The 71,117-nt window shown below is 40.0% G+C and overlaps 5 protein-coding genes across 6 annotated transcripts; 1 reads left to right on the top strand and 4 right to left on the bottom strand.

The window, feature by feature from the left end:
- The first annotated feature begins 17,255 nt into the window (after positions 1–17,255).
- LOC141016941 (uncharacterized) lies at positions 17,256–25,587 on the top strand. Of its 2 annotated transcripts, none has more exons than XM_073491543.1 (3): positions 17,256–18,372; positions 20,615–21,275; positions 25,016–25,587. In XM_073491543.1, the coding sequence occupies exons 1-2, from the start codon at positions 17,377–17,379 to the stop codon at positions 21,164–21,166; spliced, it is 1,548 nt and encodes a 515-aa protein (XP_073347644.1). In that variant the 5' UTR covers positions 17,256–17,376; the 3' UTR covers positions 21,167–21,275; positions 25,016–25,587. The 2 variants fall into 2 exon arrangements, with proteins under 2 accessions (XP_073347644.1, XP_073347643.1); XM_073491542.1 differs by having other exon boundaries at positions 25,013–25,587.
- A 214-nt stretch (positions 25,588–25,801) lies between these two features.
- LOC141017043 (protein-lysine 6-oxidase-like) lies at positions 25,802–39,660 on the bottom strand. Its single transcript, XM_073491661.1, has 9 exons — positions 39,378–39,660; positions 38,826–39,260; positions 38,296–38,404; positions 37,733–37,870; positions 37,463–37,619; positions 35,403–35,498; positions 35,185–35,300; positions 26,513–26,570; positions 25,802–25,921 (listed from the first exon to the last, which is right to left on the bottom strand). The coding sequence occupies exons 1-9, from the start codon at positions 39,658–39,660 to the stop codon at positions 25,802–25,804; spliced, it is 1,512 nt and encodes a 503-aa protein (XP_073347762.1).
- A 7,718-nt stretch (positions 39,661–47,378) lies between these two features.
- Positions 47,379–50,046, bottom strand: LOC141016607 (nicotinamide riboside kinase 2-like). The gene is made up of 8 exons (XM_073491076.1): positions 49,874–50,046; positions 49,681–49,771; positions 48,809–48,857; positions 48,397–48,571; positions 48,213–48,284; positions 48,015–48,121; positions 47,805–47,890; positions 47,379–47,698 (listed from the first exon to the last, which is right to left on the bottom strand). Exons 1-7 carry the CDS (start codon positions 49,897–49,899, stop codon positions 47,805–47,807), a joined length of 606 nt encoding a protein of 201 aa, XP_073347177.1. The 5' UTR covers positions 49,900–50,046; the 3' UTR covers positions 47,379–47,698.
- Positions 50,047–53,496: 3,450 nt separating this feature from the next.
- Positions 53,497–62,276, bottom strand: LOC141016967 (caytaxin-like). Its single transcript, XM_073491578.1, has 12 exons — positions 62,200–62,276; positions 60,877–60,935; positions 60,571–60,798; positions 59,871–60,029; positions 58,279–58,381; positions 57,816–57,947; positions 57,581–57,667; positions 56,511–56,609; positions 55,922–55,957; positions 55,771–55,818; positions 55,394–55,440; positions 53,497–53,522 (listed from the first exon to the last, which is right to left on the bottom strand). The coding sequence occupies exons 1-11, from the start codon at positions 62,274–62,276 to the stop codon at positions 55,401–55,403; spliced, it is 1,068 nt and encodes a 355-aa protein (XP_073347679.1). The 3' UTR covers positions 53,497–53,522; positions 55,394–55,400.
- A 671-nt stretch (positions 62,277–62,947) lies between these two features.
- On the bottom strand, positions 62,948–70,787 carry LOC141017041 (excitatory amino acid transporter 1-like). Its single transcript, XM_073491660.1, has 12 exons — positions 70,598–70,787; positions 70,235–70,372; positions 69,020–69,227; positions 68,882–68,924; positions 68,709–68,787; positions 68,397–68,571; positions 67,821–68,054; positions 67,540–67,734; positions 67,284–67,418; positions 66,719–66,807; positions 63,563–63,628; positions 62,948–62,955 (listed from the first exon to the last, which is right to left on the bottom strand). The coding sequence occupies exons 1-12, from the start codon at positions 70,785–70,787 to the stop codon at positions 62,948–62,950; spliced, it is 1,560 nt and encodes a 519-aa protein (XP_073347761.1).
- Positions 70,788–71,117: the final 330 nt, after the last annotated feature.

Below are 71,117 nucleotides of genomic sequence, written 5' to 3'. Positions count from 1 at the left end.
CTACATGTCACTGTCCCTCCACAGCAGGGCAGCGGGGCTGAAAGAAACAGGGAGGCTGTCTCGAGTTGTTTTTCTCCCCTCGCCTTTTAAGAGCACTCTGCAGCGTGCTCCTCTCCGGCCCCTAATGCACCCGGTCCATTTAGCACAGCAGAGCTGTGAAACCCAAGATCACAGGCATGGTCAAAAACAATTTCACCCTCTGATTGAGCCAATATCCACATCACATTTTGAGGAGAAACAGCAATCTGATACATGTTATTGAGCATACAATGTAAAAATTTTGCATTTTATAAATGTGAGTGTTATTTATGTGCACACACTAGTAATAACCCCCAATATATCTGTCTGTAAAACCTCTGAAATGTTCAATATTATTACAGATTCCTAATATCCTCTCCTTAACCTTACAACCTATAGCTACAAAGTACACAAACTTATTAGTTCGAGAGAGAAAACAAACTTTTCTCTCCTCAGAGGTTGTTGTTTTGGAGCGAGAGTTGCCCCGAGCACAAGGAGATGAGGCGGCTTCTATGTGAAACCAGATCCAGTCTCGAGTGATGGGCAGTGCATGGCGGGGAGTCCTGGATGCATTAGCCCAGGCTAATGGGCTAGCTGGCTCCGAGAGGCATGACTGTCCATTATGTGCAGCTACGGCTGAAAGAGTTTGGAGGTAAACCGCTTTTGACTGCTCTCTGATGTCCAACGAGCCCCTTAACTCTGTGATACTGATGTCTCTGATTGATGTATTTACAACAAATGCAAATTTTCTACTGGACTCAAACATGTTTTTTATCGGCATTCTCGTGCAGAGGAGTATTTTTTGGTTCTGTTGTGTTTTCTAGTCCACCACTTTTATTCTGAATGAAAAATCCCAACAACTATTGCATGAATTTCCATGAAAATGTGTACTTTTGTGGTTCCCAGAGGATGAACCCTACTATCTTTCACGATCCTCTAGCGCCAGCATGTTCACATTCGCAGTTTTGAGTGAAATGTCTCAACAACTATTGGATAGATGTCCCTCTCAGGAGGAATTCTAATAACTTTGTTGATCGCTTAATTCTTCAACTGGTGCCATCATCTGATCCGAATTTTAACTTCTCCAGACTCTGGTTTATGACTTAGCTTCGCAAGATCAGCAATCATGTGATCGTGAGAACCGCATTTTTCCAGGCTTCGAGCTGTGTGCATGTGTCTGAACAACAGTGGTTTAACCAATCAGAATTCTAGGAGGAACTACTGACAGCTTCGGGCGTGGCTCCTCAAGAGGTTAGCATAGGTGCTGCTATAGCTTCAATTAGATCAGAACTGGAGAGTTTTTTCTTAATTGAAGAAAAGAGCAAAGAACAGCACTGAGCTAGAACATTTAGAGGGAACAAATGTTTCGCTCCTCTGTTGACTGAATTGTACAGTTTGAGTTACCAACTAGCTCCTCTGGTAGCCAGAGGTGGCAAAAGTACACACATTCTTTATTCAAGTAGAAGTAAGAAAGCACAGACTATTAAATGTACTCAAAAGTAAAGAGTATTGCTCCGAGAGACATTTCTACCGGCCATTTCTGTTCAGAGCTAACTGAACCTCACATCATCATATTAATTCAATTCAGATTACAGGTAGAATCATTGTCCGAGCTGTTCATAAATGCACCAGACAGATTGTTGAGTCTCATTCCAACGACGTCAAATACCGTCATTTTGAGTTAGTAAAGCATTGCGAGCAGCAAAAACTGAGAAGATAAGAAGATCCAGGCAGAGGGCTGCAGGGTCTTTGCCGATACATGCATTTGCTCCCCATTCGAGTCTCCCTCTCTGTCTGTTCCTGTCTTGCTATATCTTGTTTCGTCATGCTACATCTGTCATGCGTGATATGCACTGAATGCATGAAAACTCAGGTAATGAGCCTGTTTTGAAAAATGTAAGGAGTAAGAAGCACAGATATTTGTGTTACAATTTAGATATTGTGTTGCAATGTAGGGACTACGGGTAAAAAGTTGTCCGAACATGTCTGTCTGTAGGAATCTAAATGATTTAGCAGGCTTCGATTTTTGTAAAACAAAAAACAAAAGAAGGGGGCCTACAGCTAGTGTCTAATACGTGTACCGAGCAATACAATTGAAGATGAAAAGAACCAGAGAGGTACTACAGATCAATTCCATCCAATCTGTCATTTGGATGTAAGTTGACATTCACAAAAGATGGCTAGACAAATCAGTCATGGCCCGTGAGAGCATAAAAAGGGGCTGGTAACAGTTTGATTGAAGGTGGGAAATGATAAATTTGTAGGTCTCCTGTCCTTGCAGTCAGGTTCAGGACATTTGGCATCAGCTCCAGTAATGCATAAGACTGTTAAGAAGGCCACAGAGATGGGAAAGGAGCTACGTGATGACCAGCTCTTTAAGTAGAGAGAAGTGGATTGATCAGTATCCTTTGCTGCGAGAAAAGCCAACAGGCATTTTGGAGTGAGTGAGTAATGTAATAGATCAGAGGAGAGAGAGAGAGAGAGAGAGAGAGAGAGAGAGAGAGAGAGAGGGAGAGAGAGAGAGGGAGAGAGAGAGAGAGAGCACTCAGGCTGCAGGTTTTTGGATGTGCTGCAGGACTTTGGAGGATGTGCCGTAGAGGGTGCTGTTGCATTAATCAAATCTGGAGGTGATAAATGACTGAATAAGAGCTTCAGCAGCCAAGAATGCGAATGAAGGACAAGGATGGGCAATGTTTCAGTGGCAGAAAAGGTTGTTTCACTCAGCAGGGTTGTTCAAAATAACATCTATTAAAGCTGAGCAACATGATTTTTATGTTTGATGAGTAAAGTTTTGTTTCATTATTTAGGATATAACAGATATCACTGCAACATTTTACAAACATACTTGACAATGATGAATGAAAGAGGGCCAAAAATGTGAAAACTAGTGAATAAAAAAGCGTGTTTGTAATCACAGCAATTATTTATGCCTGTAAACAGATGACTTTGCAAAACTGTCAAGGATCATGAGTGCCACCTATTGATCATGTTGAGAATTTTTAATCTATTTCAGAGGCGCATGATATCATTTCAATCAATTTCATGCCTGCTTGATTAAATAATGAAGGAGATTTAACAATGTTCTACATGCAAGCTCATTTAGTTTGTGAGCAGCTGCAGAATGTGTAACACAGTTACCTCGGTGTCCTGGACTCTCAGCAGGATCAGTAGATATCCAGTTGCTTTTAGAGGAAAAAAAACAACATCTGTGAAAATGGCTGGGCGACCTTTGACCCTCAGAGGGGTTGGCAGGAGTCAGTGACACTTGTGCATACCAAGCTGTCAGTTCGGCTGCACAGCCTCTCCCTGCGCCTCCGTGGCCCGAGTGGTGTCACACAGGAAACGCAGAGGAGCTAATTATAATGAGTGAGTTTGATCTGTCTCGCTCCAAAATAAGAGTTTCAGTTTGAAAGTATGAAAATAAGCATCCTGGAATGATCGGTTCAGAGGAGTTCACACAAAGTTTTTCTTGAAATGCTGAATATCTTACTCTTATATTAAAGTCTTGGCTGAGTTTTTCTGAACTCAGTGATTCTGCAGAAAGTTTCACCAACAACTCTGATAAACATAAAATACCCTGATACATACAGTAATGTGTATCACAGCTGTGTCAGAATCGCTTAATGTCAATTATTTTCTAGATTGTTTGGTTCATAAACACAAGAAAAAACTGTTGTTTTGTGAAATGTTGTTGTGTTGTGTGTTTTCAGACTCAAATGATTATGAAAATAGTTGCCGATTTTCTGTTGATTGACTAATCGATTATTGGGCTAATCATTGCAGCCTTAACTTCCACCCTACAAAGCAACTGTGTGGAAAATATAATATATAATCTTTACTGTTTTTGCAGGTAGCAAACAAGAAATCAATATTTTACAGTTTTATACAAACAGGAAGTGATGTGTGACCAATTCATCTTCACAAATAAAAGCAAATTGGTCTTTCATTATTCCATTATTGTGTTTTGTTTTCTGACATCTCTCTCATGCACCATTTGCAATTGATTTGACATTTTGGCAGCTGTGATTACCGCCTCCACACCTGACCTTCATTTCCTTTATGCATTGGAAAACTAATGTTTTTAGTCTGCACACTGATTTGGTTTTAAGTATACTTAATTGTGCTACTTTTACTAATGTGAACACACAAAATGTTCCACTCATTATGACACATCTTAATGATCGTAATTTATTTTTTCTCACAGAAATGTAACACAAATTAAGCATTAATCACAATCCTAAAAATCCCTCAAAACAGTGTTGATGTTCGCTAAAATGGCGACTGCAAAAAGCTGCACTCATCTCAAGAGTTGAGTGAATCTGATGTTCATCATCCAAAAGCTCTTTTAGGGAAAGCATTTTTCTCGCTGCAGCCAACTGCTGGTGGACGATGGCAGAAAAAGAGAGGATTTCATTTATTTTTCATACAACACAGTGGGATTTGGCTGTTGTTGTGGTGTAGATGACAGTGAAATGATTCTCTTAGATGGCACATAAACACAGACACTTTGTGTTTTCCCTGTTTCCATTCTTTTATATTATCCTACTTTTCAACATGTCTCTGTAACAACACATTATCTGGGTTGTCCTTGAAACTGTCGTGTGACAGATTATTTCCAACAAGCTCTGAGAAATACATTTTGTTTTTTGACTTTCTCTCATTATCTGCTTTATTGACGTACCGAATTCCCCTTATTATGTTCTCTCTGATGTACCTCACCTACCAGCAGCAGTTTTTCTTCCCTTAGTTTACTTTTTCTTCTTTTCAGTCAGTTTTCCCATTATTTCACATGTCTTTAGTGTAACGTGTTAATTTTTTACTGGAGGTATTAAAGATTTCACATGAATAAACGTTATTATTAAAAACATGGCAGCAATTGCTGAATAACATGTAGTATCACTGAGAAAATGTAAGAATTCTTTTTTAAGAATGAACAATGGGGCACTTGTGTAAATCCTTGTCTCTGATGTCTGTTCCTGCTTTGTTTCTCATGTGAATAAATAATGGGGCAAGAACTGCTCTTTACAGACACTACACTTCACTGTGAGTAATTCATATGACGACTATATCTTGTTCTTTACTTTTAGAAACTTTTTAGAAACTTTTACATTTTTACTCATAAATGACTGACTGAAGATTCCCTCCAGAAACTGTTTTCTTGTTAAAATCCTTGAAGTACATCTATTCCTTTACCCTCATTAAAAAATGCTGAATCTATGATTATGCAAATATGTGTTATTTAAAGGGTAACTCCACAAATCTTACACATTAAAGTGTGTTTACAGGTCTTGGGGAGTGGCTCCAGAGGAAGCTGCATGTAATCTGACAAATCCCCCCCAGTGCTGTCACCCAGTGGCTAAGTTGCATTGTGGGTAATGTAGGCACCAAGTTTTGAAAAGCAGTCCACTGGTCTAGCATTGCAGTCACTTACACAGATATCACCTTTTTTGTTTCACACATTCTTCTTCCTTTTTAAAACCTGGTGCCTACCCACAATGCAACGTAACCAGGGTAACTTCTTGCTGTGACATAGTCAAGTTTCCTAACATTTCTCATTACATTTTGTAAGTTGAATATATGTGATGTCACAAACCATGTTTGTAGGCTTGCCTTTTTAAAATACATTTTTAATGAGCACAGAGAAAATTGACACTTTCAGTGAATGTGAAAACAGCGTTCTAGTGTCAAACTTTGCATATACACAGTGATGGAATGTAACTAAGTACATTTACTCAAGTACTGCACTTAAGCACACTTGTACTTTACTTGAGTCTTTCCATTTTCTGCTACTTATACCACTACACTACACTACACTACATTTAGGGTGGCAAATATTGTACTTTTTACTCAAATACATTCATGTGATGACTTTAGTTACTAGTTATTTTGCTGCATCTGAGCTAAAGTAGAACATTTTTATAAATTAATCTATTTAATCGACAATCAGATAAACAAAATTCAGTGATTCCATTATGCTGAATATCAGTTGACTCATAGTATACAATATATACATACATGTTTATATACAGTATATGTATAATTTTTTACTTTTACTTGTACTTTTGATACTTAATTACTTTAATTGCGAGAAACCTACTTTTGATACTGAAGTACATTAAATACCAGATACTTTAGGGTTGCAGAGGTGACTTTCACTTTTACCAATGTAATGTTTTAACACATTACCTTTACTTTTACTCACATATGACTTTGGGGCACTTTTTACACACTGAACATACTAGATTCTGCACATTGAGACATAAACTTTCAATTGGAAATACAACAAAATAAACTCATCTTTGAGAGGAGGAGGAAGTTTTATAAATGAGGGCGCCACTCTGAATTTAAACTATATTGGACCTGAACTTGAAAGTTGCCTCAGACAGTCTTCACTACAGTTTTGAATAACAATGATTGAGAGGACAAAATAAGACCCAGCTCTCCCAGACAATGCTGTATGAGAGCTGCGGCACTAAATAAGACACTGCCACTTAGGAAAATAAGAGAGGTCGCATAGCTGCAGCCAAGATTGAACGTTGTGTCAGCAGAGTGTGTTAAACCACACTCCCAGGCTGGGCTGTTTCTGGAGGTGGTTCAGCCAAGGTCTTGCAGGACTGCCCATCTTTCTTTAATGGCTGTTTACGAAGCATAAAAATCCCTCTCACACTTCCACTGACCATCAGTAGCTCCTCTGATGCTAAGGCTGCATGAGGACATCTTTGGAAACTTTATACAAATGGAGGTCACAAGGGCCTTTTAATGAAGCATGATCTATGTTGGCATGTTTCTCCTCAGATTAAATGTGAAACTAGTTATAGTCTCACCAGCAGGGAGCTAATGCTCTCGAGTGTCTCCACAGTGCACCCGAAGAGGATTTTTCTTCTTCATGTGATGTACATTTCCATTATCTGCACAATAAAAGACACTGAGAGCTGCTTCAAACATCCACAAAAGAACAGCGCTCGTATTTTTCCAGAGTTGGCTTTTGTTTGAGGCCATTATTTGAAGCAGATGTGAAACAGTGAGAAAGGAGTTACGATTTTGACGTGAACTGATTATCTTGGAGGATTTTGAACATTATCATAACGGATGTGGAATTAAACACAATAGATGGTGAGTGGCTGTCAAGTTGAGTAAGGCTTAGATTTCTCCCTCGTTGCACCGCTTTAAGTGCACGGCTTTCATCTAAAATGGGAAAATATGAAGGCTGGAGGCTTCACAGTTTGTGCTAAGAAGGCAGTGGTGGAGGAGAAATTATTCAGCTGTTGTTCTGTGGGTAAACATGACAGGTCAGTCTGAACAAATGAACGGCTGTGAACTTGAAGGTCAAGGAAACGGCAAAATTACATATTTAAAGCATCACTATCTCCATCCTGGTGTCTATGGAGCCAAATTTTAAAACAAGAATTGAAGTGATGTTTTTCTTCTTAATATGTATTACAGCGAGGACTAATTATATCTCGTCTGCATCTGAGAATGAGATAATTATATCTGAATAAGGCCGGTCTGCTGAGTTTAATGAATGGAGCCTCTAATCTCCAAATGTTACGTGATCAGTTTTAAATGTCTGGTGTCCTTATTGTGTGAATATGTAGATTGCCTTACCAGGGGCTCCCAAACTTTTTGGCTTGTGACACATGAAAAAAAGTCTTGTAGACTGTAGGGTTATGATCAGATCAACTAAAGAGAGATTTTGCTGGTGTTATTTTAATGATTTCAGGAGTGGAGTTGTCATGTAATCGACAAAAATAAAAAGCAAAGAATGGAATAATGTGAAACATAACATTTTGTGTATCGAGCAGTTTTTTTTAGCCTTGTTAGCAGGGGATGACAATCTGTCGGTCCACCCCAAGCCCCCAGGAAGGGCGCCAGGCTTTGAGGCATTCATGTTCCCATCAGCATGAGCTGTAAGGTGTCACAGTGTTGGGTATTGTTGAATTTTAAAGTAACTTGCTACTTTACAGCGTTACCTAGTGAGAAAAGTAACTTGTTAGAGTACTTTTGTGTTACCAAAAATGAAAACCCCTTTGTGATTCCTTGAGCATGTCGCTCCTTATATTGTCCAGAGGATGCACGTCTTCCTTTAAATGTATTGACTCTGCTGACATTTACAAGGTCTGACACCCTTAATTAGGAACCCAAATGCACGACTTGAGACAAAATAGGTAAAACAGGGTAAAAGTCTTTACTGGAATGAGGTTCGGTACACAGGAGATTAGTCAGCAGAGCAAACATAGACAAAGGGATCAGGCAGAGGCAAAAAGTGAGGAACAAAAATAGGGTCAAACACTAGTAAGGCTATCATAAGGAAAAATGCTGGAATGCTTCCTACAGGGAGACAAAGACAAACTGGCACAGAAGACAGGGAGCACGCAGACTATATACACAAGGGAGGAAGGGATAATGAGGCACAGGTGTAGCACACAGGGAGGGGCAGACTATCACAGTGGCGGGAAAACACACAAAGCAGGAAGGGATCTGAAACGAGAGGAGAGTTAGACACCAAAACAAAACAGGAAGCAGAACTAAAACACAAGAAAAAAACAAAATGATGACCTGAAGATAGACAAGACATGAGACATAGCTCTTTATTAATCGTTATGATTACAAAACATAAAATCAAGTAGGAACAGGGGTGCATGTAGCCCAACAAGTTCATACACCATGTGATTTATTTTTTTTTGCACATCAACTGCAATGAAAAAGTGAAATTATTTGAAGTATATGAAAGTCAGCAAGTGGGCCAGAGGCTGCCCTCTCTGCTCTGGCCATCTTGCAAGCTGAGTTACACCTGCGCACTGACACAACACAACCACACTCAGACATCCGAAGGTGGCTGTATACTTCCTGCCAAGATGTAGGAGAGAAACATAAACAGTAGGGATGCATCACAGAAGGAACAGGGATCAAACCATCGTCATATCAACAGTGATGTGATGTGCATCATTTCCATGTCATCTGGATATTGAACATAGGCCTATACGTATCTAATTATACTCCAATACCCTATTTAAAAAGTAGAAGATTGCTGTAAATATGCACTCACAGGGACCAGCTTTCTGCATAAGTACTCGCTCTGATTCTCTCTGTAGGCCCACAGTGTATTTTTACATTGTCTTAAGTAAAGGATCTGATTAGTTCTTCCACCATTGTGAAAAAACCATACAGACAATGGACTTTGGCAGTGGTCATTTCATATTTTCTGCACTGGACTCATGACCAAAGGCCTTGGCATCGAGCTGTTTAATGAACAATGTGATGTGGGCTTATCTGGGTCAGCGCATGTTACTGCTGCAGGTCAGATCTGAGTGAAAAGAAGTCTGTCTGTTCCAGTTTTAGAATCAGTGTCCCAGGCTGTGGGACGACGCCAGGCCAGACTTTCATGTCCCCGACTGATGTGTTCGTGGTGCCACAGCGTTTAATTCCCAGATAAAACAAAAGGTAGGAGCCAGACATTTCAACAGGATGATTTTGTTCTTATTTTTTATGACATTTTATAGCCGCTGGCGGTGGTTTCTTGTTTGAGTATGGACTTGTAAACACTTTCTTGACATCTTGGATTTGTAACTGACAGATCGTGTCTTGACCTCTGGACATGTCTGGGTCCTGTCATGACTTTTTAGCCATGCTAGCAACGTGGCTCTGGATGGTCGTGCTCGTCTTTTGTTCCATATTGAAATATCTCAACAGCTATTGGTTGAAATGTGGGAAACACTCTCATATCAGCCTCACAATGAATTCTTAAAATATAACAATAAGGTGAACCTTTAACTTTACAACTAGTGCCATCCTCTAACCTGACGTGACAGATGGTTTGTTACACAGAACCATCTGGAAAGGCACCACTAGAAACTGTTTGGAAAAGGGCAGGCACCTTCAAAACATACTTGGCAGGTGATCGGATGAACCATTGTCTACCATTTGCTATCTTCAATTGATCAGATCACCAATTGGAGAACGGTACCAACAGTGGAGCCAGTTGGTAAAACAAACTCTTACCGAAGCCACTTTTGGAGATTACCATTTTTTCAATCAAGAAGAAGCCTCCAGTGCTGTTCTTTGCTCTTCTTTCAGTAAAATACACTCTCCATTTCTGATATCACTGATGCTTTAACATAATCTGCTCTAACCTCTTGAGGAGCCGCCACGGTTGTTTTCAAATGAACAGTCACTTCTCTCAACTGTTGTCAAACACTGATTTGGTTTATGTCCAAATATATTCAAAACTGATGACATTCCCATCAGCCCCAGCTGTACTTTGTTTAATGATAATGAGCTAATATTAGCATGCTAAGCTGGTGAGAATGCTAAACAGTAGGAGTACTGTATATCAAATCGTCAGCATGTTAGCAATGTTGTTAGCATTTAGCTCAAAGCTCTGTTAATCGGTGGCCTAATAGAGCTACTGATGTGGTGGTCCTATCATTAATTTATCAAAATGTAAACTGGCAATAGAAAAGTTTTGTTACATTAACTTAAAAACTAAACTAAATCAATGAATATACTCACATTTTCTCCTGTGTTGTTGGTAGTTGCAACTATGAGGAAAACGGAAACAATCTGGTCTACCCCAAAGTTAATGATGGGCAGGCAATGTCCCCTTAATCCTGAAAGGCTGTGGTAAAATCTGGCTGTTTTGCAGTGACAAGGTCAAAGCTTTGACTATTAAAGCCTAATGTTATATTTAGACTACATCATGAGACATAGCAAGTGAACCGGTGTGATACTGGCTGAACCTCCTGCTGACGGCGCTGGGGTAACCTGTGCGGTGATGTCTAGTGGGTTTGATGTGCAAAGTAAGGGAGTGCATGTGTGAGAGAGAAGTACCAGCATGTTGTCACAGCCACATTATAGTGCTGATGGGATAGTTTAGTTACTTTAGTCAACTGAAGGGTTGCAGCAGTAGTTACTTAAAGTCAACGTCATCCAACATTACCTACTTTTTTTGCCCTTTTTAAAATTTTACATGTGGAAGGACACACCATTGATCAGTTTGGTCTGCTTTGGCACATCTTAACACATGGTCTTCTGTACAGCTCACCTGGATCTGGTCTTGTCTGAGGCGGCGTTAACTACAAACATGCCCTTGTATTCGCTGTAACGTGTCCGCTGATGCTGTCTGCACAGAGCCAATAAAACTCCTCTCCCACGTCCCCCGTTGATCTCTCCCTCCCCCTTGTCACCATTTAAGCGCCAAACCAGATGAGTACTTTTTTTCCTTTTTTTTCACCTTCAGTACTTTGTCCCCATGGCAAGTACAATCTCTCACCATCAGGGCCAAAATGAAGCATTTCAGTCTCATTTTCTTACAGTCAGCCATGGCAACAGCTTTCTGTGAGCCATCTCAGCTGAGCTTTCAAGGCAACCACTCATTATACCATCCATTAGTGCTTCTTGCCTTTGTCATTTGAATTCCAGGTCTTCTTTTAACAGCTGAATCCCATGTGATGTCCTTGATACCAGCCACATACAGAAAAATTAGCCATGGTACCCCGAGGTCCTTTACACTTTGTGTGCAGATTCACTGCTGTACAGTTAATTGAGAGATAAGTTACATGCAGTACTCACTGACCATGCCTCAAGGACTTAAAGCTATAGATTTAATTCTAATTTTAATAAGTAAAATGATGATGTACTTACTCATTAGACAGTAATTTTCCAACCTTGCAGAAGGAATGAAGGAATAAAAGCAGCGACTTGCTAGATAGTCTACTTTTGTGGGCCATTAAAGCAAGAACACACTCAGTCTCTCAGCTTCCAGCGTCAAACTAAAACCGTTTTATTGTCCCACAGAATCTCAAGGACTAACTTATCTTGTGAATTGCATGACGCAGCGTTTTTGTGGCAAACATGATGCAATTGGGTTTCCTGGCTTGGAAATGGGAATTGTTTTATAATCCTCTTTGGAACAACGTAACCATTGTGTTCCCCAAAAGCAGGACATGCACGACTCACACGAGCACTGATATAAGATATGACCTCACTGCATGTTAGATCGTGTTCCTGTAAATTGGGCTCGACACTGTCACTAGTCACTATCACACGGTGGAGGAATCACTTCTGACCGCAGGTTTTTTTGTCCACTATCTCTTGCCTCAGTGTGTCCAATCTAAATTCAAAGGTTTTTAGACATTAAAACCATTTAAGATGCGACTTAGAGGTGAATTGGCTTAATTTATGTGATTCTGGCCTGTTTTTGACACTTTCAATACACCATTGGTCGGTATTACTCTATTCTCTCTCACCATAAAAGGAATTAAATCTCACCTCAAGGCTAGATGGAAATCTTGCTTATTCATGATGATGGTGTCTCTTATGGATATGCAATAATTTACTCACAATAGGAGATCATTTGGGAGTGAAATTAGATTGACCTCATCTACAACTGCAGGAATCGTTCACCCTCATTAAAGCAATCAGTGTGCACTGACTGTGCAAAATATAAAGGATACTCACTCTTTCTTTTTCTTGCCAAATGACAGTGAAAGCAGGTAAAGGCCATTATCTCACATTGATTTTCTTTAAGAAAGTTGTAGTAGTTTTCTAAGGAAAAGGTGTAGATAAAGATTTGCCCCTCATGTTTTATACATTCAGGGTGCATTAAAGCATCGATGCAAGCGGCTGCATGGAGGAAGTGTCTCCTCGCAGCTTGATTATGCAGTGTTATAATTAACCGGAAGGGGAGTTTAAGATACTCACGTCGTATGAGATCAGAGTGTTATTAGAAAAGTTCTGTTGAATCTAAAGTTTCTGAACGCAGTGTTCGAGATAACTCTGAGATCTACATCATGGAGAACTCATTAAATACAGCGTATCTGTGCGCTGGGGTAGAACTAACAGTCTGATATGGGACTCACGTTTTCATATCAGAAAATGACACACATCACACGTCATTGTCAAAACCTCACAACTCCAGCAGTTTCTCCAATGAACTGGGAAAAGTTGTTAGTTTTAAATCTAAAAAATGTTTAAAAATTTCTAAAAACTTTGTTGATATAAACGTAAAAAAAGTTAATATACTCGTAGTAGATTAAAAAAGAAGAATGAGGTGCAGGTCAAATGTATAAAAATGGGCTGAACAGGGCATGTATTAGACTTGAGGGGGGGACAAGACTTAGGTTCAGTTGATTACTTTATTATTTCATAATTGTCTGATGATTGCACACCAACTGAGCGACAATTTGGCTTTAAATGTTCAGCATTGTATTCTTTGGCTTTTTCTTGTAGTGCCTTTTAGGTTAATTAAAGAGAATTTAAAATCAATATACACACTGGGAGCCCATTTAATGAGGCTATATTAGCCTGTACAGTATGGTGATATCACAGATAAAAACATTAATCGTGTCACATACAGTATCTTTACAAAGATTTTGCATCTTGTGTGATGTGGGACACTCAGAGTCCGGATCAGTACATATCTGGGTCCACACATCTGCAGGAGGGTAAATAGGCCACACGCCATCTGACACACCTCTGACAGCATATTGAGCTCTTGTTATAGAATCATTTAGAAGTATCCATATGTGTTAATTAGGTCATCTTGACCCTGGTGAGAACAGGAGAGTGCAGTGTGCTGAAGTGTGACTCTCATGCTCTTCTTCCTGGGTGCCCTCGAGTCGTGCAGCCGAGCGGGTGGTGGGCAGGCCAACACAAAACAGTGTGATGTAAGAGCTGCACAAGCTGGGAACTTTCTGAGGCAACACACACACTACACCCATCTTTTTGTATGGGTGCAGTTGGTGTGACAACTACAACCTTTGATATTCCTTTTGTAGCTTGTAGACAAGGTTCCGCCTGAGGAACCCCGACTGAGAAATACTGAGATGAAGATGACAGGTTGAGGTGTTGCTCTGCCTCCTCTTATCCACTCTCTCATCTTTCGGTCTTTCTGTCTGTATATATGCATGTGTATGGGACAGATAGAGGTGGAGCGCAGTAATTTGTATAGTGGAAGGTGAAAATATTTTGGCTGTGCTAATAGTTTGCTCAAGTCATGAAAAGCAAAATACAAGGAAAAAAGCAAAAGTCTCTTTTCAAAACGACACAATGATGCTTTCACAAAAAGGTTGAAAGGACACAGCTGACTAAAAATAAATAAAGAAACAAATTAGAGCCAGATTGCTTTTCTTCCTCGGCTGACTGACTGTTCTCTGCAGGTGGTTCATCAACTGGCAATTTTACAATTAGCTCAGTTTCAGATTCTGTGTTTATTAAAAGACTAAAACATTTGTGTGGTAACAGACAAAATGTCCTGAAACTGTGCTTGAAATGAAGGTTATCAAACGTAAGATGTGGGCGATATAATGGATTCCATTAGATGAAAGATTTGTCAACTATCAGAGATTTTGTCATACCTGTCTCTTTAATTTCTCTGGGTGTATTAGATTATTGTGGGAAATGTTGTGAGGATGGATTTATGACAGACTTTTATATCATTGTTAAATGTTTGATTTCCTCAGCTCATTGTTTTGGTTTTATGCTCAACAACTTTACCTTTTCACTTCACTCTCACCGCTGTCATAGCACTCCCAAGCCAGACCGTACTTTAACTACCCAGCATCCAACAGCAGACAGACACAGTTTGCAAGAAGCTGGTGAACACAGTGGAGCATTTAGCAGCTAAAGAGGCAAATATTTCCCTCAGGAGTTGGTGGGGGCCAAAAGATACTGAATATAGAGAGCCAAGCCAATTCATGCCCCTTCCGGTTTGCTCCATGGGACCTTGTTTTGGAAAACTTTGTATGGTAGTGAATGGAAAAAGACAAATAATTTTGAATTGTGCCAAGAACTACACATATGTTTGTCAATTTAAAAGATAATTTTCCAAGTCAATAAAGTCCCAGTTTAAGTAAAATATCATCTAGTTTTGTGTGAAACCGCTCAGTGCATTGTCTCGCTCAACACACGTCACCAACGCAAACATGATAAATGTTGGCAAAGTATGTTTTTGCACAACCACAGATAAGTTCAAACTTTACGTTTCTTTAGGTTCAATTTCTATTTCTCGCTTGTCACAACACTATGCGTATGGTCTGGTTAGGTTTAGGCCCAAAAAACACTTGGTTAGGATTAGGAAAACATTATGGTTTGGCTTAAAATACCAGTTTTGGTCACCAAAAACACGGCTGGAAATGTCCCAAGGTCTTGTTAGAAACAGCCGGTTGTGTCGCCACAAACACAGCATGACCTGACTTCCCATCAAAAATAAAAGTTTTTGTTGCCACAAATGCGACTGAAAATTGTCCCAAGTTCTCCTTAAAAATATCCAGTAAGGTCACTCTTACAAATATTGAAACGCCATTATGGTATCACAAATGCCGGACTCGAACTGCACTCGACCACCATCCCCTCCACATCCTGACATTATCACATTGTTGGCATCTGTCTTTGTGAAATGAAGCCAGAGTTTGCAGGAGTTTGACGTCTTCGTTTTACAATGCGCAACTGTCAGAAAAAACATCAATAAAAGGAATTGATAAGATCGGAGGCATACGATGCTGATGGATCCAGTTTGAACCAGTTCTCAAAGGTTCTAGTTGTCATATGATATACTGTATAAATGTCACTTTCGAGGATTTCATCAGTATTGCCCACCACATGTGTACATTAAACAGCTTTTAAATTTAAGCGAGCAACTCTTCTATTCTAAGTTATTTTCAACCTTTCATGTTCAGTGTAGTGTGAGGTTGCCTACAGATTAGCATATCCTCACGCTCCTGTGAGACTATACTGTATATATGTTAAGGTAAAGTCACTCCAGCTGTGTTTCATCTACAACAATCTTTGCCAGCAGCTGGGACTGGACTGCTCATCCTCCTGCTGGGACGGATGAATCTCCTTCATCCTCCTCTGCTGTTATTCTCAGTAGGTTTTTTTTTCTTTCTTTTTCTTTCTTTTTTTTTTTTTTTTTTACAACCCATTGTTTTCAAAGCTCCAGTTATTTTCTTTGAAAATAAACGCCTCACTGTCCTCAGTCGCTGTGGATTAAGAGCCACAACAACACAGGCGCGTTAGACGGAGACAGATCTTGATTGCTCATCCTGCGTTCTAATTTTGTATGAAGGAGTTTTTTGTTCCATTTGTCAGGAGATTATGATTATCTGTAGTGAGCTGTGGTTGATTCGTAATGAAAAGCATGATGGATTTAACATGGCTTGAACACACATGGTTTGACTTCTCTGACAGTGAGCTGTTTAGGTGGCATTTAAACTCTATTGTATGGACTTGAGAAGAGGAAGAAGGGTGCGTACTTTTCTATACAGTGCTACCATAATGTCTCTGCTTGCCTCAGCAAAGTGAAGTTTTGCTCCACACCGTTGAGGTGAAATCACTTGAAGCGAGGCAACGATAGAGTGGGAATGACAGGAGTGGCAAAGGACAAAGAGGGGAAGGGACTGGTGGGGAGAGAGGTAGAGAAAAAAAAAGCAGATACAGGATGGTGAAAAAATGTTCCCCTTGTACAAAGGCAGTCGCTCTGTCTCTAGACTCAGACTCCCTCGTCTGTGTATGTCAGAAACCCCACCTCCCCCTGTGTTTCTCTCCTCCCCTCCCCTCCCCTCCCCTCCTCTCTCAGCGTTCGGCCAAGGAATCCCAGGCAGCGTTTAATTGCAGAGTGCAAAGGCTTTAGTTGGGCTAATGAGCTCAGCACCGGAGCTGGGACTCTTTCACGCACTCTCTGACAGAAACCTCACATGGACTCCTTTACCGGAGGAGCCTCACAAGGCAACTGGATTTTAGGTGGAGGGAAGAGAAGGAATTCATGAATTCAGGTACAGCCGACTATGTGAGAGAATATACCAGAGGCAAGAGACGGAGTAAGAGGTGGAGAAAGAGAGGAGAGCAGGAGAGGGGAGGGGAGGAAACGGGAAATACAGAGCCAGAGAGAGAGAGAGAGAGTAAGAGAGAGAGAGAGAGAGACTAGAAGCCTGCAGCAGAAAATGAGACAGAACAACGAGGCGGGAGAGGTAGAAAGAGAGACAGAGAGGGAGGGAGGTGGAGAGGGGCCCCGTGTAGGAGAGAGGGCTACAGGGTGAGGAAGGAGAAGGAGTAGAGAAAAAGTTAGAGGAAAGTAGAGGAAACAAGAAGGTCCAGGAAAGAGAAAAGAACAGGCGCAGAGATTCACAACTACAGGAGAGAAGAAGAAGAAGGGAAACAACAGACAGGAAGGAAGGGGAGGGAGGGAGAAGTCTTGGGTAGAGAGAGGAGAAAAAAAAGAGCTGAAGAAAAGTTTTCTTGTGGGAAGACGCAGATGAGGAAAACAGAGCGAGTGAATGACTGGGCTGGGGAGAGCAGGGACGGGAGGAAACCAGTTGTTTTCTAAGGCGTTTTCTACTCAAGCCTCTCTGGACTTCTTTGGACATGTACACAGAAGGCGCACAAACAACGGGACACCACCGATTTCTTCAGCACACCAACACCTCCATCTCCACCTCTACCCCCTGCTCCTGCCAGCACTGCGTCCACTATGAGAAGCAAGCGTACGGCCGTCACAGTGGGTCGGGATACCAACCAGCATTGGCCAGACAGACGGACCACCCATCTCTGGACTGCAGGGGAGACATCCAGGCTCCTCGGGTTAAAGACGTAGGAGGGCGAGCTTTCGTAGTGGACAGAGTAGAGAGAAGCGGTCATCGCAGCCCACAGAGGAGGCCTGTGTTCGCAGGGCCGGGCCCTTATAGCCAGTCAGATGACTCGAGCCAAGTCTGCCCCTGGGAGTTGAACCCTGCCCAGTGGAGCTACCCGCCGGAGCCTGGGGTGAGACACTACCCGTCTGTCAGAGAACAGTGTGGCTGTGTGGTGCCCTTTAATGCTGGAATACCACATCCTCTCCCTCATCTTCAGGTCAAAGGTCAAGGGTACAGGCACAGGAGGACAGTCAGGTATGTCTGCGTGGATGAGGAGGAGGAAAGTTGCACCTCTGAGAACTATCATTTGGAGTCACGTGATCCCCATCTTGGTCGTTTACACATGCCAAATGGCCACAGTGGACCGAGGCCTGTGATCTTTGAGGGAGGGGAGGAAAGAGATATCCATCAGGACCGAGGCAGACTGAAGGGTGGATCAGACGAGGGCTGTAATGGACGCGGCGGTTCTCACAAAGGTTTCTTCCCCACTGAGGTCCCACAAAAACACTTGAAACAAAGCAGACAGAAGGGGCCCTGCCTCCCTCCCTCTGGCATCACCAGTCCAGACCCCTCGAAGCCAACAACCAACGACGAGCACCGGCGGCAGGGCTCGGAGGTGGTGAAGCAAAAGACGAGGCAGGATTTGGTCAGGGATCAAATCAGACAAGTGGTGACAGATCTGGAGGATGTGTTAGGGGGTTTGAAGCAAGTTCACGTGGAGATGAAAGAGGTAGGAGGGTCTGTTATAATAGCTGTTTTTCTGTTTATGTGTACAGCAGGTGTGTGTCTAAACACGGCGCATCAGGCGCAGGTGTCCCAGCCTTTTATCAAAGCTCCCCTGGACACTGTGACATTTAAACTGATTAACACAAAGCTCCGATGCGGTGCAGATCATTTTGGCACAGGTCGTGTATCAGTGGGTGCATGTTCATGTGAACATATCAGTAGCTCCGTGTGTGTGTGTGTGTGCATGATGACTGCATTGTTTGTGAGTCACTCATCATCTCTTACTGAAGCAGTGATTGAGAACGATTTGCACTGACCTTTTGCAGAACGCTGCCGAAATTGGCAGCGTTCCGGTCAGCACATTAAAAAGCCTGGCTTGAGACTGTTACTAAATTATGCCTTGCTTTTACAGTATCCATTTTGCATGCAGCTGTAAAATGGCATTGATTCACAGCTGAATGCATCAGTGTAAGACCATTGCATTGTACTGAAGCAACATTACATGTAAAGAGTCTCCGTGGTTGTGATTTAAGATGGTGGGAAACAGACAGATGCAGATGAACCGGCTTTGATGAGAATCATGGCTGAATTGTTGATTATTGCCTCAGTCAGAGACTCTCTTGGGGTCATACATACAGTGGCAGTGCAGAAGTACTCACATCCTTTACTTAAGTGCCAATACTACAATTCAAAAATACCCCCTTACAAGTGAAAGTCCTGCATTTAAATCCTACGACTAGAGATGTATTATAAAAATATTGAAAATAAAAGAACTCACCATGGCCCCTGTTACTGATATACAGTGTCATCATACATCTCATCATTAGGCTGTTAATACTAATGTATCAATGAAGACATTAGTATGAACTGCATTTTCTTTGGTAAAAGTGAAAGTCACCCATACAAATAGTACTGCAATAAAAGTATTTAAGTATCTGATATCAGTATCAAGAGTATAAGTAAAAGTTCATTATACATTTATTTACATGTATGTATATACTGTATTATCTGGGTTACCTAATTGTCGCCTTAGCCGATCATTGGATCCAATATTCAGGATTAAAATAATTTGATTTAAAAGGATGGATCTGAGGCAGCATGCAGTCTGCAAAGTAACAAGTAACTAGAGTCTAGAATCTAGAATACTGGATTTTTTTTGTACCAATATCGATATCAATATCAATATTGCATATAAAACTCATATAAGAACAAAACAAAAGCTTTACAAGAGCATTTGGAGACAAAATAAAAGCAAAGTGTCGGGATGAACGATTTGCTTTTACCTGCTTCTCATGGCAAACACTGATAACTTAACTGGTAATGTCACATTTTTGTATTTTAAATAGAAGTTCATAACCTGAGGGTAAATCAGGCTGGGATGAAGTGAACAAACATGGATAATTTAATGTTCCATTACTCAAATTAGATTTGTTGTGATAACACAAGTTTACTTTTTTAGTATATCAGCAGTGTCAAACACTTGTGACAAAGGTACATACATATCGGACGCAGGATATTTCAGAGTTAAACAGTAAACTCTATTGTCCAAAATGAAATCAGTTTACCTAAATATTAAACATCACTGGGAATTTATTAATAATGTATTACCCCAAGCATATTTTTTTTTTCATATTGGCACATATTGGATAAAATAAACACCAATATCGATATCTTTGTGATGGGCAAAAACTGATACATCAGCCGATGTGATACAATGTTGTGATTAAGTACAATATTTGTCTCCAAAGGTAGTGGAGTGGAAATATAAAGTAGCAGAAACTGGAAATACCAATACCTCATAATTGTACACTAAAGTGCTTGAGTAAATCTACTTAGTTACATTCCATCGCTGGTCGTAACCACAATAAATAGACTCCAAAGGGTCACAAGATAAATCTGATGTGCTGTGAGATGATTAACAGGAGAGAAATAAAGAAAATTCTGTTACACAAATCTGTATTTACTTTTTGGAATATTCTCTTTTTTTTTAGCTTGAGCATTATCTCATCTATCACAGGAAACCATCTGAGAAGTTAAGAGGGGAAATGTATCTTTGGTGATTCTGTTTTTTTCTGTTTTTTGTCAGAGACATGTACTTGAATAAAAGTTTAATATTTCCTTCTGAATTATTGTGAAAGTATAAAGTGAAATCAAATGAAAATATGCCAGTAAAGTACAAGAAATGTTCTCAAGTAATTAAGTTTCTGCAGTTTGGACAAGTACCGACTCTCTTCATTGTCATTCAGGTGGTCCAGCAGATCGATCGTCTCACAGCCAGTATCGACCTCAGTGAGGAGGCGGCCTGCATCACTCAGGGGTCCTCAACTACCTTTCACGGCTCAGTTCATCCAGGTGACCTCAAGTTGGCCCCGCTGCCCAATCACAAGCCTGCTCCAGCTCCTGTCCAGGCATTGCAGCACGTTGATAAAGACCGGATCATATTAAGAACTAACTCTCCCTCGCCTGTTCACATGGCATCAGTCGTGAAAACAAGCCGCTTCACCCCGCCCAACCTCAGTAAGGACATCAATCACGTCAGGCCTGGTGTGAACGGACACCTGCCTCACCTGTATCCTCCCAGAGACTCCAATCACATTGGCCAAACTCATCCTGAGCCCCACCCACAGAGCCTGGACCCTAAAGTCATTATTGGTAACAGCACCTCCAATTCAAGAACTCAGAAGCCTCCTCTGTACCCTCAAAACGGGCGGTGCGGGAAGGGTTCGTACCCGCTCTCCAAGCCTGTGAGGACGCCTGCCTACCCCGGGAAAGGCCGCCAGAACGCCAGCATGGTGTGAAAGAGGAGGGGGGTGGTCTGCCCCAGTGCCATGGGGGCCTGAAACATGAGACCCTGCTGCAGCGAGTGGAGGTCAGAGTGGGACCATGCAGGCAGGGGAACAACTCATGGTGAGTTCAGATACAAGAGGACTTTTTTTCTTCTTCTTTTACTGTGTTGATGTTTCCGTCAGCGCTCACAGCTGATGACGTTTGCTGTGTTTACTGGCAGCGTAGTTTTCAGAGTCAGTAAATGAATTGCAGTGTTCCTCCCTACTACTAAAAAGGGTTTATGTGTGTGTTTGATGAATGTGTGTGTGTGTGTGTGATGTCTGTGTGTGGGCGGTGGCGGCGGAGGGGGCGTAATGTGTCTGCTTTTGTTGATGTCACATGATTTCCCAGTCTTCACTACACTGCAAAAAGCCGTCTGTCTGGGCAAGTCAAACGAGAAATGAGTGTTTATTCTTCAGTTAGGTTGCACATGTGGGCATAATCAGTCAGCAGGAGGAGAAAAAATCACTTGCTGAAGTAAAAGTTGACTTTTTTAAGTAGATTTAAGGAATTTCTGATCTTGCAAAACAAGATTATTACATATTTTAAAACACAACTCTCAAGCTTAAAAACTCATTTGATTTGGACTGTTTTTCTCACTTGAGTCTGAGGGCAGAGTGCAGGATAAAATCTAAAGTCAGGCCTCTTTTTGCAGTGTAACTTAGTCACGACTTCGAAGGAACCGAGACTTGGCTGGAGCTCAGATGTTTTTGGCTTAGGAAGACCCCACAGCAGCTTGACTCCAATCATGTGACACAAAGAGGCGTCATTATATTTACAGGAAGATCATAGCTCTGACTCAGAACTGGCATGATTTACTGCTGGGGCTTGATGAGGAGGAACTAAACCTTTCTTCTCGTGCCACAGTCAGATGTGTCATTACTGACTGTGAACTAGAAGCAGACTTAATAACAAGACGACATCTGTGAAAAAGTCCCTCCAGCAGAGGGGAAAATCAAACACATACAGTTCCTCCAAAAAGGCCACCTTTACAGATGCTGCAGAGGCAGGCCTGCATGTTTCTGTACTTCCCTCTTGTGCGGAGTATGCGTAACTGCAATCTATTTTTCTTGCCTCTCCGAGTTGGGCAAGCACAATCTGGTTTTAATCATAAAACCCCCTGGCCACGTGCCAGAATGGAGTGAGGCAAACTCTTGGTATATTTGTAACGTCCATATAAACATAAGCACCGCCGCACAGCAAAGCACAGCAGGCAGCAATGCAGCTCCAGGTCGAGGCTGGCAGCCAGAGACACAAGTCAAAAAAAGTGCATGAGCTTTAATTTTTATAGTTAGACAAGCGTTTAATTAGTTGTAAGTGCAATGTAGCTTTTCTGGTCAACGCTGTAATTTATTTTCACTTTCAGAGTCTTTAAAAGCACAGATGAGGCCTGAGTCATCTGAATTAGTCACCCAGAGCAGGTTCAATGTTAAAATGAATAACACAACAGGTTTGGTGCTAAGCAACCCAGCCGTGCACGCACACATTTATACTTTAACAAAAGCGATTACATTTATATCTTAACTCTTGACTAATCTGACCTTCACGCTAACCCTTCAATTAAACTTTGGTCCAAAAGATTCCCATTAACTTCTTTAAGTGGTTGCTAGTCGTGATAACCATGGTAATGCACAAATAACATGGAACAAAAATCTGGACATGAGCATCAACATTAATAAAAAAAAACTATGAATGTGTTTAAATATGGATAAAGAAATGCATCAAAAATGAAAGGATTGATTAAAATTTTAACAGGACTGTGTTCCTACAGAAATACACTTAATGCTTTGAGGGTCTCAAACTTACATCTTCACAAAGTTGTATGTACAAGACACACACACACACACACACACACACACACACACACGTTTCTATTTCTATGCCTTTAAGGATTCTCACTGACGTAATTGAAACCCTAAGCCTAGTTTTAATCCTCAAACATCCTAGTTTCTTTGTATTTTTTCATTCATTGCTGAACGACGGGGTTAAACTAATTAGCTTATAAAACAAGGAACAAGGAAATAGAAAGGACAGGTCTGAGAAAAATGACACTGGCCTTGCCCTGTCCGCCTACCTCAGACCCCCGGGGGTCCAAAAAGCTACAGTTGTTGTCCTGTATGGGTCCTGTGTCAAAATCAAGTTTATATTTTGTACATGTCTCACATTCCTAAATAAATGTGCGCTTAATTTATTTACCACAAACTAATTGGAACACAGCTAACTTGATGTCAGGCAGTATTCCTGCGAAATAAGAGTTCTGGTTTCTGCAGCTCTGGGCAACAAATGTGTAGTCTGTTTTCACATCTGAACATACACAACCCACTGACGCTCTTAATATTTTATGATTTTATACTTTCATTTGAGTAGTTCAATAACGTATTAACTTAAAGCAGCTACAATGAACTTTAATTTTTCTATAGATTCTGGCCGTCCCTGTGGACAAAAGCAATACCAGTACATACAGTTTTGGAAGTGAAGGAAAGACACAACATATTTTCAAGCCTATTTTCCCTTTTTATTTTTTTTTTTTTTTAAAAAAGAAGAAAGGTTTATTGCTGCTCAACAAACAGCGATGACTACAGTGGTTTGCCAAAGAACAACTCCTGCCTTACGGCAACTCTGAGGGGACACATTACCTCAAAACACCTCAAATTCATAGACACGTACTACACATAATGTTACTTCGGACATGGGCGCTTAGTTGCCTATCGTAGCGTGTCATGTTTGTTAAATTCAATTTAATCCATTCTCAAAAGAACAATATTATCTGAGCATTAAAGTACAATTTGTCCAGATATTCGCACAGTACACAAAAACACTGAATATGAACACTGAAAAAAAAAGATATGCTTTTGCAGGCAACCATGCACCGCAGTCCAACATAATGATTAGCAAATGTAATCATAATCATAACTTAACAAATTCAAGTTTTACTGCAGCTCTGCATGTAGTTTAGCCAAGTGGGTGTTGCCGTGCCGAGCGGACGCGCTGGTGCATGCACGACTCAGATTGGATCGTGAAAAGGCCAACATAAAATGTAACGGTAGAAGCTGGTAGTTCTGTCTGGCAAAACAGAAGTATCCATCGCTGTACCATCAGACCACAGAGCAGCTTTCCTTAGGTTGTGAGACCTCCTCAACACTCAAAAATAGTTTTAATTTTCAGACTCTGACCCAGTGACATTACAAATAAATCTGTAGAAATAGCCAATCTTCACACTGATGGTTTTGTTTGCTAAAGTATGTCATATAGAGGCATCAGGACTACATTGAGACTGATTCATAACCTATTAAAAGTTTAACTTTTACACTTTCTGCCTTTTATTTGCACGAAACTGTTCCCATGATGTGTGTTTTTGTCCTGTGTTTCTGTTGCTGTTGACCAGCTGCCATTTGTTGAAAAAATGGGGCAGGCGATGGGGGACCACAGCTAATTTTTTCGGCCTTCTGTGTTAATGCGGCCACGATGAGAGGTTTATTTCTTCTGCAAAGACGAGGACAGAAAATAAATGTCCTCACTTTTCATAGTGTCCTCACTTTCAAGGTCTCAAACTTAGTCTTCACAATGATGGAAGTACATGAGCACACACACACAAACACAAACACAAAAACACCCGCACACAGACTGCTTCACTTTCAATTAAGCAGAGATTAACACTGCGGTCATTCGCTGAATGACATTATGAGAAAATCCTTGAGAAGGAGCACAGTTTGAACATAGAGTATTAATTGTTGCAGCAGTGAGTCACTGAGCTGCTGAGTTCTGAATTTAAAATATTTCCTCCTCACTTTTTTTTTTTTTTTTTGTGATGTTTCCAGCAGGAGCTGATGCCACTGAGACAAGCTGTCAGCCGGTGGAAGCGGAGCACGGCCTGAAGATGGGGGTATTTCCAAAGGGAAAACTCCCCCAAGAGTCGACCCAAGAGTGTATGTCATGCAAGCACAGGAGCATGGAGGAGTGAGAACCTCTGAGAATTTCTGCTTTTGCCGTTACTGGTGATGTAGTGGCAAACAGTGAGAGGAATAAACTGTGAACTGCTGCTCAACAACCACACATAGAAACATATCTTTTCATGACAGTGTTAATTTATTTTTACTATTTTTTTATTGCAAAAGAAATCTATTTTCAGGCAGCTTACACCAGTTTGGATACTACCTAACCTAATGTATGCTACATTAAGATTTTTATCATCTGAACTATTGTAGAGTTATTTTTACACTTAGACTGTAATCAGTAAGGAGACAGGAAAGTTGGAAAGGCAGAGCTGAGATTAAATTGCAATACAATAAATTCTGCTGCACTTTTCTCATACAAATCACTCTGACATCTCAGTTATCTCTAGAGATGATGCATTGACCGCTAAATGTCCCACATTGGAATATTAAATAAAAGAAATGACGCCAGCAATTTCATTGCCCCTGACTCTGGGAAATTATTTAAGCAGAAGCATCCCAAGTGGTTGTGGAAGTTACTTCTCGGGCTGATCTGGAGATGGCAGTGTGCGATCCTTGTGGCCTTATTCTGTCAGGACGCCTGCTGCTTCGTCCGGGCCAGCGTCTGTGTCTCTGTTTGTTTAAATCTTGTCTGAGACTTTCACCACTCTGCTCTCACAAGCTCCTGCTGCTATCAGAGCAGCACACCGCTTCCCTCCGACCACCGACGTAATCCATCCACCTCACAAAACATCCCTCGCTCTCTGCGTCACTGTCAGCATCACCGATGGAGAGCTGTGGTGACAGATGGAATATGACACATGCAAATTGTCAACTGTCCTGGCCACTTTGTCACCCGCTGTCTCTGTCTGCAGCCTATAACAGTTAGATTAATTGTGCTGTAATGGAGAGTGAGAGGTGACGCTGTGAAGAGGCGATAAGCTGCTGTAGGTTAGATAGATGGGCAAGGTCAAGTGCCGGAGGACATCGTGACTTGCCAAAAGCAACACTGAAAATGATTTGTGTTTTTGGTCTGCAGAGCATCGTACTGTAGCATCCTTAACATCCTAACAATTATTTTAATGATCAATTATTTGATGACTATATTGAGAAATCATTTGGAGAGAAATATTAGGAAATAGAGCCGAAGTCACGCCCCATGGGACCTTATTTCAGAAAACCTGTGTATGGTAGTGAATGAAAAAAGACAAATACTTTTTCTGATCCTGCTTAAATTGTGCCATGAAGTACACATGTGGCTTCAATACAAACTAAACTAACAAGGGGAAGAGGTGCAGGTGGAGTAAGGTGGAGAAACACAGATGAGGGTAATGAGTGGAGAAACCCAAGAGAGCAGGGAGGGAGTTGAAAGGCTCGGAAGCACACTGGGAACAGGGCTGGGCTAATGAAGACGCTGCAGAGCAGGTTTGGAGGGAAAAACACACTGGGGAGGAACACGCGAACACAAGAGGGACACACGCCAAAAGACAACACAAAACCCAGAAAACATAAAAGACCGTGAAAATAAAAACAGAGAAATGCAGCATATCCTCACATTTGAGAAGCTTGATCCAGAGAATGTCTGTCATGCTTGATTAATGCATCAAGTGATCGTTATTTTATCCACTGCCAAAAAAAACCCAATCGTTTAATGAATCAAAAGTGCTTCACTGTTTTTCTAAATTTCTGTGTTTATCAAAGACTAAAATAGTTTTGAGCTCAGTCATGAACTGTGTCAGGATATTTTTCATATTCAAGATACATCACCCTGCTATATATTCATAGGAGAGTTCTGTTTTGACAGGGAGATATAAGTATATTTTTTAAAAGAACTTTCTTTCAACTCTTTTATTTGACTAAACTTTTAAAACAAGTAACTCATGATAAGACGCTGTGTGAATAACAAGTCAAAATCACAAAACAACCATCAATCCTCAGAGCGATCACTTAAAGGTCTGCAGGCCTGGATCTCAGATAACGTCTGCTCCACCTAAACCCTGCTGGGCTTTGAGAAAGGCCAAATCTTGGCCTGCTGTCCAAGTGTATGAATCAGACTGAAGGCACACCAGTTGAGCTGTTGGCCGTGCCGCCTTTGTAAATACTGGAGTGACTCTGGAATGTCAGACAGAGATTTAACCAAGAACAACACTGACTCTTAGTACTGCCATCTCCCGTTTGTCTCATCTACCCAAAAATAATACATGACTAGGATGCTGTTAATACCCCAGGTGCGTCCAGTGGAGTATTGGTTTCTCACCCGCTTCAGTTCAGGATGGACAACTGCTGCGTGCTGGACAACTGCAGTCTCAAAGGCTACGGCCTGATCCTGAACAACGGCTAGAGATCCAACCAGCCTCCAAAAACAAAGAGCCAGGCTGGGAGAGACAGTAGCAGCTTTAAGGTGATGACGTGTAGTCCGAAGTAATCTCTACAAACATATCTGCATATGAATGCTGAATCTGTAGGTAAGGGACAAGACATGCAGGTATACAGTCCATGTGGAGCGCAAAAGAGGCGGAACACCTCAGCTGACATGTAATCTTTTAACCCATCAGCTAACGTCTGATGGCAGTTTAGCTGTTAATTAGCTTTTTTAAAAATGTATCTGCATTAATGTGCAGATATCTACGGAAGCCCTAAAGGGCCATGCATTCATACATTTTATTTCCTCCGTTTTCCCGTGATAACAAGTTAATTTAATTTGTTATCTCGAGATCTCGAGTTATTATCTCGAAATAACTATATCGGCCTATATCAGCGGCGCAATCTAAGTGAGCCTGATGTCATCATTAACTACATAGCTGACCAGCTATGTAGTTAATGACGAGATCTCGAATTAATTATATCGTTATCTCGGGAAAACAAAGTTTCGTTATCTCGAGAGAATTATCCCGATATCTCGGGAAAACGGCAGTTGTTATTTCGAGATAATAACTCGAGATCTCGAGAAAACAAATGAAATTAACTCGTTATCACGGGAAAACGGAGGAAATAAAATGTATGAATGCATGGCCCTTTAGGGCTTCCGTAGGTATCCATTTACAAAGCTTAAAATTCATTGTAGATTTACCCTCAACTCCAACTTCTTTTTGGCATCAATGTTGGTCCAACATTCTGACATGATATGAACACACCAAAGTCAGAAGAACGACTCCCCAACTTGGGGAATGTGACCATCCCGGGAACATGTGAATGCAGCATGAGTTCAGTCCCAGTCTGGTGTCCAGCTGTGTTCACTGGGAGTCGGCTGAGGCTGAGCCCTGCTGACTGCAGTGATTCCCTGTAATCCGAGGTCACAGGGCAGGAATTAGAATTAGAATAGCTAGTTAGCTCCACGGCTAACTGAGCTACTTGTTAACGAAAGCTAAGCTAAGCAGCAGTAATGGTGCCCCCTATAGTTTTGGAGTTGTCTTAATTTCTTACTAATTACACCTTTAAACTACTAGAGGTCAGCAAAAACAAGATCCTTGTGGGGATTTAAACTACTCGTCATCCGTTCAGCTCATTGAATTCTTAGTAACAATTCTTAAATAAAAATGTGTCTATACTTCATGTGGTAATGTAAAGAAAAAGAAGATTATCAGACCTATTGTACATCAGATTTAAAATTATACTTAAAAAGTGCCTTACAACGAAAAGGCCAGAAGTAACCTTAGCAGAAAATAATGAAATAACAGCAAGACAAAAATAAAAGACTGAATATTAAGAATCAGAAGATGAGGAGATAAAATTAAATCCCCCCAAAATAAAACTACAGTCATTCGCATGCTGGGGAATGCGTGTTAATTTAATCAACCTAAAATAATAGTCACTGTTGTGTGCACTGAAGATAACATTGTGTATACTATTAGTTAGTTTTTAAACCACATATTATTTTAGTCCAGATAACAAAAGTAACGAGTTAGGGATTATCGGTTTTCTTTACCAAACACTGATTTGTGAAAAAGACAATCAAACAAGGAATTTGTGTGATTGTTTGTTGCCAAAAAATGTGAGTCAGTCACTTTTGCCATGTCCTTTGGGAATATTAAAGTGAACAAAACAGATTGATGAAGAGCAAAATTAATGTTTGAAGTTAGAGATTAGGAGCTCACAGGAAAAACAGTGCAGTACAATCAAAGAATAGCAAATCCTCTGAGCCATCCCCCCAAAAATACCACCCACGTCACAATACCACCCAGCTCGAGAGAGAAACAGAATTCCTCATCAGTCCCGCTCGAAGGCGACTCCTCTGTGTTTTGTCTCAGTGCACCATGTAGTTTTCACTCTGTAAATTTACGACATTGTGTCTGCTGCTTGTGTAAGTGACCCCGGGTGAGGAAGTGGCCCAGTTTGTCTGCCCTACACGCTGGTCTATGGCTGACCTCAGCACTGTTCTTAATCTCAGCGGGATGACAGAAGTGCTGAGGAATTTCTCTGCTCTGTGCCTAAACCAGCCTGTCAAGACATTCTCTGTAGGCCGAGCACGTTCCTCCGTTACGTCCCCGCCGGCTCTCACGTGGCCCCGCTTTGTTGAAATATGACCTGCAAATACCAAACCCTGGCCTTGGTAACCTCTCCAAACACTGCCCACCTACGTGCAGATGCATCCGGAAAATGTCTCTCCTTGCCACAGTATGTTCAGTCTAGGCTGCAGGCAGATGGCGAAACCCATCCCATTCCCTCCACACCTTACCTACCTGCACGCTGGATGGTGTTTGTTGAGGCCAAATGAGAGGTGTCAGCCAGTTCTCTTCTGTGCTTGTGGAAGGCTAACGAGAGCCTGCGTCCAGATGTTGGTGTGAAGCTCCACAGCTGAGCAAACAGTCGCTGTCTTCTCTACAGCATGGCATGTTTAAAATGACATGCTGGTCCAAAAAGGAGGAGACCAGCTGAGCTCTGAGGAACACAAGTCAGCCGAGCACTCATCACCTGATCGGACAGCTTAAAGTTCAACATCCCTTGAGTTTTTATTGGCTACGGAGATGTAATGCTGGTTTGACTCATAAGTGAGTCTAAAAGCAATATCAAGAGAGAGCAAAGTAAGTAAAAATCAAGACAAAAAAGCCAAATGGCTTAATAAAAGTGTGAACCCACCATGATGTCACCCATTGGTTTGTGGACTACAGTTTCAAACCCTTGAGTCTCTCTCAGTATGCGTCCTTGTCTGTCTTGTGTTCTTGTGTCCTCTTTTGGACAATGTCATCTTTTGTGGCCCAAGCACTGTCCCAATACACAAGTTTTGCATCTTGCCAAGAACGGTTAAAATTCTGGGAAGTGTTCTTGACACGTCCATTTTACTGAGGATGCACCGGTTGGTAACTTGTGTGAACTTGCCAGCGCAAATATCCCAGAATTGATTTCGGCATTCAAGCGAGAGGTGGAAAGCTGCCTAACAAGAGGCCAACAACAAGACATTTTGGTGGATGAATGGGAAACTAACCGCTGCATTTTCAGTTTTAATCAATTCAAGGTATATTGAAATCATTCACGAACTGTTGATGTTGTTGACTTTGGCATTACGGCAGTCAGCAACTTGTTTTTTCTGGAGCCAGAAGAGACTATATTTTGACAGGAGGGTGGAGCTGGGGAGGATATCTTGATTAGATCTGACTGAGAATCCGAGGACAAACAATCTATTGAATCTATTTGACTCCACATTGGACCATAATTTATAAGATGAACATCATGCTGTACTGAAGACGTTTTAAAACTTGCAATAGAGACCAAAACTTAGGAGGAAAATGTTCACTGATATATACTGTGTAAGAAGGTGCACTGTGTAAGAAATAGCCAGAATTTTTGTTTAAAACATTCAAAAAATGAACTGACATTATCAACAGAATGTGAAGAAACAACAGTTTTGATGTAACGTCAAAGTGTGCTATGTACTGTGTTGTAGAGATGTCTACTGAAGTTAGCATGCTAACCAGCTAGCCCCAGCCTGTCCTGTCTGCAATACCACTTGCCAGCTGTTTGCGTAATAAATTACAAAATAATCTCTCAATATGCCAAGAAATGAAACACTCTTACTTGTGTTTTCCTCACTAAACAGAAAAGTACAACTACTGAATGCAAGTTTCTCTCTTTCACCATACTCAGACGAGCTTAACTGTCTTGTTGACTCATCGTAAAATACACTTCATTCAAACTCAACCTAAACTAAATAAAACTCACCAAACCAGTCTTGGTTTTTCTTGCCACAATCACCTCTTGGTCGGTTAAAAGAAATCCTCAACTCAGAGTAAGATGTGAAAATATTCCAGCTCTAGACAACATTTTCACCTGATGCTGACGCCAATCTGTCCCCGCCTGCCGTGCCTTGTCGTCCCTGAAGTCAAAGTCCTGGTCGCTGTATCACCTTCATGCAGTTTCCCCCATTGTTGAACCGACCTCCAACAGTCTCAGAGGTTATGTTTAGTCCCAGTTCTCTCTCACGTCAGGTCGCCAATTCCAGTTGAGCTGAGCCCCGTTGCCCGTGGTGACTCCCTCTGTGATCGGTCCAGACAAACTCAAGGGTAGCTGGGCTCCATGAGCTAATTTGCGAACGGTAGCTAGCTAGAGCCAAGGATAGCTGCTAACAAGGAGCAGTTGTTGGTCACTTTGGTGATATGCTGCCCCCTATGTTTTTGTTGACTACAGACCCTATTTCAAGCATCTAATCAAAAACCCATTCAGAAGACCCACTGATGTCCATATGAGGGAACTGTAAGTGATACAAATTTTAACTGATTTCAGGGTTTGAGAACTCGTGTCTGCAGCACTCTATACTTTGGTTTATGACCTGTAAAATTAATGACATCTCCAAGAAAACCTCAGCCGTTTTTTTAGTGCTAATTAGCAAATGTTAGCATGCTAACATGCGAAAAGTGAGATGTGAACATGTGCTTAGAATCAGCCTATCGATATTGTTTCTGTGAGTATGCTTGCGTACAGCTCTGTGTCTGTTACAGCCTCACAGCCTCACAGAGCTACTTCCAATGCTCTTGACTTGTTGTACTGTGTTCAGATCTAGACTTCTGTTCAGCGATCCTTTGCTGAAATAGTAACTGTCTGTAAATATTGTCCTGAAAATTCCAAGACAGACAGGAACAGAGTCGACTGAATGGGAGTTTTCCAGACACTCTCAATAACATAGACAATCTATTCTGGCAGGGAAGCACCTCGGCGACTTCCAACGTAAACCATTTAAATTGTGCTTAATCTCCCCGGTTCGCTGCTCTCTTAAGCTGAGACTGAGCTCTGTTTCGTTGTAAATACCTGACATCTGTGCATTTAACAGTGCATACATTGTCTGGAACCTGCATGTTTTCCAGTACATCAGTCAAAACCGCCTCATGATATATATAAAGCTTGTTTAAGAGAGTGATTTGTTCGAGGTGAACACATCTTTGAATCAGGTGAAGCTCTACCCACTCCAGAGTGAATACAACCTATGCATGTTTAGCATTTCTCTTGTCATTCTTTGGCTGTTTGAAACAGTCTAGTGCTTGCTGCAAAAACACATTTGTCCTTGGTGAAAACCTCTTTGAATGAATCTCTGGCGAGTTGTGTCAATCCTCCCACTCAGACAAATCATCTCAGTGCTATTAAGACGCCTGTCGTCCTATAAAGTCCTCGATGGATGTGAATGAAGCTGTGAGGCGATGAATTCTGGGCCAGGAAGGAGTCTTTTAAAGCAGCTGTGAGACACATTTCTTTACATGCACACAGGAGGAGAGAGTGAGAAAAGGCCTCCATTCATCGTGCTCTGGCTGTGTTTTAGTAGATATGGCACGGCTGTATAAGATCCTGCGGGCTGTGTCTTCACAGAGGCCTGTCAGCAAACATGCCGCCAGCGTCTGCCTGCAGGGCTGTTTGACTCTGAGGCCACAATCGGCCTCATCAGTCAAAGTAAAGCTCCTCCATTCAGCGGGACGAGGACAGGATACTGATTAAACAAGCCACTTTTGTCCACTAAATTTAAAACTGTTAAAATAATCTATTTTTGAATGGTCCTTGGCAGTATTATCATGAAATGTGCGTGCAGCTACCATCCAGAAAAAAAATCCTCAGAGATCAATAAATGAAGCGAAGATTAAGCTGGAGCCGGTGGTAATCATTCAAAAAAGAAGCTGGAAGAACTGTTATAACAATAAACTCCTCTCTCCTCAACATCTTTATTGCATTGAATCCAACATACCAACAGAATATAATAAGGTTTCCATTGTTTTAGCAAAATTAACAGTTTTACATTAAAGTTTCCACATTTTCATTCACTCTTTTAAACACAAGCACACATCTGTAAAAGCATACTCCAACATGAACCCTCTCTATTCAACAGAAAATGAGACATTTGCAGTTTGCTAATAAGGATAAGACAGAGATATTCTCTAATTTTCTTGTTGAAATCCCATGAAAAGACAAAACCAGCAATGAATTAATCCCACTCACACGTGTTGTCTTCGTATTCAAAGCCTGATATATCTTATTCCCTGGTGCCCAAGAGCTCCTTTGATGTCAAAAATTATTGCGAGACACATAATAATTCGCTGGTTCCCTCTTTATCATGAATATTCACACTGTGGCTTTTTTTTTCACTTAAAGCAGCTTCAAGCACAATTTCATTGTTGTATGAGCATCTCTGCCTCGTCATAGAGATGGTAATCGATTATATCTTTTTTAAAGTTGTTTGCAGGATGCATGGTGATGACATAATGTATGTAACTGTGACTATGTAAGATTAACAACTGTAAAATGAATATGGTCGATACATGTACGCTTATAGCTAAGAGATTCTTTTATATAGTAATACTGATCGGGTCATTCCATACCAGCTCACCCAGGACCTACCAGTTCATGTCATGTATTTTCTTGAAAAAATGTATAAGACCTTGCAAAATCCTATAGCTGTACTCCGAATACTTTTTAAGTTTTGAATTTATGAAGTTCTGCCCTCTGAGCTGAATTTTGACAGCAAGATGTACTTTAGCCACGTAAAAGAAGTCCCACATATAAAAGTATATATCTTTTTAGGTGTATGCTATATTTTGAACATTTTTGGTGCTTTACATTGTCGTCAAACAGCTGCTGAAAGTCCGACCCAAACAGCTGATATGCGGGGTAATATAATATATATTTATATCGTCACCTACTGCAGGTAACACAGTGACTAGGGATCAGTACCTCATACATCCCCACACAAAAAGACCCTAATTATCACTTTAAAAGTTACTTGTAGTACGTTCAACTACCATAAATACTTGTGCATCCAAACTCCTGTTTTGAGGAACATTGTCTACAAAACTACAAAGTCCAGCTGTTAAAAATAAATATAATTATTTCTTCTTCTTTTTTTTTTTTTTTAAATGAAACTATAGATTTGTCATCTGTTTTTGAAGATTTTTGTCTTCGGTAGTAATCAACAAGCGTGGGATTGGGAGGCGGGTATAGAAAAGTATCAAGAGACAGATTAACATATCTCTGGTTTAGGTCTAATCATGGGATTTGTTGACAATAACAAAGATATTGAATATCTTATCCTTTACATCAGCTGTAAAAACTATTAATGTGCACATAACACAAAGCAGAAAACAAAACACATTTCAAGCAGTAAACCAGCATTCAAGAAATAAATGTATATGAAGACAGTACAAGTATTTTAAGGCAAAACAGGATATCTTTTTCTTATGAGTCATGGCACATTTGTAGAAATCAAGTAAATTTGATGATCTCAGGTCACCAGTTAATGTACAAAATTGGTGTAAACGTTGGCATTTATTTCCAGTTAATGCAGCACCAGACTATGTAGCACACAGTTGTAGTCAAACCCTTTACCAATTCCCCTTTTGTTTGTCATAGAGTTGATGTTGCCGTACAGTACAAGGTGAGATGTTTGCTGCAGATAGCTCTTGAAAAGGGAGATTTCAACCTCTGAAATATGAAAACAGAAGAGATGAAAATACAGGCATCCAATTTGTAAACACATAAGACTTATCCAACCAATCAATTTTAAGTTTAAAAATAAAATAAAGGATAGATATGTTTAAAATAATCAAAATGAAAGCACACCACATGCAACAGAAACACTGGTACGGTACCTTGTTACTCGACAGTTGCGTGTCTGGACGTAGACTCCTGTGTATATGATATCACATCTCACTACGTTGTTGGTGAAGTCTGATTCCAGGACGTGGAAATTGGGATTGACAGTAACCTGGAAAAAATAATGACAAATAAACACAGTGTGTGAGCAGCGCTGCAGGTTAGTTATATCTCCATGTTGAGAGAGAAGCTGAGAAAAAAAATAATGTGACACCTTCAAGATATAGTTTCCTGGAGGAACGTCGGTGATGTCGATCCACTGGCAGTCGATGTTGGCAGCGTAGATGTCATGACATCCTGGACTCAGTCCCTGAGAACACATCCAGAAACCCCCCACAGTTTGGTTTAATGCTTTGACTCTTTAGACGACTGACTACTATTTTCCTACAAGCGCAGCAAATGAGCCAGATTTGAGTTTAAGTTATACAAACAGTTCTTTGGAAGCAAAGCTGTTACAAGAAACCGGCGCTAAGCCGTGCAAAGCCAGAATCACAGAGCCCAGACAACAGATATAATAAATATTCCCATGTCCTCAGGATGTTTTTCCTTTGTTGGCATACACTGGAGTTTTTGTTAGAAAAACAGTTCTCAGAAGCGGATCTGGAGGATTTGCAGAAGACTCTACAACAAAAGTAATTGCAGCTCAGAACCCCGCTAAGTACACTAAGTATTGTTTGACTAAACAAAAAAGAATAAAAATATCTGCAGAAACTTTGAACTACACAAACAGATGCTAATCTACTGTGTGACATGCGAAGTGGTCCAAAATGGTCGACTAAATTTAGTTAAGTTGGCGTGCTGATCGTGATTGAATTATTGAAGATAAAAGTCCCTTCGTTTTATATTTTTCTTGTGGAGATTTTAATCAGAACTCCTAAATCGTCGTTCGAAGGGGTGCTCCGCCAATTTTACATGTCAAAGACAAATTACTAGTCACAGGAAGTATGACACAACCTATGAAAACAGTTGTTTAATTTTTTTTATGTGACTCTGGGGGAGGTTTGACAAGTCTGAAAAAGTCTGATAATCTCAGCTTGCAGGTTTTTACACAGAATGTCTGCATTAAAAACTAGAAATGTGGAGTTTGAAAGACCTGACGTTGACTGAGCAGGTAGGATCTGTAGAAAGAGTAGGAAACACACAAACCACAGACCAAAAATCGGGATTTTAATCAGGAGAAATCTGTCTCTCACAAGTACCAAAACTGTGTGGACATTTTGTTTACTACCTAACAGTTTAAACACTACATTATACATTAAAGGTCAGCTGCTAAAGGTGTTTCAGTAAGTCTCTCTCCAAAGTTTATGATACTGTTCACCAGACCAGACCTCAAGAATGACTAATTCCAGCCCTCATCCAGGACCAACTGGTATCACAGTTCTATATGACACCATCTCTCTGCATTTTGTATAAGAGGCCTTATAAGGTGAGAAAAAAACCAACACCAGGCAGGTGGACAGCAACAAAAATACACGATTTGTTCTGACTAAGGAGTCGCTCTTCCATGAAATTCAATACAAACATAGTCAAAGATGAGGCAGACATCTGGTGTGAGTCATGTTCTTCTGTTGTTGTTTATTTCTAATCATATAAGCTGTAAAGATGGTTGCCTATTATCTCTTATTTTTCCTGCATGCATTTTACAAGCTGCTGAGTGAGTGCTGAAATGTCCGGTTTTCATGAGATACGTATTCAGGACTGTGATATGAATGATGATCCTGGATCAAGACTCAATCCCCTACAGATGAATACCAGAGCTGGAAAGACTGACTTCCAGGACTTTTTACCTTATAACCCATTCCACGTGGTGATTTTGAAATTTTAACTTTGAATGTATTTAGAACAAAAATGTCTATGGTTGCTGCTGATTCCTCATTTCTGGGTCTCTCTTGCAAAAGAACAGGTACTTTACGTACTACAGAAGCAACCCAGTTCGAGAAATAATGAAAATGAATCTAAAGGATTCGAGTGCATGAGCACGAATTGCCCACACACTCAACATGAGTTTAAAATGGAAAATTTGTGTCAATGTACACGTATCCTAAAGATTCAATTTCATCTGTATTTCAAAAAACTGACTTGCATTAGAATCTTGATCTTTCTTTTAAACCTTCTTTTAAAAGTGCTTTTGTTGCCTAAACCCAACAGCGTGGTTCATAAATGTTGTGATTCACTCAGTCAATGAAACGTTGTAGTGGCACGAAAACGTAGATTACATTTCGAGACAATTTTACAAACTGCCATGACACTGTGTTGGTATAAGTGTTTATCTACCTGTGTATGAGATGTACAGGCGTAGCGTCGCCTGAATCCAGGGTCACAGCCCGTGTCCTCCAGGCAAAAACTGGCCTTGTGTCCCTCGGCCACTTTACGTCCGGTGACGACGTCAAGCAGGTCGTAGTTACTGAAGGCGTCCATGCTGTGGTAGTGTCTGATGGACAGAAAATGAAAGCTTGTTACTATTTTCGTATCAGAGCTGAATGGAGCCAACCATAACATTTAAACGATGTGAGGTCATTACACTTGCAGGCTGAGTAAACTCACTGGTGACAGCTGTGCCAGTCCCACTGATATCTCGGCTTGACAGGGAGGAAGTCGGTGGTGCCTTGGTTCTTCACTTTCTGGGGGAACCGCAGGAGGACTCTGAAGTCGATGTCTCTGACAGCGGGTCCATACGCCGACCTTAGATGGATCAGAAGTGAAACGGGCGTAAGCTGCGTTGGAAAGTGCGACTGGCTGAGCTCCCAGGGTTAGTTGTCTTAAAAGTAACGGAGTGCAGAGGGTTTGTTCCATCATGCTGAATGCTTTTAGGAAAACCAACCCAGAACATTTATGTGTTGGCAGGACATCATGTCGGAGAATCAGTGCTCTATTATAAGATCAAACAGGTTTTGCAACTCAGTTATCCTGCCACATTGAAAGTTTGACAGACGTGGTTTAAAGTTATCCTAAAACAACCAGAAGTGGGGCTAAAACAAGTGAAATTAACCTTCAATGAGCTGTACAAACAAAGGAAATACCTGTGTGTGAGAGTGTGTGAGAGAATGTGTGTGTGTTTCAGTGTCTGCGTGCTGAAGACATGAATCACTTCTGGCACCATCGATTACCTGGCGAGACAGTTCTCTTCAGCAGCACAGCGGAGGGCGTACATCTGCATGCGCTGGACATAAGCACCTGCTTGGATGGCATACGGGTCTGGCACCAAGTCTGGCAGTCCTGGGAGAGGAGATTAAAGGGACAATCCAAGTTTATTTTTTTAAATTTTTTTTTTATGATTTTGACATCTTAATTCTGACAGTTTATTCAGTCTGAGAACAATTCACTGAAATAGAGCAGCTGTTTGTGTTTTTTGGCAGAGTTCAAAGTATTTTACATTCCTGAGCTGTCAGCCAGGGATCCAAAGCCCAAAAAAAAAAGAGATATTTTACCTCCTTGTTATTCATTTTTTCCCCTTTCAGTTAGTGAGATATGAGTCTGGATTTGTAATATTCATAAAAACAGCAGATTAAAAAGGTATTTTCTATGTAATGGATGATTATTTACACTGGTTTAATCCAAATTGAGGAACCCACTGGAGCTCATTTAAATCCATGCCAATTAAGAAGGCTTAACACTTCCACATGATAAGGACACTTACCATTTTGGAAATATCTTGTTCCATGTCCTGTGCTGGGCGGACGGCGCGTGCGGGCCACTGACCTCCCTCTTGTGGGATAGGAGTTGTAGAGAACAGAATTCCTGTGGTTTTTAAGCGGGTTTCGAGGGTCGTCGTTAACCATGTCCTCTCCATTACCGGCTGCCTCGTTTGAAACATCCTCACTGGGTGCAGCAGGGAATGGAGAGGGAACCTCAGGTTCCCTCTCCAGAGTTGCTGGAAGTGCTGGGATGGAGTGATCCGTCTGCCTGGAGACAGATATCGCCTCTGGCCCCGCGCGTAATTGTTGATATTGCGCACCGGGCCCTGCTGGTTCTCCTCCTCTGGTGTACAGCGCAGTCGCACCCCCAGTCGCACCTCTTCTGCCTGGGAAATCTGTCAAACTCCCCGGTGCAGAGGCGTTGATGGTGTTGGTGTGTTCTGGGTTAAAGCGTCGTGCGCCTGGATGACTGTAAAAACGCTCAGTATGCTGTCTGGTCCCCGACGCACGACCATTAAAAGGCACAGACTGTCTACCAGCGATAGATCCTGGATCTACAGCCTGTCCAGGTCTAACAAGCGTCGCTGATCTGTGCGCTCCTGCCATCTGGCTCCTGGTGCCATCCCTCCTGTTGCTCACATAAACCCTCGACTGGCTTCTGGACCGAACCGGAGCCTGGTACTCTAACCCAGTGCTCATTAAACTATAAACCTGCCCGTTGTTCTCCCACTGGATCCGGTGCCGCCAGGAGCCAGCTGTGCGCTGCTGCTGCTGCCCAAAGATGAAGGGAAATGGTCCCTGGAAAAAGTATAAAAATAAAAGTGACCATTTTGCCATGGCAGTAAAACTAGAAAAATAAATCCCTCCTGTAAGTCAGTGATAAATCAGATCATGAGATGAACAATGCGCACAGATGTTGTGTCTTTGTGGGAAGTGGATGAAAAGCAGGAGCGCGCTCACACAACCACATATCAGTTCTTTGGAGGACTGGCAAGTGGAAGGAGAGGAGGGCTGGAGACTTTTTTTCTGGTCATTTATCGAATTCAGGCAAGTCAAACTTTCTAGCAAGAACATTTAACCCATGCCTCGCCGTGGTGAACTTCTGTTACACAAGAGTTAGACGAGGAGGTTTGCCGAGTAAACTTTACGCACGGGTGTGAACTGAAGTCATCGAAATGTTACCGTTCAATCTGGTGATTTTCCAGAACCAGTGAGCCCAGTGGAAGAGAAAACAAAGGTTTGTTGAAATAAAAAAAACAATTCAACTCTCAACAATCTTAGAATAAAACTGTGGAAGAAATACTTGACTAAAAGTCATTAGAAAACCTTTGTTACCATGTCATTTAAGCGCCACAGACGATCAGTTCATCAACATTAATGAGCAGATATCAGAGAGTAGTTTTGCACCAAATCTACCAACATTGTGCAACAAGTTTGGAGAGGCTTCACCACACGGCCTCATGTCCTCCTGCGGCACTGAACCTCCACCACATGGCGGCAGGCTGCGTCTATGTGTCAAACTACTGATGCTGCAGGAGCCTTTTAACATCCAGCATCATCCTGAGACAGTCTGCAGCTCCAGATCAATGACGGAGAAAGCTTTTATTTTATTGTTGATGGTACTTCCTGAATTTGTTCGAATTTATTTTTAACTTCATAATTATTTTGGCTTTATTCCATATTCATAGCAGTACATTTAGTAAGATTAAGACCTGCTTTAATATATATATATTTTTACAATATGCAAACATTCTTTTCCTCTGTCAAAGCAAAAGGAATTAAAGGTACTTTATATTTATGTATCTATTTAAACCATTTTAGTTCTTAATTCATAAACTGAACTCTTAAATGTGTGTTTTATTTAACATTTCTAAGTTCAGTTTTGCTCTATCGTAGAGAAAAAGCAATGTCAAAATTGCAGTACCTATAAAATCCAACCAAAAACCAGTGCAGACTGCAGTAAGTGAAGATATTGTGGTCTGCCTTGGTTTTTCTGAGCTTTACTGCAGTTACTGCGGTCTGCAGCAGCTGTCTAGATTATATGAGAGTATATCATTTTTAAAATAGCGTTACATAAATTTTACAATGACACTAAATATATCAAGCCATCTTAATAGGTTAAACTTACAAAATACTACAAGAGGGTTGTTTGACTTTTTCTTAAATACTCATCTATTTCACCTTTTTAAACATGCAAACATTGAAACAATTAAACACGGATATGATGTAATAAAAAGTAAATAGATTTAAATTTTCTCAGGAAGACAACAAGAGGAAGATTGTAGTTACTGCACTTTGTCTTTGCACCACCTATATATCTTTTCAGGTAATACAAAGACAGATTGCAGTATCTACAGTTTAGAGTCATAGGTCAAATAATTGGTCGTGATTTTTAAGACATGAAAATGACTTGAAGAATACATATTTCATAAGAACACAATCACTGTTCGACCCATAATGCATTTGGCTCGACAGTCAAAAAACTCTGAAGCCATTTTTCTCAGTTTCATTGTTAGCGGAGTTACTGTGGTTAGACTTTGTGGGGAAGAGTAGCACCACCCCGAAAATAGGGTAATGGTGTCTCAGCCACTCCGCCCCCCTGTCACTTGTTTCGTAACTGTAACTTCAGTGAGAGGGTAGGATCACAGTGTTACATAAATGTTTACTTCAACATATAGTTTTCAACACATAACATTGTTATGACGTAATGAGTTTTGTTTGTAGTTAGCACCTACATTACATCTGACAGATTGTTACAGACCTGGGATTTGTATTTACGACAGTGGTGTTGCAAATCTCACAAAATGACAATTTCTACAAGATGTTGCTTTAACGTATGCAATTTGTGGAGTTATTAAACTTTTTGATGTGCAGCCTCTTGCCTATTTAACTCTTCTAACATTCTTCAATGTGGCTTTCACATATAAAGACCATTATTACATTACTATTATCTTTTTTACCGTTAAGGATCTTTGGTTGTTTGATCACAAACAGGATAAGACAGGCCGTAAATACTGATCTACAGAGGAGTGTTGCAGACTTCGGTATCTGACACCTCTCAGACGAAGTGCCAAATAGGGCATCAGGATGGTGAGACCACATGTTTTTCTATTATTATCCACAGAAACCTTCGCCTGGTCCAAAGTCCAGCCCCGCCCTGCTCCCTGCTGCAGTCCAGATTTATAAGAGCCGCAGATCCTCGGGACTGGTTTGGCACAAGACTTCCCGAGCAGGACATGTAACCCACAAAATTTAGCCAGTAAGTATTGACGTTGAATTGAGTCTTTCTTGTGTGTCTGACCTGAAAGTAAACAAATCACAACAAATGTTGCCACATAAACTAATCTGTACTGTAAATTAGAAATGCTTGGAAATAAAATAAAGTTTCTGGTTGTTTTCTTGGTACACCTACAGCAGCAGCAGCAGCAGCAGCAGAGCTTTCCCCGTGTGAAAGACTAATTCTTCTACGCTTTGAATATATCTTATCCCATGAATCTAGGTATCCAGGGGTGCTCACAGCTCACTGCTTCTTGTGAGATTAAACGAAGATGATGGTCTTAAAATGGTTTTACCACAAGAAAACTTCCCCACAAGGAATATACCTGTTGTCTTCCCCTGAGGCCTCTACAACTAAATGATAGATCCAGAGGGTTTACCACAGATCATGGGGAGACAATACAGGTGAGCTGCTGAAAAAATGTTTGAGCAAAAGTGAAAGTTATTACACTCTGTTGTGGGACTCTCGTTCAGTTCCCCCTGAAAGACAAAATTGTGTTGCTTTTACCATCTAACCTGAGTTGAAACAGAAATGTCTACTAAAAGATGAATTATACGTTATTTGACAGGGCTGCTGATCATCAGGTTTCTTGTGACACATGTCTTGCTTATCGTTCATTAACATTTGCCAAAGTCGGCGGTGTCAGTTCGACTCACGTTTCAGCTTTGACCAACATGCTGCTCCATCTATCTTCACGTTTTAGTCGATCTACACGTGACAGATACGTATGGAGAAAATGTAATATGTGAGCTATTAAAAACTTTAACCAGTAGACCCTTAACCTAAATGTTAGTACCGTCTGTTTCTACCTGTGTCTTGGCCATTAAGCCTCACTGTATGATGTCTGTGACTGCTGGTTATTTCTGTTTTAACACCTAAAGACAAAAAACATAAAGTATCATTTTTATGTAATTTGTCTTCAGGCTAAACTTAAATGTCGGTCACGGTTTTGTGTTTTTTTAATTTTTTTTTTATAAATTAATGCATTTTACTATATTTACTGTACTGTATAAACTTTATTTATTCAGAAACAGCACACTAAATTTAAGCTAACGTGATGGGTAACACTTTATAATAACCATCATTATTAGTAGTTTAATTTAACTGAAAACAAACAATAAAATGCTTTATAAACAAGAAACAGCTGTGTAAAAAGGTTAATACAGCATTTCATTGTTAACAGTGAATAAACTTCCAACTAAATTTTAATTGACTATAAATGTACCATCTATTAATGATGGTTATTAAAAAGTGTTACAATGTGATGTCAGTGAGTCAGATTTAAATAAATGCTTATTTTAATCTACAGTTCAGAGCCATGTTAAAGGTGCACTTTGTAGTTTTGGGGAAGAAATTTTAATAAGAAGAGAAAAATCTTCATTGACTGATTTTTAATGCCTAAACAAACTGAATAAACAAACTGACCTTAAAGGACAACACAATTTCATACTGTTTTACTTTGTTTATACGTGGCGGACCCTGCCACCTTTCTAACTTCAAACAGTGTTCTGCGGACCTTATTGTCCTCTGAGAACAGCTTGTTTATTCAGTTATATATATATATATAAAAAATCTGAACTGGTATTATTACCTCAGTTATATCGGAGGAATTCAGAGTTTGAATTTTTTCTCCAAAACTACACAATGCCCCATTAATGTTATGGATTAAATAACAGTAAGTGAGACGAAATAACAGATAAACAAATAGTATGAAACAAATTAATAAAAAGAAACCCACTAAAAGCATTAAACTCAGTATGTGTCGGACTGTAATAATAAGATTAAAAACGCTGTATTTAGTTGTCTTCGTTAAATAGTGTATCTGCTTCTCTCTTCAACTGTGTTTCACAGTTGGGACCACTTCCCTCATTCAGTGCACACAAATATGTTTAACTGGCTGTGAGAGCGGAGAGGAGAGCAGCTGGTCTGCCTTTTCTCCTCAGTTGATGGTGTGAATTAGTAGAGCCCGTCTGATACTTGAGTTTTTGGGTCAATGCTGATATTATATTAAAACGAATTTTAAAAAATCCGATATTGATATATTGGCTGATATACACATATTTTTGTACAAATGTGGTGATCAAATGCACTGAAACAGTAACCACCACCAGGAAATGAATAACTACTAACTACTCCAAGCATCTTTTTCTGCATTATAATCTAAAAGAGAAAGAAAAAAAGTGGATAATAGAAAGAAAGAAAAAAGAGATAATAAGCCAATATCAGCTGATAATATCGGCCGACTAATATATCAGTCGGGATCTATGAATTAGCACCAGATGTAAATTGTGACTTCTACCCAATCAGCCCCTTTAAATCAAATTTATTACCAAAATGGGCGACACTTTACTTTGAGGCTCTATTATAAATATTAACCTTTAATAAATGGTTTATAACACACAATAATGTAGTTGTAAGCACTTATAACCTCCAGATGCTCATACAGAGAGTGGACGATGGTCTACAAAGAATAGACTATAAACAGTAAAACAATGCTGAAATAATATTAAATATTTCTTAATCTGAGAAAGTGTAATTGCTGACAAATACCATACATTCTTATACTCTTATTCCACTGGAACATTAAAAAATAAGTACTTTACAAATGTTTTTCTTGGTTGTGAGACTGTACGTATGTCTGTGATTTAACTGTGTGTTAATGCTTCAACTATATATGTTCATTTTTTGTACACAGGTCTCTCTTGAAAAAGAGATCCAGATGTAAATGTTTAAATAAAGGATTAAATATAATACTGCACATTAAAAAACACTTAAAACATTCTTATACACCCTTACTACTACATTATAGTATGTTATAAACCATTTATGAAAAGCTTATATGCTGCTGATAAATGTTAAAGTCAAGTGTTGTCCCAGCATGAATTCAGTTGTTCGCATTATGTTCAGTCACAACGAGGCAGCCATAAATATTCCTGCCATTCATCAGTGGCATAACCACAAGTGTTCACATGCCTCAGGGGTCCTCACTCACTCAAACAGGGGGGTCTACACAGCATGTGACAGCCACTCATCTCTTACCTCTCCGCCCAAATATGGACGCACCAGCTGTTCCTTTAGGGGTTGCCATAGCGGCGGGTGACGTCGGACCACATGCCACCCCACAAGGTTCTCACCCTGGAGTTGGCATGTGGGGACAGGCCCCTGAGTCAGGCCAGGCTGGGAGTGGGTGTGTAGGTCAGTAATTGGCTGCGCGCTCGTTAAATATATTCTCCAGACACTTAGCCTAAATATAAACTGACAGAACAGCCACCCTCTGCTCCGGGCCAACTGTTGGCATGTAAAGACTCCCAGAAACGTATCACAAGACTCTGAACACCCCCCCCCCCAACACGCCCTCTGTGGCTCTGGATCCTGGGACAGAGCTGGTGCAGTGTGAGGATCTATAGAGATTTAAAAAAGACTGTAACACACCAAAGACTTGTAGATAATATTATATACTCAGACTATAAATCCTTTGATGTCTGAGTCATCGCTGCTGTCAGACGTGAGTCATTTGTTTAATGGTTCATGCTGTATCATCAGATAGGGAATACAACCCTCAAGGTTATCATATAATTCACTGCGATTTTAATATTGAAACATCAATAAAAAGTGAGAATTTTACTGCTCAGCGTTTCCCCTCATTTCTGTGCAGACAGTGTTGGCTGAGGTTGGAACGATGTGGGGGACTTCTGAAAGGACATTTGATCTTTCAGTGAAGAGCTTTTTTCACACCATGTCTTCATTCAATTGATGCCAGTGATTGAAATAAAAAAAAAGAAAAGAAGCTGGCTGAGTCTCAAGAAAGACATTTTGCTCCTTTATTCTGCAAAGCTACAGGCTGGAATATAGAAAGCTTATTTCATATTACTGCACGAGTTGTTAGCACTGCAGGGAAGCATGATAGTGTGAAATAAGGTCTTCAACTAAACAACCAGGATTTAAGAGTTTTATAGAAATATTTCACAGTTATTTTCATTTAGTGCTTTGCAGGTGGACTTTATCCTGATAAATGTTCCTCACCAGGTGATAATGACCTTTATTTCTTAGCTTGTTCATTATTCATTCATTCATATATGATTTATTTAGCTCATTTCGGCGTATGATTTCCTAAACAATTGTACAAAAAAAAAAGAATGATACACCTTTACCCAAAATACTCATTCAGTCTGAATAAGCAGAACAGGAACAGGAGGAAGAAAAACTTATATTACCTCACTCAGTGCTCAGATGCCTTAATGGGAACTACATGGGCAAGTTCCTGTGAAACATAAAGTGGATTCAGTCAGTCAAGTTGTGAAACACAAATCCTACCTCTCAGTCTGTAAAGAAATACGGCCTCATCTTTGGGCAGGGAGTGGCATTATTAATCTAGTTCCAGGCACTGAGAGAGACGATTAAAAGTAAGGCACCTTTATATAAAAAAAATCTCTTATAAATGATACACCAACTTGTACACACATTACAAAAAGTGTGCCTGTTTGTTAACATTTTCTTCCAAGTCACTGATGTTAGTATCCTTGAAATTACTGTACTACATGTAATCTCTAAACACAGACAAATACAATGATAATGCCTTTCCTAGTTGCCAAAGATGTAGAACCTGTGATTGAGATTTACTTCATATGCTCTGGAAAGACGAAATCTCATCTGACCCTAGAAGCTGGAACTTCGGAGACATACAAGATCTGAATATGAGCTTTAATAAAATTGTTATTCGCGGGCACAGTTGGGAAAAACTTCTCCATCGCAGAGGCAATAATTAAATAAATAAAATTCCCATAGTACACCCAAAAAGATCTTTTTTTTAATATGCAACTTATAAAGAAATATTGGGCTCTTTCCTGGCCTTACAACCATCTCTTACAGCCTCTTGACATTTGAGTTAGTATAAAACCTGCCCCATTGAACTCATTGTCTACCTAATGTTGTATCATATACTTTAGTAACATACTTATTAACAACCGAGTGTTTTGTTTTTACAAAAAAGTTATGCTCAAACATTATTTTCATATTCATACATTCACACAAGACCTTTTTTTTTCCGTCCTGTAAACTGCAATAGTTCATCTATTGTTATTCAGTGGAAAACTCTCAAGCTCCTTTTATTGAGGCTCTAAATCTAATCTGGGTGATAAAGAGTCTCATTCAAGAGCAGCAGGATGTTATCAGTCATCCTCAGTGTGCGTAAACGTTTGTGTAAAACATGAGGCTCTGTGATTCTGACCTTTATGGGAACTACATGGGTGATTGTGAAGAAAAGACAGGAAACGTAAAGTGGATTCAGTCGTTTCATTAAGTTGCGAGACACAAATCCTTCCTCCCAGTTGGCATTTCATACTTTCACATTCAACAAGATCAAGATCAGAGTTGAGATCCGTCCCGGATGTTAAACACTGGGCAGTCCAGAGGTGGCTTATCTTTTAGAAAAATAGTTACACAGGATTATACAAAACACAATGCTTCTGCCATTAGTTCTTCATAAGTTACAGGATTAACTATTTACAAATCAGGCTCGAAGTACAGAACCGGTGTTACACATTGACGCAAAATGATATTTACAAGTCTATACACAAATCCAATGTTGTCCCCAAGTTGCTGCAGAGAAAAGAGAAAAGAGAGAAGTTACTCACACTGAATGAAAAGCTTAGCATTTATCTGTCACTGAAAAGTAGAGGATAATAGTGTTTATTTTCTTATTTACCTATAAGTTGTTCAGCAGGGAGTTCTGTACGCTTTCATATACTTTGTTGTAGATATCTTCCGAAGATGTCATTCCGTCAAGGTAGTCTGTCCAGAAAAAGACACATTTGAAGTAAATGAGAGTCATTTATAACTTTATTTCTAAAGGAGAGCGGGAGATACTCTGCTTTTATTTTTGATGTTATGGATGTGGATATTTTCTTTGGCTTACCTATTCTGTCACAGTTGTTCTCCATCTCTTTCCTGTGTCTCAAGTACATGGGCCAGACGTGGCCATCGAACAGGCCTGGGGGGTCAGGGACTGTGTATGTCCTTGTACTGCAGAAATCAGTCAAGTCACATTAGAGCCTGCAATGCCTCGTATAACCCTTCAGTGTAATTTGTCAAAGTCACTCTGAGAGCTTGTTACCTTCTCCTCCTTTTGCACTCCTCATAAGGAATGGAAATGTAGAAACATTTGTCGTAGACGTCAATAATAGGCCTGCAGAGAGGAAGCGAGGCTCAGATTAGTGGAAAACTTTAAAGGTCAAGAGGCCTGTGGGTTAAATTGTAGAGCTTGTGTAGAAAAATGAGAAAGATGAGCGGTGACCCACTTGTAGTTGTAGATAAGGAAGCCCTCCACGATGAGAATGTGGATGCCATTCTCTGAGTCGGCTTCCTCAGCTTCAGGTGACAGGCTGACGCCGTGTGAGCGGGCAAACTTGACTGGGTTCTCCTGCCAGCCCTTCACAGTGTTGATCATAGCCTCCATGTCCAGGGCAGAGATCACTGATACAGAACAAGGAGAGAAAGCGAAGAGTAGGCTTCACCATACATGCAAAAAACACTCCTCACCAATGTGCTTTAACACACATTAGTCACGGTTAGTGAATGTCTGTAGCATTCACAGAATAGATGATAGAAAAATCACAAAGTTTAGGAGTGATTGGTTACCAAACTAAGGAATTGTGCAGGAAAGAAAATGTACATTACTGCATGGTTTTCCTACGGGAAATCCATTCTTACCATCCCACTGTCTAAAGCCGTCCTCCCCGACTTCTATTTGATCGGGTTTCTGAAATAACAGTCACCAATAAAACATTGCTGCAACCTAGTAATCAGCCGGAGTTGATCACACCTGGACAGGACAAGTCAAGGACTCGTCTCCACCAAAAGTATCGCACGGTGATGTTTTTGGTAGCGGTTTAAATGATTCTTTCCGATGTTGCGCTTGCGAAATATCGGTTGCAAAACCTAAAATACTTCTTTTTTTTATATTCAACACTATGCTGTCAGCGTTGCCTCACTTTGGTGAGAGGGAGAGTGTTTTTAAAGATGTCTCGGTCTTCTTTTCTTTTGAGAAAATCTACCGGTCTTTGCGATCTGGCAATTATGATTATGATTTTTTTTTTTGCGACCCTAAACGACCCCCTTGATGTTTTGCTTTAGCAGTAAAACATGTATGAGGTGCTGAATTTAAAAGCAATCGATTATCGCTGGTCAATCAACCTTCACTGGCCCTTAATGCAGAACGAAAAGATGCATGTGATAGATCTGAAATCTTCTGGCTTCTTTTAAGTCAAAAGAGCTGGCTGCAGAATTTGCAACATGATTTGTTGTCTGACTTTGAGTGGGGACGCTCAGCCCTTTCATTGGCTGTCCAGGAGACAATCAGCCAGATGTATTACTAGGCTACTGAGATGACAGGACATCTGCAGGTCAGACTGGTCAATTATTTCTTTGGACAAAATGTCCTCAAGGGTAAATTTAGCATAGCATTTCAAATAATATAAAAAATAATACTTACTTCAACTCAATATTTATACATTAAAATAGTTAATGTAGCTTTAAACTTAACATAATTAACCACAATAAACTCACAATAAAAGAAGACTTACCTTGAAAAAGTCATCCTGATGCACCACACAACAGTTGGGTAATGTCTTTAGTAGTCTATTTGTCAAAGTGGTCTTCCCACCGTTGGTCACTCTGAAATTAAAATACATTTTATGCAACACAGATGAGTTACACTCTGAGATTTCCTCACTTCAATTTCTAGACAAATAGTTTAATACTTAAAATGAGACTTACCCTCCAATGCCAATGATGAACTTCATTTTTACGTCTGTGTATTGGTCACCTCTGGAATTCAGTAAATAAAAGAAGGGAACCCAGCCAAAGCAAACAGTCTGTCAAAGGCTTCCTTTAAAAAAAACCTTTCCTTCTCCTCCGTCTCAGATGTTCCCTCCTTTTACTACTTCATTGATAGACAATCTCTTTGCCGGGCATATAAAGGATTTAGCTGCAGCGTCACAGCCTCTCAAACCAATCAGCCCCCTTTTCCTGCAGCCAATAGGATGTCGCCTTACAGGGTGCAGCACCAACGGGAGGAGGACTTGGGAGCGTCACATTTGCATGAAGTGGATCCCAAACTTTCCACCTGCTGTCAGGGGTCAGTGAACACTGGCCAAGCAAATGCACGACAAATCCCACACCCAGCAGTTATTGGAAAATAATGGATAAATGGTGAGGGGGCTAAGCTGTGAAACACAAAATTAATTCTCTCTTTGGAAAGAGTCACAGCCACATGTGGAGTCTATAACAAAGACCTACTGTAGACTGTTACTGCTGACAACCTAATAATCTTTTACAATAAAACTCAAGACAAGTGATTTAAGTGCAGATTTAATTCATCACGAGGGACTTTTGGTCTGAGAAAAGTTAATGTTTGGAGAGGAAGCAAGTGCTGCATATTGTACAATCATAATGTGCTGAACTTCATGCCACATTATGAAAGTTACATCCTGTTACGGAAACATCTGTATTGCAACTCAGAGAAAAAAAATGTAATTATTTTGATTTTTCAGAGGAAAAATTTCCGTGCTTGGACAGCTCCAGGTGGCTGAAAACCAGAAGCACTATATTTAGTCTTATATTTATATTCAGCTGCTGTGTGTCTGTCCGCTGCGTCACGCATATTTCTGATGCAACCTGCTCGAGTACATGGCAGCCAGCCGTGTGACCAGTGTCCCGAGTTATGGCCATCTAAGTGCGAAAGAGGTGAACTTTGAGTCCCACTTATCAGAGCACATGGTTTCATGTTGCAGCTCCATGACTATCTCAAGGGAAAAGAGATACCTCTCAACACCATGTGACGATAATATTTATTTTACCTCTTCTATCAAAAGTGACTGGCAGCTTTGATTTGTTGTAGTAGTCTAAAGATTGTGAACTCTAGACAACTATAACACATGTCTGTAAGTATTTGGTTTGGATTACAAAACAGTCCCATATAGGCTCAGACATTTTGTAGGGCACCAAACCATGTGGTCCACCATGTGAAGCATGTGGTGCACATACTTTTTCCTACTTAGAGTGAGAAGACAGACAAACCTTTACATGACCAGCAGCTTGGTGAATGATTGTAATGCATTGCTTTTTGTGTGTGTCACAATTTAACTATAATATTCAACCTATTGAGATTACACCCAAGATTTTATCCACTTCCAGACATTTCCAGCCTTTTAGGACGAGTTTAAAATTCGATGAGAAGATCAATGCCACACTATGTTAACTATGGAGACAGAGCTAGGAGGTGATTAGTTAGTTCACCAACTCAAATCATGCACCAGTTTGTTGGTTGCTTAATCTGTGGCCATAATGCACTTATGGGACGGGATTTTATATATTGCATTTCCTATATTAATGCATGGCATTTAAGGAGGAATTTATTAAGTTTTAGATTGATGATGCAATGTGATTTTCTTTATTTATTTGTAATTTGCATATAAATTATCAGTCTTATAGTTAAACTTTTGTGAAAAAAGACTTTTATAATGGTCTGACAACATTGTAAACTACAATCTTCATGGCACCGTAAAACATTATCCCTGTGAAACAGTATGACAGTATGAAAAGAAATGTAGGCTACTTTAATCAGCATTTTTTAGATGCTGCTTTTAGTTAAAAGCTGTATTCAAATGATATTTTGTTTATTCTACAGAGGCTGTCTGAATCCGATCCAAAATTTCCAGCCAAAACAGATCAATACAGACAAATGAATACAGTAAAGTTCACATAATATTACAGGAAACCATCTGGAATGCTTTCATCGCTTGCAGTAAATAATACAAAAGATATTGTGGGTGACAGGGACCAGGAGAGGTGGGGTGTTATGGGAAAAAAACCCCACCAATACACATAATGTACCTCACAGTTCAACCTGATGCCCCTGGCCCCACCAAGGTAGCCGTTTCTCACTAGTTCCAGTCTTTATGCTAAGCTAAATGAAGCTAAGCTAAGCTTATAGCCTCCAGGCTCTAGCACTATACTAATCACAAAGATATGATAGAGGTATGGATCTTCACATTGAACTCTTAGTAAAAAAGCAAATACGCCTATTTTCCAAAATGTAACACAGTTTGAGCATAGTTAACATTTTGATGCTGGAACATTAATTTTGTTGTAGGACAGGCCAAGAGACATAAGAGGTGATGTCATTTCACTGAACTAAGTCCTCCTTTTCATGTCTAAACCAAAGAATCATTAATTGTTTGAATGACTGAAATAATGAATAATGAATAAAGAATAATGGTCAAAATGTCAAGGGAGCTGCAGGAGAAAGGAGTTTATTGTGGGTTATGTATTGTGTTAATACCTTGTGATCACAGTAACTTGGCATTTAAAAATAAAGAAAGGTCACTTCAGTGGAGCATGATGTTTGAATGACCCCTATGAACAACAGCACAGGGCTGTCAGGTGACATAAAGGACATTCACTGACTTGGCCAACACTCTCATAAATTATAAATATGCCCTTTAATAACTCATCTAGACCTGTCTGTCAAAAAAACATTCTGGATCAAAGTGGAACACATTTAGACTCAATAAAAGAGATGGGAATATACGAGCTGTGATGAAATCGAGCAAGACTGTTCTGAAACAGAAGTCAAGGTTGGACACAAGAGGACTAATCATGACAAAAGCTTTTGTTTCGTTCACTCATTTATTTATTTTTTACAAACAGTAAATGGCACATTTTCATAAATAACACTTTTATCAATAAATCTGACTCTCTTTACATATATTTCAATGTATTGTATAACAATGTATGACTTCCATCTTGTAAAAGTACCTTTGGAAACACGATGGCAAATGACTTAAAAACTGACAAAAACAAATGTAAAAGAGAAGGAAGGATATAAACAAGCATGCCACCTGCATATCAAACCCTGGAAAACTGTAATACACGTTTGCATCAGTAACATCTACTGGAGGTCTAAGAACAATATCATTGCACATTGTTTTTCAGTTAACGGCCATGAAACCAAACAACACCCATGCCATTCATATCAAATATCTGTGCAAACGCTTTCACAAAAAATATATATATATACAACTATGTACAATTTAAAACGGACAATATTCCCGGCTTGAGTATTCATCCATGAAAATAATTTTTCATTCATATAGTTGAAGTCATGCTGTAGATAAAGCTCATCTTGACATGCAGGGAGCTGATCATTTTTGATTTAGCTCTATCTTGTAATGCTTTGGTGTAAATTTACTTGAAGTTAGAAGCAAGCATGTCACTGAAGGTAATGTTTCTGAGAAATGATTGTCTTGCAGCTAATGGATCCAGTCAGGAGATTTAATCCTGTGCGACAAGCATGTGACGGTGGTCCAGGTTGACTCCCATTTTAATGAATGAATCTTCCCCACTGGTTCTTCAATTTAAAGCTCTGTAATGTAAATACAGACAGTTTAATTCTCTTTCTTTGTCCATCACCTTTGTCCTGACAGATGTCATGTGCATCTCCACAAACACAACATTTCTAATATAATCTTTGAATTTGTCAGTAGGCATGCACAAAATCTAAACTAAACCCAACTTGACACATATCAGGTTAGCCTATTTATTTTCCCCTTGCTTCCTCCCTTGGCATTTAGTTAAGAGATGGTGCCTGTATCCATTCCTGGGATGTCAGCCAGTCCTCCGCCTGATAGCTCCTTTGATATATGGAGGCTGATAGGATTGGTCAGCATCACAGGGGTGCACAGAAGGGGGGTGAGTTTCTAAAATAACCCACCTCACTCTACCTTACACACCCCGACTTGCTGCAGTGGGTAGTTCCCCCGATTTCAGGACAGGCTGTGCATCGCGGATCAATTTGCCAGACCTCAGTTGTACAAGCCATTAAAAATAGAAGTGATCGGTTGTATGGAGGCCGGCTTAAAGAGACGAGCAGCTGCGATTTATGTAACACGTTGTTCGGCGGCAATGTGATGTTGGAGGATCAGCTCACATTTCTTGGAGTCGAACACATTCTGAAATTTAAAGAACTGAAACATGACTTGGCGAAAGAGAAAATGAGCTGGACTTGATGATTGATAGTAATCTGATGGTATTATATCTTATGGCACGAAGAAGGACACGTCTCAGAGCCCATGTTCATGATTGTTTCTTTACTTTTATTACCTTTAATTTATTTAATATTTTGAGGTTATTAACATCTTCAGGGTCCCATTAAAGAAAGAAAGAATTAGTGGATTGTTAGTTCAACATTAGTTGAAAATTAATTGCCAACTATTTTGATAATCTATTAATCAAGGATTCAGTCATTTTTCAAGGAAAAATGTCAGGGTTCCAGCTTCTTGAGCGGAAAGATTTGCTGTTTTTCTTCGTCAGTTATGACAGTAAATGAAGTGTCTCTGAGATTTTGGTCTGCTAGTTGGACAAAATGAACAATTTGGGAAACTGTGATGAGCATTTCTTTTATCAATTTGACATTTATAGAATAAATGATTAATCGATAATGAAAATAATTAGTTGCAGCCCTGAAGTGACAATGTGATTAATGTATTTAAAGAAACCGGTGTCTTCTTCAGCTTCCTCCTGAGGCTGACTATCCATTGATAATTTTATTATAACATTATAAATTTAATTGATTTGTGACTATGATAATTTTCATTGTTGATTGCTCTCCTGATTATTTTCTTGATTAATCGGTTAATTGTTTGGTCTTTAAAATATCAGACATTAGCTAAAACATTTACAATATCTGAGAGGTTATGTCATCAAGCGTCATGTTTTGTTCAACCAACATTCCAAAACACTACATATGGCTTTCGACAATTAATATCTCATTAACTAAAAAGTACTTTAATATAAGACATAGAAAATCAACTAATCTTTGCAGTTCTACTTGTGACTGAAAAATTAAAGGAGCTGTATCTTTTTCAGAGAAGATTTAGGTATTAAGAAACTGTTATCTGAGTCACCCTCTCATTCTTTCTGCCTGTGCTCTTACTGAACTCGCTCTGATACTGTAAATTGGATCTCGGAGCCCCTGAACTGAGAACTGACCCTTTAGACCTTTGGTCAATGACCCAACACTCCAGACAAGCTATCGTCCAACGTTTGGCTGATTTACTGTATCATGGCTGTTTTTGGTACCCAAGCGTGTGTGTGTGTTTGTGTGTGTGTGTGTGTGTGTGTGTGCAAGCAGAAGAGAACATTGCTCTGTATGTCACAGATTAGTTACAGAGGGCTGACATTACAAACCGGCCTGGATGAAATTGGAAAGGTAGTTAAGTTCACGAGGACCCTTACCTTAATGTCAGATGTCACGGCCAACCTCTGTGATCATTGACTTTGGCCTGGAAATGACAGATTAAAGTTAAGCCATAAGTAATATAAATGTTTTGTTTGCTCATGTCGCCCATATTAGGCTATGCTTTCTGTTGCCAAAATATATGCACGTAGCTGCAGAAGCAGCTCACACTTAATAAAAGGAACAGCCTTATTTCAGTATCTCAAGAACTGAACAACAGTAAGTGAAAATAAAACAGTTTCAGAATTCTTCTAAATAAGAGAATAAAAATGTCTGAACTGTTTCCATGTTCTGGTGCTGCAGTGCTGTGGTAAAAAAAAACCTTTGATTCATCCAAAAATGGCTTAGGACTGTATGTACTGCAAAATGAGGTCACCTTTCTTTAGGGGGTGTTGAGTTTGTCTGTTGCTGCTCTTGCTCAAGTCTGCAAGTAAGACAGGCAAATATTTATGTAAACTGACGCAGGAAAAAGAGCATGCATTAAATCTCTTTATAAAAATAAAATCACACGAGAGTCTACTGCTGACCTCTCTCTTTGTGCTCTTATCTTCTCGTCGTCATACCTTTAAAAAAAACAGAGAAAAGAAATCTTAGGCTGATGTGTCATTACATACATACGACATACTTCTCACTAAGTCAACTGCAGTATGTTGGCTCAGATTGTTTCTGCTGTTGTAGTTTGGCACTGTCTACTGTGTTACTATTACTGGATTCACTGCAGTTATTCCCTAAGTCTCTTGTTATGAGATTCACCCAGCTAAATATGTTGAGGTACAGCCACAGACAGATATTAATTTTCATATTTCACTTGTTAGAAAACTGTCTATTGTACGCTGTTTAGGACTTGGCCGTCATGTCTCTGCCAACTTGATCATCTACTGTTTCACCTGTCCAAGATCATTCAAATAAACACTATACTCTACATGCAAATAAATGGTAATAATACAACATACTAAAATTAATGAGTTAAGGACAGAGTTAAGGACACAAGACTCAGGTTTAGTTCAGTCACTGTACGATGAGCAATCTTTCAAGTGTGCAATACTACTGCTAAAACATGAGCTGTGATAGACTCTGGTGTCTCAACAGCGACCCTTGGTGGCTCAGAGTACTTACTGCAACACACACTCAGGGATCTGCACGTGCTCCATGGGGATGATCTGGCTGAGTTCCTCCAGGTTGTGAACATACCGGATCTTATCCATGAACTTCACGCTGCAGAAACCATGAATAACATACAAATTATTGTCAGAAATGATCCTGTCTGAAAACTTCTATCACTCTTATTACACAATTAGAGTCAAGTCAAGTCAAGTTTATATAGCCAAAAGTCACAATCACATTGCCTCACTGGGCTTTACAATCTGTATAGTGAATGACATCCTCTGTCCTTAGATCCTCGATTCGAAGTGAGGAAAAAAAACAAATGTAGGATGTAGCAGGGACAAAAAAACCTCAGGAAGAGCCACACACGAGGGATCCCACTCCCAGGACAGACAGATGCAATAGATGTTGCATGTACAGAACAGACCAACAAAATATATACAGATTACGATGACAAAATATCTGACACAAAAGAGTGGGAGGCATGGGGGTCGGTCCATAAGAGAAGAACATTATAATAATGCATATTGACATATATATTCAAAGACTTCCAAGGGATTATTTTAAAAGTTCGATAAATCAGTTTTTGTTGCTCAGTAATCTCCCGCTTTATATTAGCGTAAAAACATGTTTATTTATTAAGAGATTTACATGTTAATTATTTGTGCTATTATGATCATTGAAAATTACCGGTGTTTAGCGAGAGGGCTAAACAGCTGGTTTGAGGAATGGCCACTAACTGGGACGAGCCAACTATCTTCAAAGCAAACTATGCCTGTATTTCTTGAATGCAGTAAGGTGTATGTAAGTCATTGCACTTAATGTTCATTTAAAGAAAGAATCTGGTGGGGTGTCTTAATTATTGGGTTATCTTGAGATATCAAAGCTCATTTTCTTGTGCAAGAACAACACTTTTATGGTTTGTGATGGTCTGAATCTACATGGTCTGAATCATTATGTCATGATCCCCTAATTTGTCTTCCTTCTGTTTATCAGAATTGTTTGCGGACAAGGTTCTCATAGAATGTATGACTCAGAGGACAGACTGATGGACTGTGAAACCACACTGAATGAATCCTCACCTGATGAAAGGTCTTGAGATGGCCAGGACAGTCCGGATGAACCATGTTGGGTGAGCGATGATGAGACACTTTAGATTCTTCCTCAGTCTGCAGGAAACATTTAGATTTATCATTATCATCAAATCATAACAAAACAAAATCATCATTTATCTTTATCATCAACAATATTAGTTTGACATTCTTGAATATGTTCTCATGTCCATCCCAAACTGTTCTGATATAGTGTCAGTCTTACTTCCTGTCAATCATCTGGTAGCATCTCTTCAGCCAGCTGATGCCGGGCATCTTCCTGCGAGGAGTTGCTCCGTTCATGTAAACAATCATGTAATCTTCGGCCACCAGCAGCTCCAGGCTGCTCACAACATATCTGAGGACAGAACAAACAAGCTCAGTTTTGACGGTACAACACTTTAATTGAAAGAATTCCTGTGTTGGGAAGTGGATCTGATCCAGATTTATGCTTCAAAATTCTTAAATCTAAAATTAATGTTGTCATTTGATTTTTAGCATGTGAAGTTAATAATCGTTTCAAACATGATTTGACATGCATATCCCATGAAACATTTTCTCTGGTCACAGCCTATGATCAATAACACAGTGGAAAAAAGAAGAAAGTAGAAAAACAATATTATGAGAAGGCTCATAATACAGCATGTCAGTTTCAAAGAGCCCCTGAGAGAGACCAGACTGGATCTTACAGGAAGAGATTCTCCATGATGTATGTGTAGTCCTCACAGCTGCTGTCAGGGAGGTAGCAGGCAGCAAACACAATGATGGCATTCAGACCCTCGCCGTAATAACCTAAAAGAGGAGAGAGACACCCATTCAGTATGATGGCTGATTTGTTTCACTGACTGCATTATCAATATTATCATATTATGTTTTATTGCTTTCAAAGTAGCGTTGTGTAATTAAAATTGTCAGGTGTGCTTTTTGCATGCTTGCTGAGAGTGGGTGGTTGTGGACTGGGTCTGGTTAACATCATTAAAGTTACATTTCAGTGTGATGCAATGAAGTTTCCATTGTGCATGAAATATGCCATATAAGTGGGTTTGTTCTGATTGTCCTTTTATTCCCTGAGTTTCAATGTCTGTGGATGGTCTGAGTGCTTTCATGCTTTTCCACCCCGACAAGATTATTGAAATCCTGGTGAAATCTTTGTAATGACTAGGGCTGAATGATTTAATCAAATTCAAATCAGATCAGATATGGCCGTAGGCGACTGGGTATACGCCTACCACCAACAACAACACGTAAAACCCAAGTAAAACTTTTGATTTGTGGTGTGGAAAAATGGCGTCCTCTGATCCAGCAGCAACCTTGGACGAGTAGTAACAAAGAAAGGCAGCACTTCCGTGATATGGAAGTATTTCGGCTTGGAAGAGACAAACTTATTTAACTTGATTGCAGAATGTACAGTATTTAGATGCTGCTTGTGGGCCTGACACATTTCAGTGTCAGAAATTGCTTACAGAAATGTCCTATTATTCTCTTGTTGAATTTCTTTATTATTTGTATTCATATTACTTTATTTATAAAACTTAAGTCACAATTTTTGTGATAATTGTGTGTTTGATTGTTATATGTTCCACGATAATTGAAAAAAATAATAATGAACACTTCAGCAATTCATATCTTTAAGTTCTCGTTTTTTTATTAGAATATAGATCAGCTCATATTTTGATGGTTTTTTCCCAAATTGTTCAGCCCTAGTTATGACTTGTACAAAAGCTTTTTAAAAGTTCAAGAACAAAAAAAGTTTGCACACCAAAATCTATCCAAACGACCTATAATCATATCTATTTTTTTTTAAATGCACTAATTTAGGTTTCGGCGGTGTGTCTTCTTCAGTATGGAAAGTTTTCATGTTACAAATGGCATTAAATCATTTCAGGTGTATCAAGTGACTAAAAAATAGAAAAAAAACCTGTCAGTATAGTGCAATAGAAGTAGAAGTAGTACAGTTTTTTTAATTTTTTTTTTTACTTTTTATTATTGTTTATTGTAATTACTGTCCTTTGGCTGCTGTGACAGAGAAATTTCCCCATTTGCGGGACAAATAAAGGAATTCTGATTCTGATTCTAGAACAGTTTCAACCAAAAACATTATAAACTAAACACAAAGGCAAGATTTATTCCAGATTTATTCCAAGATTTATTCTCTTTAATTGAGTGCATTGGTTTTTCCTTTTTGCATTAAAAAAATATTAATAAAAACATATAATAATGAATAAAACAGCTTCGATCTAACACACACACTAGAAGTATTTAAATAAACTCTTTTACTAACCTCCGTGTGTGACCACCCTCAGGTATGGTCTGATGACCTGCATGTCAATCCGCTGCTCCTGGTCACCGATGATCACTGTTCGCCACAGACGACCGGATGAGTCTCTCTCCTCTTCACTTTCACCTGGAAGACGCTTGGCAGTGGCCACAGGAGTATCATCTAGACACAAGGTGACACAACAATGTTTTTTAACGTTCATTGGCCACTTCCGCTAACAATTTTGAAATCACTACAAGTAAAAATCTGGGCTTTGCCAAGCAGAATCGATCTAAAGAAACATTATTGAGAAACAATTCAGATTTTTCACACATAGCCTGTAAATTTTGCACAGCTCCCACAATGATATTCTCACCACAGGCTTTGTTTACAGGTTGTGGACAAAATAAAAACGCACACCTGACAGTATTTTGCAATGCAATACACAATAGCCCAACAATAAATGCTGCATGTGTGAAGGTTAAAATACTCATATCCTACTGAATCACTAGTACAGTTTTTCTTGGCTGTGGAAGATGTGTGTCATTGTTTGATTTAATTTTTTGCTGTATTTGACAGTTGGCAGCAATTTTTGACTGAAAAGCCAGTGATATCAGAGCCGGGACTCAAACCAAAGACACTACAAGTATTATGATTTGCTTCTTAAATACATTCCAACACACATCCTACATACATGTTTCTAAAATTATCAGTATTGTCTGACCTTCCCACTCCAGCTCGTTGCCATTGTTGATGAATTCCAGTGAATCAGTCTCATCAGGAGTCTCTATGTCGTCTACATTGATGTCCAGGTCATCGGGCGTTTCCAGGAAGTCATCAGAGAGCACCGATCCCTCACTTTGATCCAGGGAAAGATTCATATCAGGGGCGACCAGAGTGCGGCGCTTACGCTGGGCCATGGACTCGCCCACATTCAGAGTGGTGGGAGGATCTGGACAGGCGGATCAGGAATGTTTAAATACAGAACAAAGTAAAAAATGCATTTAATGCTATGTATTTATTCACGTACTGGTTCTGGTGTCAGTGAGGCCACATGAGGAATCAACATATCCATCCTCTGGTAGTGGCCTGCAGAGAAAGACATCAATATACAGAATAAATACAAAAATCGAAAACAGTAACAATGAAAAATAAAATGACACAGAAAGTCAAGTTTCTCGTTGGCCCATCACTCTCCTGGTATGAAGTTAATGATTGTTTTGGTCTTTTTCTAAGTTCTTAGTAATTGTAAGTAAGAAATTAATTTCTAAATAAACTACAAAGTATGAGCAGTTGTTTCTCGCATCTTTGCCCTTGGCCTTTTGTATTGGAGCGTCTTTATTGTGATTTAACTCCAGTGTGTCCTTAAAAACAATATGTGTCGTAGCAGAAAGCAACAACAATAATTACCAACTCCCCTCTGACATTATAATAAGACAGCTGAACCCTCAGTGCTGGGGGACAAGAAGGTTCTATTACAGTTGATAGCACTGATACAAACACGCACACATACATATACACAGACAGACAGAGAAAGACACAGACATTAACACAGTCATGCATGAATAGACAAACACACCCTAAAACAACCACAAGTATGGGCTAGTTGATGGAGCAGTTGAAATAATTGCTGTTATTATGTTGTCAGAAGCTTTATAGAGATACGTTAAAGACAGCAGCAACAGATATTTAACAGTGGATTAAACAGTGGGGAGGAGAAAAACAGTTTGCAGTGTAAAAGCATCTTGAACGTTTCTCTATAGGACTCAGGTTACAACTGTGTGCAACTATATTCTACTACATTATACATACAGAAATAAGAACTGTGCATACACATGGTAGAGATATAGAGAAATAGAAAAACAAAAACAGTTAATATGCTTTTCCTCCATTCCAATTATTCCTCTTCCCTTAAGTACAGTTTACGATTTAGCCAATGACTTAGACTTGCAGCAGCCAAATACCAAAATGGAGAATAATGTACAATATACTGTATAAAGATATGCTGTGAATACACTGGATGTCCTTGAATAATCAGTTTCCTCTGCGCATTTTTCACAAACACATTTCCTCCTCTATACAAGTGATTCTTGTCAGTAAAAGAGCGTGGGTGGCCGACTATTTTTCCGTTGCCGGATGCTGTGAAGTGTTTGACTTCTCCTCCTTATTTTCTCCATGGTTGCTGCTGTTTTGTTCACTGACTTGACACAGCCTCATCACGTAACACATAACGACTACATCAAGGAAAGAACACACCTGCTGCCTCTCAGCTTTCAACACACGTGACAATCATCAGAGCTGGGCCTGTTTGTCGAAGCCTGTGTACAAATCACACACACAGACACACAATTACCTGGGGAAGTCCTCATCCTGCCACTCGTCCTTCACCTCCATGCTGTCCATGCGTAAAGTGGCTTCTGCTGTACCCATCCTCTGCCAAGGAGGACAGGCTTCAGCTCACTGTGGTTGACAAACACATAAAACAATGCCACTCAGTTGGAACCAGAGTGTTACAAGCTTGTTAAAACACGCAGCACTTGTAGCTGTCTCAAAGGGCCACTCCACCCACTTTACACCACCCTGATGACTCCATCAGGATTATCTGAATTTTTGCTCCAGACTTCAAACTTAAATGACAGAAAGCCGGAGCTACAAAAATTCAAGGTGTGGAGTTTGAAAGACGTGGGTGTTTACCAGGGAGGGTTTAATGAAAGAACAATCCAGTTGCCTTATGGGAAATGTAGGACTGATTTTGGAGCTTGAACCATACTAGTGATGAGGAATTATTATATATGCTCCTCTTTTGCTTCAATTTCAATAATTCCTTTTTTAACCTGTTTCACGTAAGTCCAACAACCTCATAGAAGCGATATGCTACGTTGCTGGAGTATGAATGTAATGAAGAATCCGGCCAACAATCTTGCCTAATCATCAACTTTTATCCCTGATATAACACATTTCAAAGTGTGGTCTGCTGGTTAGTTAGCCCAAGACAAAATACGTTTTCTAATTTCCTAAAACACTATGGCTAATTTGTCATGGGTAATGATGTCATTAAATAAAAAAAGTATAAAAACTCAGTCCCAGTGGCTTTGTGTTCCCTACATCCCTAGAGTAAGAGACAAAAATAAAACATTGCTCATACAGCCCCTCAGGGTGATACAAACAAATCATACGTGCCATCGTAAAGCAGATGGTGATCTCAACTTCCATATTTTACATAACCAAATCAGATATGACAGAAGTCTCATGATCCAACACTGCATGTCTTTTTATTAGAGTGTGAAGTAAAGCTTTGTTTCTCGTGTTTGGGTCAGTTCTTGCAGGCTAGATCAGTCATGCACAGAACGAACATCATGTGTGAGTCTCTGGTCAGAAATGTGCGTATGGGGGAGGAGTGTCCTTCCTACATCACTGTCCCAGCCAGAGTTCATGCTATAGCAGACATTACTGCAGTCCATTTATCCACTGGGATGGCACTGATAGGCCATCAGTGCCTATACTGGGACAGGCACATGCCTTCAGGCTACATGCTGCTGTGTTGTGATTGGATGATTGGATTCTAAATAATGAAGGAGAATGTGTTTACACTGCATTATCCCATGAGATAGTTGGAGTGTTTGATGTGGGACTGCTGGGGAACTCCTGAAACACCACATCAATGAAGACCCTTTTAGCTACATCTCACTTTGATTTTAACATTCCTCTGTTCTCACACTCTTTCTGAGACGGATTGATCATTTTCTCTGCTGGATTAAGAATGAAAGAGGTCGTGTGATTAGCTGAGAATAAAGTAGGGGAATTCTCACACCAGATTGGTGCGTGTGGTTTGTTGTCTGTGCAGATGTCTCTTGCCAAGGCTCAGCTGCTCATACATTGAACTGCTGATTAATGGACACAAAGTAATGTGTTTGGTAGGGGATTGGAGTCCATATGGCAGAGCAGCCTTCGTTTTACAAACACTCTCTCGTGAGCTGTTCACTGTGCTGTGCTTATCAAACCAAACACTTAATAGTCTGTCAAAAAATGGAAAGCTGAAAAGATACAGTGATGCTTGTTTTTTAAGCAAATATTTTCCTTGACAAGTGACTTTCTTTGACATTCAGTAAGCAAAATGTAAGTGAAGCAGTAGAGCTTTCACTTGAACTAACATCACAGTATTCTTTCCACTTCTGCATTATGAAATCATTTACATGGCCTGCAGCTTGGAGATAAGCATCAAGAGAGCTACTGATGATAAAGGGCAAGGCAAGGCGAGACATCATGATGGAGTACAGCCTTTTTTAGCTAGACTGAGGGTAATTTACAGACAAGAGAACAGTGACGTAAAAAAGTCATAGTGACATAGTAGACTTGTCAAGTTCAAATACATCTTTAAGTATCATTTATAGATAACACTCAGCTTATCTGCTTTGTCAGGACTGAGTGGCTGTGGTTTGACAGAATCTGATTAAAATGTTGCTAAATCCTGAACAATACACGACAGAGAAACTGAAACATCTCATCTGAAAGGGCAAAAGCAGTTCTAAATTTGGCAGAGAAAAGTGTGTTCATACATGTTACTTTCGTCAAGAAGCTGATTGAGAAATGACATTTTCAGGGCATTAAAGTGTGTGTGAGAGGAGAGTAGCTAATCTGTCACGACTGCCATCCTTTCTTTATTTGACAAATGGAAACAGAGGCTCTCTCAGTAATAGCAGTGGCCGATGAAACGAAGCATTAAATATCATGTTATCGACTGAGACTCTGGCCTGGAAAAATGCACTATATCCTGTCAAAGCCTGAAAAATCATGTCTCATATAAGGGAGGGTACTCACATAGTGTAATTAAGAAGACTTCCTCTTCGCCGTTTTGAAGTTTGATTTCAGATGCTCCTCTCTCTTTTCCTGCTCTTCCTCCTCCTTAAATCTGCCTGAGCAGAGTGAGGGAAACCACTGTTTACATCTGCAGGTGGGACACTCTTGTGTTCAGGATCCAATTCTTGCTCTTTACTGATGCTGCGAATGGAACCTGAGAGAGAAATTGTGTCCTGTAGAGAGGAGAACAGTTAAGAGAGTCAGGGTCATCGCACAGCAAACGCCATCCTGCTTTCATCTTTTCAGTCTCCTCTGCCAGTCCGATACTGTGCTGCTTTTTGAACAAAAGATAATCCTCGTCCAGCGCTTTTAGCTCGCCTCATGACGATGACTCTCCATCTCTCTTCCTCCTATTTATTTCTGCTTGTCTCTGCCGAATCCCCCCCTCCTCCCCCCAACAACACTAATGCCCCCACCCCAGGCTCTAATCCTGCTGTGATGATGTCAGCCGTATGGGCGCTGTGTTATGGTGGTTATGTAATCACACCTGCCTACCTTCTCTTTGATTCTCTTCGGCCGCTTGCATTCAGGATCAGCTGTTATTCCTCCCCTCACGTTCAGTCCGTTTTGCATCCATGATTTAATATGTTTTTATCCTCCTGCGAGCTGGAAAAGATGGACAGTTCGACCTCACCGCTGTTCCCTGGCAACAGCATCTTCCTCCCTCACATACACAGCCTCGCTCTCTCTCTCTCTTGCTTTTTCTCACCATCTCTTTTAAGCTCTCTCACTCATGATGAAACCCCTCCTCCACATGAATTCCCCTCCTTTTCTCTTGCACGCTGGCTGTGATGCTAACAGCCCCCTCCTTTCCGTTCCTCTCTCTCTTTCTTTCCGTCTCTCCTCACAGCTGCACTGAGCTCTGGGCGATGTCAGTGGCATCTCTCTAACATTGTGCTCAGCACCCGGAGGGGGCAGCCACAGTTTCCTATTCTTCTCCTGCCATTGGCTGTTTGGCAGTATAATGCATTTCGGGTGTGTTTACAGTTTTCTATTTATAACGCTACTTTGAACAGCCCAGAAATACTGCAACATGCCCAGACTTGTGACTAAAAGCATTTGTTTCCCCACAGATTTGGTGCAGTTGAGACACCCTGAATTAAAAGTGGATAGCTTTCGGTGTTTCAACATTGTTTTAATGACTAGTTAAAATAAACAAGTTAATAAATTATCTTGTCTTACTTCCAAGAAAGGCTTGCCAGCTTTAAATTGTGGCTTATCTTGTTTTAAAGCGCTTGGCTAACTGAAGACACTTGAGTCCTTGAATCAAAAAGGTAAAATTAACTTTTATTGCTTTGTTTGTAGCTTTTAAACATGACCATCATGTTTCAGATCCAGGCCAACATTTTCTTGTGTTTACTTATAATTCATACATTGCGGTACCATAAAATATTAAACAGATCTATATGTATTTGCTTTTCCCATGTGCAACTAGGTCATTTATATAGTTTTTTGTCTTGCGATATGATATCCCAGCCAGCAGATGGTGGTAGAGTGTTCCCTATAAAAGACACCTCTACAATATTACAAGGAAGGGAACAGTGGGCTGGTCTACTCATCACATTTTACATACATGGGTTAAATAGATGTCTCTATAACCTCATGTTTGTTTGTTAATTTTGTTTGTTAAGATCCTATCTACTCGTCCTGGGGTCTCCATTATTTTCACTAACAATACTTAAATTAACCAAATCAATACACACCCGCATACACATACTTAACACTCCTGATGATACGAGGAGGCACAGGGGCTGCTAACTCACAGATGAGAAGATCTGCCCCCTTTCTAAACATATGCAAGTCACAGAGAATCTTTAAGTGTTTTTTTCTGAAGCTCTAAAACATGTTCTTGGGGATAATGACTGTCGATATTCTCAGTTAAATCAGCATTAGCTATAAGTGCATATAGGTAGTGAAATTCTCCTCATCAATGTAACAAAGAGAACATGAATCATCATATGAATCTTAGCCTTTGGAAACAGATGCTGTCAAGCCTCATGAAGTTCAGACTGGACAGCTCTGTAGCTCATGTCTGGACAGATGCTGCACTACGCCCACGCCGATACAGTCACCCAGCACATTGACGGTGGTCCTTAGACGATCCCTATCAACAAACAAACAACAAGAGGTTTGAGGTTATAGTCGTTGAGGGTGTTACAGGTGAAATCAAAAACAAATGTTCTCATAGATTTGGCAATCTTTAAAAGGATAAAATATGTAGCTTCTGCGCTTCAATACTTTTGTCTTTTTCTACTTTTGTACCTTCATATTTATCTACTTGTTACGACCCACACTGATCAACTCACATTCTAACTACTACATGCCTCTCCCCTTACTTTCCCCAAATAGGGGTGGGCAGTCTGGCCAAAAATGTATGTCATGATCAATTTTAAATGCAATCAAGATCTTTTTTTTCTGAATTTTGAAATACTCTAGACTAGACTAGCCAGACTTGAAATGGCCCATGAATCACTCCGTTTGCACTTGCATTTGTTTTATCAAAACACAATATTGCACAAAGATAATGATTTCACTCTTAAATTCTGAAACTGATATTGGTTGCATGCACAGTAAACTTACAGAATCCAATCAAAAATCAAGAGCAGTGATATGTCTTCAGTGGGCAGTCCAACTGACACCAACACAATTATCATGGTTACCATGCCAGCCTGTGGGATGCCTGCTGCACCAATGCTTGCAACTGTGACAATCAAACTGAACAGGAGAAACAGTGATGATAATGTGATGAAGAAACCCACTGAACTATATGGGAACTGGTCCTATGTAAATAAATCTTTAAAAACTGTATGTCAGGCTCAGTGTCTTTTGAGCGTACCTGAGGACAATAATTTGACCCAGGTTAAACTCCATATTATTAATCTGTGCAATGAATAAAGCAGCCACAGCTTCATAGAGCGCTGCACCATCCATGTTCATCGTGGCCCCAATAGGGAGCATGAAGTGTGTCACACATTTGTCCATGTTGAGATTTTCCTCCATACAGTGGATTGTAACAGGTAGGGTTGAAGAACTGTGAAGAAACCCATATAATAAATACAGGAAACCATTGTTGATGCATCTGCAATGTGTTATGTTAACTATCAAGAACTGGCTCACCTTGATGATGTCGCAAAGGCAGTGGTGAGAGCCTGAAGAAGACCACCCGTAAACCTGAAGGGATTCTTACGTGTGATCGTGAAATAGATGAGGGGCAGGGTGAGGAAGCTGTGGATTAGCAGGCCCGTGATCACAGTGAGAGTATACATGGCAACTTCGTGACCTATCACTCCAACGTCTGTCATCTTCACAATCTGTCCTGCCAGGAGGAAGAGGGTTCCCACCGGAGAATACCTGTGATAAAGAGGGGAGACACAGGAGAGGAGAGGCGGGTGTATCCATATTGAGTATATTCTCACAGGATTTCAGAGCTAGCGTGGTAGAACACACCAGCATACATGCACATTGATTATCACCAAGGCAGCAAATCTCAAGCACCCCTACGCATGTAACAAACACCTGGACAATTTCATTGTTCATCATGTGCCAAAATCTGATCATAAAGACAAAAAATCACAGCATGACTGTAGCTAGGCCAGATATCAGTAGCACAAAACTGTTAGCTAATAAATGAAATGGCTCATTAAAAACACAACACACGGCCAGTTTATCGTCATGATAGCCTCCTGTGCTTACCAGATAACTATGCTGACTAGACGTAGAATGGCTTTATTCAGGCTGTCAAAGAAATCCCTCAGAGGTTTTCCTTCAGTCCCCATACTGCCCAGAGTGAGGCCAAAGGCAACAGAGAAGACCAGTAGACCCAGCATATTGATCCCATCTGACGTGCCGAGCATCGGTGCTTTTTCATCTAGTAAGTGTTGGTGGTGTGGTGACAATGTAACAACAATATGAAGATAAGACAGACAATATATTGAAAGAACATTGTTTGGGTTAGGCAAACACTTGGTTCCAATCACATGAACAGGAGTAAAAAAGAAATCTCACTGTTTCCACTGGTCTCATTCATTCTGATGACACCAAGACTCTTCCATGTAGATTCATTAGTGGAATAAATTGTTTTATGCTTGATAAAAATAAATAAATAAGCAAATGTTAATTGTTGGTGAGTATGAAACAATGACTATATAAATAAAGAAAAACGCCTTTCCAGATCTTACCTTTCTGAAACAAGCTTCCACCAGATTTGAGGGAATCATGTTTCTATGAATCACAAACACAAGAGGTGTTTTAACTGAATGTACATGTTACATGTTGCCTGTAATTTCTACTAAAAACAAATCCTGTTCACCACGTACCTGATAAGATCTAGAAAGGAGTCCACTGGCTGCACAATCTCTGCATCACCACTAGGGAACACTGTGGCAGTCCTGGATGATTTCCCTGGTTGGACAAGAACAGCTAAGGCAATGCCAGTGAAGGCAGCAATAACTGTGGTGACCATGTAAAAACTGAGGGCCCTTAGCCCAATTTTCCCATAAGTCTTCCTGTCCAGAGATGACATTCCTGAAACAAAAATATGTGGCTATATTAATGAAAAACAAGTTCATCAGAGGTTTAGGGTTTGGTGCGTAAAAAGAATCAGCAAATTTACTGAATACTAATTGAAAACTTAATGTAAAGTGTTTAAAGCAGTTTAATCACTAGATATATTTTTGTCGGCAATGCTTACTACAGCCCAGAAAAGAAAGGAGCTGGATGGATAAATAATAGGGAAATAACATGTTCTTATCGTAGATCCTGAACCCCAGGTTTAACTCGAGGGTGGTGTTGATAACTAAATGAAATGAGTTTATCCTCTATTTAGTGGCAATTTTAGTACATCTCAGACTCAGTTTGTAAGTTTCAGCTCTACACACTTTCACTGGTCATTCGACTTTGCCGCAGCCAGTAGTGTGGCTATTAGTTGTGTTTATCTACTGTATGTTTTCTTTCTGCTGTGGTCATCATGGTCTGTCTGAAATCAGTGTGTTGGTGTTGTTCCTACAATACCATAATTAATGTTGCTCCAGAACCATCATTGCAACTGACCAAAAGGCAACAAAGTCTGCATATGAAGCGAATCGTTGCGGTTGACTAGGTCAAGCACAAGACCCAAGTGACTGATTTATGTCCAATGTGGAGCTTATTGTTATATTTTTTCTTTATTTTTAGATTTATCCGACTATTTGTAGTTTTGTTTTCTGCTTTCTGCCACAGTTAGGTCTATGCAACAAAACTACTTGATTATGTTTAGGAATAGATCATTGTATGGGTTTAAACAGACCCTTTCACAATGTTAACCACGTCACAAAGCTATGACATTGCAAAGCAGGATTGGTCAGTTGCATTGATGGTCCTTGAGCAACATTAATTACAGTGTTGTAGGAACAACACCAACCCAGCAATATCATATTTTACGATCATAATCAGGAACGTATTGCCATGTGTACTGTGGGTCAGATCATTTCTGTTTTGATTGACTGTAAATCATACCTGGAATCTAGTTTAACCAAGATACAGTGTGGATTAACCTGTTATCAGACTTGAAATGATGAGAGGAAGCACCAACATCAGCAGAATTCTTATCAGCAGTTCTCCAGGAAAGGTTAAATATCTTGTATCCTTGGCTGACACACCAATTTGTCTCAGAGCAAAGCCCAGGCCAATTCCTCAGAGAAAAATAAACACGAGTCAGTGAGTCAGTGTGTCACCAAAGGTTGAGTTCAAAATACCACATGCAGAGCAGTGCTGGAAAAGTTATATATTAATACAAAGCAGACAAGCAGCAGTTTGCAATGTGTCTTGACAGCAATATTAATGATTAATGGTAGATTAAAAGACACATTTCAGGCTTTATGGGAGAATGGAGTACAATGTATTTGAAAACCACTTACCTAATGCAACAGCAACCATTGTAAGAACAACAAAAAGATTTTTCTTGAGAGAAGCCATAGCATTAAATCCATCCTGGGATGAAGATACATGACCTGAGGATGTATTACAGTTGTGGTATGTTTGGGTTTCCTCAGGTTCTGAAACATCTACTGAGTCCAACTCAGACAGCTCATCAGGTCTTGGCAGCATTTTTGTCATAATAAGTTCCTACAACCAGTATAGAATGCAGAAAAAGACAGGCGTTTGGTCACCTACTAGCATTCATAGAACAATTATTAATAGTTTGCATAACATTTGTTAAAATACATAAAAAAATACGCAACATGAAGCAGGTTGAAATTGTAAAAACACATGTAAAGTCAATAAAAGAGACCTTCAAAGTGACAAATCTAAAACATTGGTTTATAACCTATCTATGGAGGTATCAAACAAGTATTAGAAGAAATGAATTGAAAAGATTGCATTCTCTTCAGTCTAGTGGTAGTGATAGAAAAAAAAGATTACCTTCAACATACAATT

The sequence above is a fragment of the Pagrus major genome, chromosome 21 (assembly GCF_040436345.1).
Source record: "Pagrus major chromosome 21, Pma_NU_1.0".
In the NCBI taxonomy this organism is placed as follows: domain Eukaryota; kingdom Metazoa; phylum Chordata; class Actinopteri; order Spariformes; family Sparidae; genus Pagrus; species Pagrus major.
Note: the sequence above shows the minus strand (reverse complement) of the source record. Positions and strands in the feature narration are given on the sequence as shown.

Bases quoted from the DNA above. Each gene is read 5' to 3' on its own strand.
- LOC141017043 (XM_073491661.1), bottom strand. From the start codon at position 39,660: ATGGCAAAATGGTCACTTTTATTTTTATACTTTTTCCAGGGACCATTT. The intron at 38,405-38,825 runs GTAAGTGTCCTT...CTCCTCTCCCAG, and splicing joins AACAAGATATTTCCAAAATG to GACTGCCAGACTTGGTGCCA. The intron at 35,499-37,462 runs GTAGATAAACAC...ATGTGTTCTCAG, and splicing joins CCTGTACATCTCATACACAG to GGACTGAGTCCAGGATGTCA.
- LOC141016967 (XM_073491578.1), bottom strand. From the start codon at position 62,276: ATGGGTACAGCAGAAGCCACTTTACGCATGGACAGCATGGAGGTGAAG. The intron at 56,610-57,580 runs GTGAGGATTCAT...TGGTTTCTGCAG, and splicing joins ATCTCAAGACCTTTCATCAG to CGTGAAGTTCATGGATAAGA. The intron at 55,819-55,921 runs GTCAGCAGTAGA...TCTTACTTGCAG, and splicing joins ATAAGAGCACAAAGAGAGAG to ACTTGAGCAAGAGCAGCAAC.
- LOC141016607 (XM_073491076.1), bottom strand. From the start codon at position 49,899: ATGAAGTTCATCATTGGCATTGGAGG. The intron at 48,285-48,396 runs GTGGGTCACCGC...TCCTCTCTGCAG, and splicing joins TTCCTTATCTACAACTACAA to GCCTATTATTGACGTCTACG. The intron at 47,891-48,014 runs GTAAGCCAAAGA...TTTTCTGGACAG, and splicing joins GAACAACTGTGACAGAATAG to ACTACCTTGACGGAATGACA.
- LOC141016941 (XM_073491543.1), top strand. From the start codon at position 17,377: ATGTACACAGAAGGCGCACAAACAACGGGACACCACCGATTTCTTCAG. The intron at 18,373-20,614 runs GTAGGAGGGTCT...ATTGTCATTCAG, and splicing joins TTCACGTGGAGATGAAAGAG to GTGGTCCAGCAGATCGATCG.
- LOC141017041 (XM_073491660.1), bottom strand. From the start codon at position 70,787: ATGCTGCCAAGACCTGATGAGCTGTCTGAGTTGGACTCAGTAGATGTT. The intron at 68,572-68,708 runs GTGAGATTTCTT...AACACTTACTAG, and splicing joins GAATGAGACCAGTGGAAACA to ATGAAAAAGCACCGATGCTC. The intron at 67,419-67,539 runs GTACGCTCAAAA...TCTCCTGTTCAG, and splicing joins GGTCAAATTATTGTCCTCAG to TTTGATTGTCACAGTTGCAA.